Genomic DNA, 72,089 nt, shown 5'->3' on the forward strand with positions numbered 1-72,089 from the left:
ACTCTAGCAATTCTGCCTTTGAGGAAAGTCTGGGGGAAAAGTTTAGGAGGATTTTGCACCACCGACAAAGCACTGAGGTTAAGGCAGGAACGTGTTTGTAAGATTTTCCTCTCGAGTTCACGGGTTGGAGAAAACTTCTGGGTCTGGCAGACCTGGCCAAGTCAGGGAAGGGAAAAACCAACATAGTTTTACTGGTTCAATTTTTCAGTATTGCTGCTTAGAAGCAAACCTCAGGAACTAGGAACAGAGGGCCGACCAAAGCAGAGGTTTCTCAATGTCTGTGAAGCGTGGCCATGGTTCAAGGCAACCTAGGTTCACTCTCTGTGACTGCGCTCCCTGGTTCCTGCCACCTGCAAGGGTGGGTGAGGGTAGACACGGGCAGGTGGAGGACCTCAGGAGTTGACAGATGGAGCATCACACAGGGAGCCCCTGTGTGTGAGCAAGTCACAACGCCATCAAAGAAATACAAGTCGCAAAGGCTCCTTACTTCCCTCTGATGAGTCAGGGTAACACCACGTGCTGAACAGACACATCCAATATGTCAGGAGGTTATCACAGAGAAGTTGATTTTATATTTGTGCGAAGTCCTGTTGGAGGTGTGGGGGGATAACGTGAGATGGTTGTGGACTCTGCAATCAGATTGCCTGGGCTCAGCTCCTGTCTCAACACAGACTAAATCTGTGAACTTGATTAATCTCTCTCAGTTTCGATTTTCTAACCCGTAAAAGTAATAATTTTATACTGTGATGCCACAACAATATGGATAGGAGTGAGAGACTTTAATAGCAGTGAGAGAATGATGGTATCCTAGTTTATAGAAATGTGAATATTAAACAAGATAATTCATGAAAAGGACTTAAACTATAACTGACACATAATAAACATTCAACACATGTAAGTTATTACAGTTTTTATTAGAATTGACAATTACATTTTTAACTGTTTTCTATGATGCCAATATTTCTGTACTTTTGTTATCTATTGTGTGGGTGTGCTAAGTCGCTTCAGTCCTGTCTGACTCTGTGTGACCCTATGGACTGTACTTCACCCAACATGGGATTCTCCAGGCAAGAATACTGGAGTGGGTTACCACGCCCTCCTCCAGGGGATTTTTCTGACCCAGGGGCTCTTTCTGACCCAGGGATTGAATCCATGTCTCTTACATCTCCTGTTTTGGCAGGCAGGTTCTTTACCACTAGCATCACCTGGGAAGCCCTTTGTTATCTATTACTTAACTCTGATCGTAGGTAGGAACTGCACTATCTCATACCAAAATAATGTCTAGGAATAGATTTGTAGCAACTTGTTCATTGTGCTTACTGTAGCGTCAGTCTTTTATTGTTCTTCCTACTTCCCTCATCACCAACACACAGGGTAAAGATTCTCTTAGAGGAAAATGGAACAGGGAACACTAATTAACAACACAATTATTTAACACAGCCTTCTCTGTCTAATGGGCAGGCATCCATCTCCTCATTCCTCACACTGGAAGCTGTAATTTCCTTTTCTTTCGATGTTGACCTTCATCGTATTTCACTAGTGGGTACATGTCCGGCGTAAAGATGAAGTTTAATTCAATTTCATGAGACAAATACTTACTGAGACCTACTGTGTGTCAAGTAATATCCTAGGAACACGTTAGTAAATGAAGGTTCTTGTCGTTGTGGAGTTTACATTCTAGGAGGGGGATGTGCCCAATAAAAAGCAAGATAACATAAGAAAATAATAATGTAATATGCTAGGAAACGATCTATGCCAAGGAATGAAGCAAATGTAGCGTAAGGTAAAGAGGATGTGGAGCAAAGGATGAGAACTGGTTGTGATTTCACATATGTTGTTCAGGTTGAGAAGCTGATGGTTGACTGAAGACTTGAAGAAATAAGAGAGTTACTTGGACAGAGGGAAGAGGGGTCCTAACAGAGGTGAGAGGTTGTGCAAAGGCCCTGTGCAGAGCGTGTGCACATCCACCCTATACGGTTACTGTGAGGGTTAAGTAAGTTTTTCTTGGACTTCCCCGGTGGTGCAGTGGATAAGAATCTGCCTGCCAAAGCAGGGGACATGTGTTCGATCCCTGACCCAGGCAGATTCCACTTTCCTCGGAACAACTAAGCCTGTGTGCCACAACTACTGAGCCCACACTCTAGGGCCCGTGAGCTGCAGCTACTGAAGCCTGCACACCCTAGAGCTCCGTGCTCTGCAGCAAGAGACGCCACCGCAGTGAGACGCCTGAGCACCGAAACCAGAGAGCGGCCCCTGCTCTCCGCGACTACAGAAAGCCTGTGTGCAGCAACCAAGATTCAGGGCAGCAAAAATAAATACATTAATTTTAAAAACGTTCTCCTTGTGGTAGAACTGGAGATGTGCTGCCAAGCTCTTTCTTCAAGGAAGGATCTGCTGCCGATGGTGGAAACAGTGATCAGCAGGCAGACTGCAGCTGCGTGCTCTTTCCAGCTATGGAGGGTCAGCTCTTTCCACATCCTCTCCTTCCCAGGACAGCCTGAGTTCAGAGCTGAGCGGCACAAAAACTCAGCCATTCGGGCTCAGTGACCGACCAGAGGTCCCTGCCAGGCTGACAGGTCTTGGGAGAAAGACCTCTCTTCCCTCAGGCCCATCCTGCTTCCTTCCTTTCCTTTCACAGGTTTTGATCTTCCAGGGAACCCAATCTGTGACAACATCGGATTAAGCTTATTATGAATTATTACAGCATGGATTAGCTCTAAAAATCCATAACTTTTAGGAGGAAGAATTACATGGTAGGAAGATCATAGACTGAATTACAGCTCTCATCATTAACTAACTGTGCTTTTGACAAGTTTCTTAAACTCTTTAATCCTTAATTGCTTCCCCGGGAAACTGGGACTAATAATAACAACTCCCTTGATTTTTTGTGTGTGTGAATTAAATTTTATAATAAATAAAGTTCTATGAGTGTCTTACACACAATTATTTGGCAGAGTATAATCATTCATGTACTCTTCACAAGATACTATCCTAGGTATATGCTGTGATCAATTTTTTGAACTTTTTATAAGGTATGTTATACATGGCCAAACAATGCACAAATCCATAAATAATTTTCACAAGGTGAACAGATTCATGTCATTAGAATACAGACCAGCATCCAGGCTAAGAGAATGTGACTCAGATTTCAGAAACCACTCTCAGGTCTCCTACTAGTCACTGGTTCAGCAAAGGTAATGCCAGGGATTAATTCTCCCATCTGAAAAATACTTATATTTCTTTTATTATTCATTTGACTGCACTGGATCTTAGTTGCAGCATGTGGGATCTTTAGTTGCAACATGAAGGATCTAGTTCCCTGACTAGGGGTCAAACCTGCGACTCTGCATTGAGACCATGGAGTCTTAGCCACTTGGTTCCACCAGGGAACTCCCAATTCCCCAATTTTTGACTTGTATAAAAATGGAATCAAACAATATGTGTTCTTTTGTGTCTGCCTTCTGTTTCTCACACTCCGTTAGATTCACCCATGTTGTTAGGTATGGTTGTAGTACATTTATTTTGCTGCTTCAAAACCACAGAAGCTTTCTGAGTAAAATCTAAAATCGGCCCCTGTGCACAGAAGGCAAGGAGGAAACAAAGAAAGAAGCAGATCATCCCACATTGGTAGATGTCAGCTTATCTCGGTGGCCACAAAATAAGCAGATACTTGTATCCACCTGCCAGAAGCTTATGAGTTTATATAGAGAACTTAACTGGGTTCAGATACACACTCAATTCAGATGGTCTCAACACCACCTTACTTGCTCAAGGCTATGTTCTAGAAATAGTTCCTAGTATGGGAATGGCAGGTAGAAAGCATATTTCAAGGATGGGGAGGGTGTGAGTCGTCTCTGATTGCCTGGATCCAGCTCATAGGTCCACCAGCAGCCATGTGCTTTTGAGGACACTCTCCAAACTTTCATTACTGTATAATATTCCACCTTGGGAATGTCCTACAGTTTATTTGTGCTTCTTTTGCTGATGAGCATTTGGGACTATTGCAAGTATTGCTATATTGAATATTTTTATGCTCATCTTTTTTGGGGAGTGAAAGTATGCATTTATCCAGGGTATTTTTTAGAATTGAAATCGCTGAATTATAAAGTAGGCAAATACTTAGTAGATATGATCAAACAGTTATCTGAAGTAAGCCCTCTTACATGAGTGTGTATGAGAGCTCTGGTTGTTTTACATTTTTGCCAGCCCTGGATAGTGTGAGAAATTTTTTAGCTATTTTGGTGGGGGTGTGTTGGTGTGATATTGTGGTTTTAATTTGCATTTACTGAAGACTAATGAAGTTAACCATCTATCTATCTGATTATATTTTAAAATTTCTATTTATTGTTTTTATTGAAGTACACTTGATATACAATATTACATTACTTTTCAGGTGGGCTATATAGTGATCTGATATTTGTATATATTATGAAATGACCACCATGATGAGGCAAGTAACAATCTGCCCCCATACAAGGTTATTATAATATTATTGACCATACTCTTTGTGCTTTATATTACATCCCTGTGGCTTATTTATTTTATAGCTGGAGATTTGGATCTCTAAATCTACTTCACCCCTTCACCCCATGACAACCACCTATTTATCCCGTGAGTCTGTTTTTATTTTATAATTGAATTTTGTTTTATAAATTCAATAATATATTTTATTCTTTATTTTGCTGATGTTAAAAATTATTCATTTCATCCAAATTACAATCTTCATTGATTAAAAAATTACTTACAATCTAACTTGTAGTGTCTCCAGATTTGTACTGATTTCTCTTTTTTTAATTTCTGATATTGATAATTTGGGTTTTCTCTACTGTTAACTTTGGAGAAGGAAATGGCAACCCACTCCAGTATTCTTGCCTGGAAAATCCCATGGACTGAGGATCCTGGACAGTCCATGGGGTCGCAAAGAGTCAGACACAACTGAGCGACTTCACTTCACTGTTAACTTATTATGCCTTTCCAGGATTCCATCAATTTTATTAATATTTTTTAAAAAACAACTTTTTGCCTATTGATTTTTCATATTACATGCTTTAAAATTTTTCATTAATTTGTGTTTGCAGTTTTTATATTTCTCAATGTTTACTTAATTTACTACTTTTATTTGGTTCCTTAAAATAAAAGCTTCAGTCCCTGAATTTTAGACTTTTTTTCTTTTCTAATGCATGAATTTCTCTGGACATGGCTTTGGCTGTATCCCGTATGTTTTGATAATAATGTGTCTTTATTATCAGTCAGTTAAAAATATTTTCTAATTTATTTTTTGGTTTCTGCCTTGGCTGTAGATTAATGAATTTGTTTTTTTTTCAGTCAATATTTCTTTCAGTTTAGTTCCATATTTGCCCTTTCTGGACTGCTTCATTCTTTCCTGGTCTTGTTTTGCTTGGTTTGGTCTAGGGAAATCTTTCTTTAGAAGAACTGCCCCTCCCAGCCTTTTAGTTGTCTGTGGCAATAGATACGTTCATTGAACAAAAAGACCTAAAGCATATTTCTTTAATATTTAAAGAATATTTTGGTATGTTCAGAGTTATAGATTAGTATTTATTTTCTTTCAACACTTGGATGTCTTTCTATTGTCCTCTCTTTGAAGGCATTTTTATTGTTGAGAAGTCGATTACTGAAAGCAGTCAGTTTTATGGGTGTTCTTTGACGACTGCTGTCTGCTTCGAAGACTTTTCTCAAGGGCTTAGCAGTTTTACCAAGAGGAGTCTATGTGTGTTTTCTTTGTATTTATCCTGTGTTTGCTGAGCTTTGTGATTTTGTAGGTTTTTGCTTTTTATAATGCTTGATATTATTTCTGCAGTAATTGTTTTACTCTTTTTTTCTCAATTCTTTTTCATACTCTAATTTTTAGAAATATTATATTTTATGCTTTTCCCATATGTCCTCTATGCTCCCTTCCATTCTTATTCATTTCTTTCTGTGCTTCAGTTTTTATTTTTTAAATTTGCTTTGAGCCTGCTGTGTTCAAGGCACTCTTGAATCTATACATGCTACTTTTTTTTAAATCACTTCTGATACTTCCTCATAATTCTTCATCTTACATCATTTTTTCCCATCATTTCCTCTAAAATCTTGAATTCTTAAGTTGTTCTGTTTGCTCCAACACGTGTGGGTCTACTTCTGCAATATGACTCTGCTCAAAATTGTCCCTTAGCAGGTCACTGCCCTGGGGCACTTCTAAATAAGACTAAATGATCTCTGCAAAGCTATAACGGCTCTTAGATGTTCTATTCTTCACAACTCAGGAAGAGCTGTCTGGTTCAAGTTACCGCACACCTCTCCTCCAAGCGTTGCCAGGGACACAGGAGCCTACAAAAACACATCATGGCCTTTGTAAAGACTATAAACAAATGAACAAGAGAAAACAGCATACATGAAATCATCATAGAATGATTAGGTGTTATACTGTGTGATGGTAACCTTACCACCACAGGACAGGGAAGCCTAGTGTTGCAGTTCAAGGGGTTCAAACAGCTGGACATGACTTAGTGACTGAACATCCACCATAAAGGCAACAGCTCAGTAAAAAGAGACATCTGTGTGGATTGTAGTGGCGGCAGCAGCTGCAATAGTAGACCGGAGCAAGAATCCAATTCTCACCTGATATCTGGCAACATAACTTACACACAACTGTACTGAGAGTTCACTGTCCCTTTTTAAAATCCAGAAGAGATCTCTTTATTATCACAAGAGAACAGCTGCTGACATTAGGTTCTTAAACATTCTAATGAATATTTCTGACTTTTAGACTTCTAATCTCAAATTTGACGTTAATATTGATGTTAAGTTTGAATCCATGTGGGGGCTCTAGCCTCCTCTGGTTCATCTCTTTTTCCATGCCTGTCATTAGCTCTTTGTCTTCATGTGTCTGCTTTTTCAGAACTAGAATGTGATTAAATTAATTGGTTTAAAAATACAGCATGTGTCATGCTGTGAATATTGGGTTTAAAGACAATTGCAGTAAGTTGCACTAATTAATTGGGTTTTATTTTACAAGATTATAGAGTTAAGGATGCTTGAACATAATATGTAAATTTATGCGGAATGTGTAAATCAGTATTTTGATTCAAGTATCCTGTCACATAGGAAAAAAAATGAATGCAAAAATATGATGCAAGTGCTTCCTATGGGTTGAATGATCATCTAAGCAACAGGGATGACGGCTGGGTTGGGTGGGGCTGATGTGAAGGGAATATGAATTTGGAAACCTAGAACTTAGAAAATTCAAAGTTAATTTATTCAAATTTCAAATGAAGAAAGGTAGGAGAAAAGGTATTGATCAAAGAAAGCTTTTCAGAATTGACTTTGAAGAACCTGTATTTACACCTGAACTGGTCGCTCCTCTTTTTATTGCCTTGTTGCGTTTTGCTCAGCCAGCATTTAGTAAGTTGCTACAGCATACCTACTATTTGTTATAAGATTGCTGTTCAGTAGCCAAGTCGTGTCCGACTCTTCGACTCTTGGCTATCCCAAGGACTACAGCATGCCAAGAGGTTATAAGATTAGACACAGGCAAACGAACAGAACACAAGCTTTATCCTTGAGGGTTTCCCAACTCAGTCACATAGATATTTTGCCTTGTGATAACAAAGCTAATTAATACCAGGGATGCTGACAGTTCTGGCTTGAAATGATACTTTACTCATTCCTAGAAATAATGCGACCAATCTAGAAGGATCTCTACTTGCTAAGCTAAAAATACACTCAGTGATAAGTAACAGAAAGCCAATGACAGTGGTTTAAACAATTAGGAATTTACTTCTTCTCACACTATAGAAAAATCCTAAAGCAGGGGTCAACGGCATTAGGTCAGTGGTTCAATAACTAGTATTTAACTTAGTAAGCTGGAACGTAAGTCTGTAAGATTTTCGATGTTCTTAGCTTTTATTTTCATGGTCCAAGATGGCTGCTGCAGCCTCAGCCATCCATTCTGCTTCAAGGCAGAAAGAATGGAACAAGGAGAAAGGGCAAAAGAGCTTCCTCTTTCATAATTTTGCATTTGTATTCCAGAGTAGAGGCTCTTCTTCTCTTTTGGTCAGACTTTCCATTTCAGCTGTTTGTCAGCCCCAGGACACAGGGTCAAGTTTAAAGCCATTATAGGCCAAGAACAATGCGAGTGCAGAGACCCATGATCAGGTCATGACTGATATAGATAGATATTCTTTCAGATAAACATCTCCCTTAACTTGCCATCTAAACTTTTTTAATCAGGGAACAAGAAGAATAGTAGTGACTTTTATATAAGAAAATGATCGTGTTTTTCACAACATACAACCATTAAACAACATTAATAGGCGTAGCTTTATAACCCACAGCAACACTTCTTAAGACCCCCTTCATCATTTCTCCTGAGCTTCAGCCTCCTCCCAATCACATGGTCGCTCCAAAGCCTTTTTCTTTGTCCCTCACTCTCAGATTCCCATCAAAACCCAACTCTCTTTGCTGACACACAGCACAGCTCTCTCTTGGCAAGCCACCAAGTTCCCTTCCTCTCACTCACTGACATGGCCACACCAATGTCTTTTAGTCACATCATCTTTTCTTCCACTAGATAATTCTGTCTACTGTTTCCTTCCCAGAAGCCTCACTTGATGTTCCCAACCGAGCAGGGACCAGCTCCTTAACTCTGCCAGCCTTCCTCAAGAGACTCAACCTGTCACTTAAATTCTGCACTACAAAATGATGATCCAATGACTAATCAGAAAACATCTTCTTTTTTTTTTCTTTAGAAAGGGAGAAGAACAAGAGGGAAAGGGAGAGGGAAAGCAAGGAATACTTACATACAAATAATTTCATTCTGGTTACATGATAAATTCTGTAACAGATGTTTGAATGAATATTAATTAGTTCGCACAGAGAATAAAATGATACATTGAGTGGATGACAGACTCTTTCGGAGTTAAGAAATGAAATGGGTTCCAGGGAATATGGCAGAGGAGGAGGTAAGGTTCAGTCAAGTTAGGAATAAATTACGGGATAAAATGTGGAAAGGTAATTTGCATACCAGTTTCTTCCCCAAATTTATTTCCCCTTCCTTTTTTATCTTTAATTTCAACCACTCAATATTTCCAACTTTTTTTCTGATTAATCTTAGTCTATAAATTTTTTCTCAGTAAAAAAATAGACTTAATAAACTCTCCTCTGCTCATTTCACCTCTTTCTATACCAGTTCTTAATGAGATCTTTTTACACCAAAGGGCTTTGTAGGAAAAGGCAGAATAATTGTATAATTTGCCTGTGTTTCCTATATTGCAGACTTGGAAATACACCCCCTCTTAATTAGTGACGCACATGCATTTAATTTTGGCTCAAGAAAGGTGCAATTTCTTCATGGTTACCTGACCTATAACCCTTTCAGTGCAGACGTAGATTTTGTAGGAACTTCTGATTGAGTTTTATTAGAATCTGACTTCAATGATAACATCAGAAGTCTTCAACAAGGACTTAATTAATTTATTCATGCATGTAGTCATCACATGAATATTGATTAGCCCTAACAAATATACTGAATTTGTTGGAATCAATATAGAGACAGGAGAAGACATTTTCCCCATGGCCTACTCCAACCCCATCTGTAGAAAAGAGATTACCTAGTCCATGAATGAAATGTCAGGGAGGTCACATAAGATTTTCTTGTCATGTTGAGACTTAAAAAAACAAACAAACAAACAACAAAAAAAATCCTGTCTTTGGAACCAAGAACAACATACTAGAGATCAATGTGTTTGGTTCAGTATCATAATTAAAGCTCTGAAAGCTAATATGGTTTTCTGTCTTGCATCAGCTTACTGATACTGAGGTCTGGAAACTGTAACACTTGCCTTGGTTCCTGGTGGCCCCTAAAGGAGATTTGGGAGTAAGGAGAGCAGAGGAACGACATAGTCTTGCCTTGGGCTTCTTTTGCCTTTGTGTTTCCCCCAAGATGCCTTTGATGAATAGCCTTCATTCAAAGTCTTCAAAATGTGGCTTGTATGTCTCTTCTGGTTTGCCATTCATCATGTCCTATGGCCATCCAACTCACAAAGACTTGCCTTTTTTGGGGGTATCAAAGGCCCTCTTAGATTCTACTTGGCTTTGGGGAAAAAAAAAACAAAAACAACTTATAACACCTTTTCTCCTGCCATCTGTGAAAGTGCAGCTTGCTCCGAGTAAGTCCGCTACTTCTCTCCTCTTTGGCCAGGCTGGTGACAGTGGCAATGTATCAGCTCTTCGGTAATTATCAAGCATGAGTCAGATTCCACACCTCAGGACCTGCTAAACTCCAGAGGACACTACACGTAACACATTTTTTAGGCATCTCCACTAAAGCTCCTCTCTTGTCTTTGGTGTGTGCATGCTAAGTCGCTTCAGTCGTGTTCAACTCTTTGCGACCTTGTGGACCTTAGGAGCCCGCCAGTTTCCTCTGTTCATGGGATTCTCCAGGCAAGAATACTGGAGTGGGTTTCCATGCCCTCCTCCAGGGGATCTTCCCCACCCAGGGATCGAATCCGCGTCTCTTATGTCTCCTGCATGGGCAGGCAGGCTCTTTACCACTGGCACTACCCGGGAAGCCCTTTTTCCTCTGGAGGTGAAGGCAAAGCACCTCCCCACTGCCCCACAACTCACTCCAAAGAATGGGTGCCCTCCTGGCAGACGCTGGAAGTCGTGGAAATGGTGGAGAGTGTGGCATCTATGAGGGCCATGATCAAATGCCCCAAGCATGGTTTGCCTGAGAGGCCTGGCACTGTGCCCTGGGACATGGCAGCTCTTGTCACTTACTGTTTTGGTCTAAGCATGCAGGGTCTCAGACTAATCTGAACAGGCTGAACTGCATTTTAACACTCCCTTTGTTTATGTCTATATGTTACAAACTACATCTGACATTGGAGGTACATGTTGAGTAAGCCGTAACTTTTGCTTCATAGGAGAGTTCCTTTTAAGTGGTTCAAACAGACACCTCAACAGATAATATAAACACAAGTCCGAAAGGACTGAATTTTGGGGAATTAGGCACTTCTCAAGGGCTATCCTTCACCAGAGGGAACGGGAGCCAATGGATGTATGTTGCACTTCTTTTCCTCAGGGAGACAGTCTGCGGGGCTCCTCAGGAGGTCCATGGGATGAGCATTCTGCACTTGTGCTGTAGGGAACTTGATTGCACATCCATACACGGGTCTATGGGCTTCCCAGGTGTCGCCAGTGGTAAAGAACCTGCCCGACAATGCAGGAGACCTAAGAAATGTGGGCTTGATTCCTGGGTTGGGAAGATTCCCCTGGAGGAGATCGTGGCAACCCACTTCAGCATTCTTGCCTGGAGAAGCCCATGGACAGAAGAGCCTGGCAGGCTGCAGTCCAGAGGGTCGCAGAGTCGGACACTGAAGAGTCACTGAATGGCACGACATATGAATCCACTGGCCTTCCCATCTTTATTCCCCAGACCCTCAAATAAAACACACGCGCTTAAGCTTTTGTCTTCTGGTATCAGAGAGACCTAGGCTGAGATAAGTACAGAAGAGAGAGTATAGGAAGAACTACTCACATTATAAACTAACACACTACTTGGAAATAATTGCATTGCATCATCAGTAATCTTTGTATACAGATTCACCAATGAGTTAACGTGTAAATAATTTTGGAAATAATGTACACAGGACTGGTACCTAATCTGTGAGGCCAGTACAAAATGAAAATGTGGGGCCCCTTTAATGAGAATGATTAAAAATTCATGCCAAGATGGTGAGGACAGAACCTTAAATCAGACATTGTTGCTGCTGTTACTGTTTAGTTGCCAAGTCGTGTCCATCTCTTTTGAGACCCCATGGACTGTAGCTTGCCACGCTTCTCTGTTCATGGGATTTTCCAGACAAGAACACTGGAGTGGGTAGCCATTTCCTTCCCTAGAGGATCCTCCTGACCCAGGGATCGAACCACATCTCCTGTGTCTCCTGCATTGGCAGGTGGATTCTTTACCACTGAACCAGGGAAACCTAAAGAAAGCAAGGGCTCCTTTAAATGCTGAGACTTGTGAAATCACATTGGTCACAAACTCCTGAAACTGGCCTTGAATGCCTACAAGGGTTTTCATTATAACCCCTCAATCCAACTCATTAGGAACTAGTAAAGCATGTATAATTACCTCTTAATCACTGTTCTACTTGACCTGCCCACATGGTACTTTTAGTAAATTCCATTCTGTCTTCCCTGCATGGGTTGCAATTCACTTCTGTACAGGCTGTGGCCGTGTGTTGTCCGGAAAAGCTCAGACTCCCTGCTCCACTCAGTGGTCAGAAACTTCCACTGTTGTTTTTCTTTCGAAGGTTACCACCTTTGCAATTATCTTTTGAGCGTCTGCTGCAGAGAAGTCCCTAGGCTTAGGCACAGGGGATAAAAAAAGATCCTGGCCCTCGAGAGCTTACAGAGGAAGAAAGAAAATGGGTAAGTAATCAGAGAAACTTCCCTGGTAGCTCAGATGGTAAAGCGTCTACCCGCAATGCGGGAGACCTGGGTTCAATCCCTGGGTCAGGACGATCCCCTGGAGAAGGAAATGGCAACCCACTCCAGTACTCTTGCCTGGAAAATGCCATGGATGGAGGAACCTGGTAAGCTACAGTCCATGGGGTCACAAAGAGTCAGACACGACTGAGCTACTTCACTAATCAGAGAATTAAAAGTAGTTAGAGGCAGATATGGAGAACAGACTCGTGGACATGGTTGGCAGGGGGTGAGTGGGGAGAGGGTAAGGAAGGAAGGGGCGGGAGGAATGGAGACAGCAACATGGAAACGTGTACACCACCATGTATAAAACAGACTGGCAATTTGCTCTATGACACGAGGAGCTCAACTCAGTACTCTGTGATGACCGAGAGGGGTGGGGTGGGAGGTGGGAGGTGGGAGGTGGGAGGTGGGAGGCAGGGGAAACTTGTCTACCAATGGCTGATTCATGTGGATGCATGGCAGAAACCAACACAATACTGTAAAGCAATAATCCTTCCATTAAAAAAAAAAGAAAAAGAAACACAGGGAGCTCAGTTTGGTGCTGTGCGATGACCTAGAGGAGGGTGGTGAGTGGTGGGAAGGAGGCTCAAAGGGGAGGGGACTTATGTACACTTCTGGCTAATTCATGTCATATAGCAGGAACCAGCACAGCACTGTAAAGCAACTACCCTCTAATTAAAATGAATAAATAATTTTTAAAATAAATAAAAGAAGTACTTAGATGCAGAGGAACACACGGGAAGTATGTATCTTATCTTTCTGAGTTAATTTTCTATTTTCCATTTCAAAAGGGACACATCAGGACTAAATCTGACATTGTTGTGCTCCAGGATCTCAATCACTTTTCACCCATTCCCTCTTTTTGATGGGCTTCCTTGGTGGCTCAGAGAGTAAAGAATTTGCCTGCCATGCAGGAGGTCTGGGTCCAATCTGTGGGTCAGGAAGATCCCTTGGAGGAGGAAGTGACAACCCACTCCAGTATTCTTGCCTGGAGAATCCTATGACTGAGGAGCCTGGTGGGCTACAGTCCATGGGGTCGCAAACAACTGGGCAATGACTGAGCGACTAATACTTTCAGGGTCTACATTTTTCTACAAACACATTCTTGGTTTCATCCTTTATGAGAAGTTCACACATCTAGTTTCCAAAATGCTGAAATGATTTCAAAGAACCCGCTTTTAAAGAAATCCTAATTTATGTAAATGAAGGCAAGAAAGGTATCTTGTTAGAATACTTAGTACCATGCTATATCTTACTTGGGATTCCTTGTGAAATACTGATTTATCACAGAGTATGTATGTGGTTATCTCAGGGATAAACTCAGTGAGAAAAAATCCTTTAAATAAAATCTGTGTAATTTCCCTGGAGATAAAAATATACAATTGAGATGTTTAAATAACAAAGTAGTATAGAACAAGTCATCATCAAATTAGTAGTAAATACAAAAATACTTATAAAAACTGTAGTCAGAATTCAAATGACAATAAATGGTTGCAAGCTTCTAGAGTGGGGGACACATTAGAGATGAGGGCCTTTTAACTTAGGCAGCACAAAGAAACTCCACATGGCCTTTTCTTAGGCAATTCATTTTGGATGAGGACGTTAGTTGGCAGTGGTAAATAAAACAAACTTAAAGTTAATAATGTTAGTTTAGAGGTTTCAGTTAAATTCAATCTCTGTCTGGTCATTTTCTAGTCTGTTTGGTAACAGCATGCAGGAAACCAGAAAGTATTTTTAAACCAAGACTAGTGACCCAAGGTGGTGTTGTAATGAGTAAACACCAGTTCTGTAAGAGAAAAACACATTTCGCAGCCTACAAATCCATTTACTTAGGGGACTTTCTTCTGATAGAATCCCACAGTTATAACTCACTGATATGTAGGTGTGTCTACTGTCCAGTTGGGGATCAACAGCTACATGATAACTTACCTGTTGAAACCGTTTTTGTCCCCATTCACTAAAACTTGTGGTGAAAATTACTTCACTAGTTCACCTACTACAGTTCTTTAGGTTATGTGATGCCCAAAGGGCTTTTGGAAAGACATGTAAAAAACCCAAAAAGATTCCCAAGGAAAGGCTATTTTATGCTCGGTGGTTGTGTCTGGGTCAAATCAAACCCCTTTTTGCTTCCCTTTTCTGGGCTCCTAGTTTGTGAGTAGGAGAGATACTGTAACACTGTCCTACCACCTGACTGGAAATGCAAAATTAATAACTATGAAAGAGTAACAAGCAATAGATCATCTGTTTAGGCAATGCAACTATTTTTTGTTAATTTCCCTCTTCTCAAAAGAAGTAGCCCCAATATTTACAGCCAAGTTTTGTACTTTAGTTCACCAGCACTAATTGATCAGTTGAGTCTGCAGTGGGAAGGGGAAATTTCCTGGAGGAAGGGATTTGAGACGATGACAACAAGATAGGAAGGAAGACAGATGATGAGGCGGTCTAAGCTAAGAAAGTCACAGGAAAAAAGACTTGATCCGAAAGTGAGAAACACTGTGTGTACAGCGGGGAGGAGAGCCAGGTGACTAGATCAGAGGGTGCTTATTTTAGATTCCCAAAAAGGAGGTCCAGGGGAAGGGTCAAGGTTCACATTTAGATTGATTCATGGGTCTATGTGTTTCCAGCGCAAGCACTAGAGGAGTATTGGCAGTTACTGAGTGCTAAAGTGGTTGGTGATATCTTATTTCTAGAAGAACTGTCGTGGCTCAGACGGTAAAGAATCTGCCTGCAATGTAGGAGACCCAGATTCAGTCTCTGGATTGGGAAGATTCTCCTGGAGGAGGGTATGGCAACCCACTCCAGTATGCTTGCCTGGAGAATCCCATGGACAGAAGAGCCTGGTGGGCTACAATCTTAGGGTAGCAGAGAGTCAGACACGACTCAGAGACTAACAGTTTCACTTTAGGCCACCTAATCTGGTGGGAAAGGTGTAGGCAGGGGTAGCAGTCTTCAAAATGGGGTACTTGTATCCTTGAGGTTCCATAGAGACCTTTCAAGGGCAAGGTTCTATGGAAATTCATTTCTAAATCCTCAACTTCCATTTTTACTTTTCTGAAAACTGATCTGTGGTTGAGGTGTCATGAAGATTCTCACCATGACCCTTCTCCTACTTTAAAAAAGAACAGGTTTCCTCTTCCCAATCCAGGATCTCATTCTGGTGTCCTGCTCTGGGGTGAATAAACGTCCTGCGTGTCAAACAAGGAGACAATCTGAAATATTGTTGTTGATGTTAAGAAAGTGAGCACCACTAATGAAGGGCCTGGTAAGAAATCCTTTACAAAACAAGTAGCTTTCTTTCACTAAAATGTAAAGAACCTGCCCAGGTGGACACTTGATTATTAATTTTGATTTTGATAGGGTGTGACTTTTTTACATAAAACTTGGAGGCAGTTTAAATAATTGAGTGATGTTACTAGAGGAAAAAAGAAGGATTTCTATTCTCAACTTATTTAATTCAACAAGGCTACTGAATGCTAACTTCTGCAAATAAGTAAAAAGAACTGATTTAGAACTGTCTTTTTCTATCAATAATTAATAAATGTTCAGAGATACTAAGATAACTATTAAAAAGTTTCAGCTCCTTCACTGGTAATATTTTACATTGTACACTTACTAATTATTGATCAAAATGCATTTATGTTGGTTTGACAAATTATACACCAAATATCAAAATATTAATTTAATTATAATATTTAGAATCTTAATTGTCCTAGAAAACAGAAATATATGGATGGGTGACCAATATAAAACTTCATGCATAAAAATATATTACATAAAGTTAAATTTCTGCAGTGAAATGGAATGGATATATAAATTAAAGGAGAAAAAAATGGTGTAAACAATAGTTTGGTCATGTACTTTTTAAAAATTTCTATTTAAATTGGAAGATAGTTGCTTTACAATGTTGTGTTAGTTTCTGGGTCATGTACTTTATAAATGGATATTGGAGGGTATGAAAATTGGAATGGTAATTTCCCATTGGATATATTTAAATAAGCTAGATAACAACTTTTTTTCTTAAACAAGTAAATATATACAATTTGCTAGAGATTACATCCTTTGCAACTACTTAAAGATACACAGAATAGCTTTAGATGTCAACTTAAAAATATGAGAAGGCTGTATACCTTTTAAAAATTATTTCTGGAAGTATGTCAACAAGATATTTGGAAGGACTTGTTCTTAAAAGTCCTTTGCATACTATACACTTTGCTTGCACTCAGCTTGTATGTTTTTCAGTATTGAAAATAAGCTTTTCTAAAAATGTCATATTGACTTTTTGCACAAGATTTAGAGAACATCAATTACTATACCGGTGGAAACAGGGGAAGGGGGCTGGTGGGGCTGGAGGTTACTAGGCAGCATGGAGGACAGGAGAGGGATAGAGTCAGGGACATGGGCATTGTGATGCTTATTTCTGTGCTTGCCATTCCCTATCTTTATACATTATCTCCCAAACTAAATGTTCTGCTTTTTGAGAACCTGGTCTTCACTTCACATTTCGTTTTTGTTTTTTTTTTTAAACTTTTCCTCAACTTTTTATACTATAGTCCCTGGTACACTATTTTTATTTAATTCCACCTCAGTTCACAAAGAGCACTGGAACTGATGATTGACTGAGGGGCTAAAGGGGTTGGTAGAGTCAAAACTAATACCCTACTCTTGAACAAACAAGCTGAGGAGGATGACTGTATAATTAAAAAGAAAGAGGCATAGGATGGACAGCTTATTTGAATATATTGAATTTGAAGTGAGCTTCAGGTCAAGGCTGCTGTTAACCCAGAGAGACCTTTCAGTAAATTGAAAAAGGTGCTTCCTTTGGGTCAACTCCTTCTAGGTCTATTAATTACACCTTTATTTGAATTTAAAAAGTACCCTTTCTTCAGGTACACACAGACCCATGTCAAGGTTTAAGTTCAGCAAGAAAACCATCTCTGCCTCAAGATCAAGGGTCTTTGTGCAGTATACTGACTTCACAGCTGTTCTTGTCCCTCCGCCTGTGACAGCTAAGTCATAGTTAGCTCCAATTTATCAATATACATTTGCTTTGTTCAAAACAAGAAAAGTTTATTCTGGCCAAAAAATATGTTAGGTTGTACATGAATTTTAGATGTGGTCCTGTGTAGGGATTTCCTGCTAAATTCATGTTAACTTTTGTGTTCAACTCCAGCAAATTCTAGTTGACAAGTTAGGAAACTTCATAGACATGTCTGCCTCCAAACAGATACAGTATATATTTTATCACACTTCCACAAACTCATTTTTTTTCTTTTATCTTGCTATGACTAAAATTTACACTATCAAATCAAGACTGTCTCAAGTTGACAAATGCTAGGGTACTACTTATGAAATATCATGATTAAACAACACATATTTTATCAGGAACAGAAGGATGATATCATAAATTAGTTTATGTATCTGTGAAAGGACAGTTCTTAAAAGAATTTGATCCTGATCAGGGTAGAAAAGATATTTATTCATTTATCTGTTCATTCAGTCATCATGCTATATTTTAGGGATTGTCATTGATGTCAGAAAATTTTTTTTTTTTTCTTTCTTCTTAAGGCACTTAGGCCAGTATTAGCCTAATATATAAGTATAAGCACTTAGGCAAGACATCTGCAGTAAAACATGTATACTTATGGCTGATTCATGTTGTTGTATGGCAGGAACCAACATGACATTGTAAAGTGATTTTCCTTCAATTACAAATAAATTTAAAAAAATAGAATATTTGTATGGTTAAGTCCTGGCAGGAGAGGGTGGGCAGAGACTTTGAAGAAGACTTGGTGCATCTTCATGCAGACATGACAGGATCCCAGAGAAGAAATCACTAGCTGAGGGATCTAGGCAGAAATATCAGACTGCCTCAAGAGTTTCAGAGTGAGGCAGAAGTAGCAGAATAAATACTCCAGTGACCAAGAAGGGCATGGAGATAGCACAGAGTTCCCAGGATCACCCGATCGATGACCAAGGGCTAGATGAAGACAGTATAATAAGCAGGGGTTCAAGCACAGGCTGATAAAGGTCACTGAACAACTGCCCCTTCCCAGCATTTTGGTGCAATATGAGTGTCTCAGAACTTACAGCCCTGTGTGCATGTGTGTTCAGTTGTGTCCAGCTCTTTGTAACCCCATGGACTGTAGCCCACCAGGCTCCTCTGTCCATGGAATTTTTCTGGGCAAGAATACTGGAGTGGGTTGCCATTTCCTTCTCCAGGTGATCTTCCCGATCCAGGGATCAAACCCATGTCTCCTGAGTCTCCTGCATTGGCAGACAGATTCTTTACCACTGAGCCTCCTGGGAAGCCCCAACACATCCCTGAGGAGAAGGTAGAACGGAGGTGGATTCAGGCATTGATTGACAGTAAGTTTTCACTCCTTAGAAAAATGGAGGTCACAAAAGAAAATTAATTCTAGTTATAATAAAATGTTTTCTTTCTTGCATGCCCAAGACTGTGGGCACTGATTCACATGAGCTTTGTATTGTCAATGTTATTATAATTGTTAATAATAAGGTGGGCAGTGACAGAGAATCCTCAAGGCAGAAGTTTTATACGTTCTAAGGTGAAGAGGTCTGCTAGTGTGTTAACCCCATCAGGAAATCTCCGGTAGTGGAGCTGGACAGGGAGAAGTTGACAGTGAGGGTAGGTTACAGGTAGGGCATCGCATTAAGAATAGCCATAGGGCTTCCCTGGTGGGCCAGTGGCTAAGATTCCTCACTCTCAAAAGGAGGGGGCCTGGTCAGGGAACTAGATCCCGTATGCCTCAGCTAAGAGTTTGCATGCCACCACTAAAGACCATGCATGCTGCAACTAAGATCTGATGCAGACAAATAAATAAATATTTAAATAAATAGTGATAACCATTTGTCAAGCGATTTCTATGTGGGAAGCCCTCTGCTAGTCACTGTAAATTCAACAGCGTATTTAATGCTTCACATAATCCTAATTTTACAGAGAGAAACCAAAGCTAGAGAAGTTGGATCAGTATAAGAGACACACGCCTGGTAAGGGCTGCAAGCCAAGGAGTTGGCAACTCTAAACCCAAACTCTGGCCCCTGCACAAACCTATCTTCTCTGGAGACAACAGGCAGTCATGTCCCAGACTTGGAATTTCACTAAGCTGACAAAGGAAAAAAAGATTTACCAAGTTGGTTCTATAGGGAGATTTGTGCTTTAAAGAAAACAGTTTATTAATGGTGGGGAGAAAAACTGCAGAGGTGCAGGACTAGAGGCAAGAAGACGAATTTGGAGGTTTTATGGTGGGTCAAGTGAGGAGTGGCAGGCCATGAAAGGTCATGGATTAAGGAAGAAACAGAGGTAACGGCCAGTACATGACAGCCCAAGGTGGCCTCAGGATGACTTGCAAGAAGATGGAATTCTCCAGGCCAGTACACTGGAGTGGGTAGCCTTTCCCATCTCCAGGGGATCTTCCCGACCCAGGGATCAAACCCAGGTCTCCCACATTGCAGGTGGATTCTTTACCAACTGAGCTAATATAAAGGAGACAGGAACTGTCTTTCACGAAGAGCTGAGCTTCAAAAATGGATAGAATTGAGACTTCCAGTGACAAGAGAGGAACAAGGAAGAAGACAGGAAAAATATGGGAAAACGGGACACCAATTTGTCGGAGATTTATTTTCTAGTAAGTTTTGAGTAGTTTTCTTTAAACAACTTTGAACTACATGTACATATTTACCTACAATTTATTAGTGCCTCTTTAAACACAAATTATGATGAGTTGTTAAATGAATGCTGCATACAAGAAAACATTGGAGAAAGTAGAAAAGAGGATGAGCCATTTTACTGGTTCATGTGACAGTAGTCTGTTGTTGTTCAGTAGCTAAGCTGTGTTCTACTCTTGTGACACCATGGGACCCCACGGACTGCAGTATACCAGGCTCCTCTGTCCTCCATTATCTCCCGGAGTTTGCTCAAACTCATGTCCATTGTATCGGAGATGCTACCTAATCATCTCATCTTCTGCCACGCCCCTCTCCTTTTGCCTTCAATCTTTCCCAGCATCAAGGTCTTTTCTAATGAGTCTGCTTTCCCATTAGATGGCCAGAGTTTCAGTTTCAGCATCAGTTCTTCCAATGAATATTCAGGGCTGATTTTCTTTAGGATTGACTGGTTTGATCTCCTTGCTGTGCAAGAGATCCTTAAGAGTCTTCTCTAGCACCATAGTTTGAAAGCATCAATTCTTCAGTGCTCATCTTCTTTAGGTCCAACTCTCACATCCATACATGACTACTGGAAAAACCGTAGCTTTGACTAGAGGGACCTTTGTCAGCAAAGTGATGTCTCTGCTTTTTAATATGCTATCTAGGCTTGTCATAGTTTTCCTCCCAAGGAGCACGTGTCTTTTAATTTCATGGCTGCGGTCACAATCCATAGTGATTTTGGAGCCCAAGAAAATAAACTCTGTCCCTGCTTCCACTTTCCCTCATCTATTTGCCATGAAGTGATGGAACCTAGTGCTGTGATCTTAGTTTTCTGAATGCTGAGTTTTAAGCCAGCTTTTTCACTCTCCTCTTTCACCTTCATCAAGAGGCTCTTTAGTTCCTTTTCACCTTCTGCCATAAGGGTGGTGTCATCTGCATATCTGAGGTTACTGATATTTCTCCTGGTAATCGTGATTCCAGCTTGTGCTTCCTCCAGCCCGGCATTTCACATGATGCACTCTGCATGGAAGTTCAATAAGCAGGGCAACAACTACAGCTTTGCCATAATCCTTCCCCAATTTGGAACCAGTCAGTTGTTCCATGCAAAGTTCTAACTGTTGCTTCTCGACTCGCATATGGAGTTTCCATTTATTTCAGAATTGTGACCACCAAGTTCCAGTTCACACCTAAACCCATAGTGTAACCTGGCTTCTTCTTAAAGGGAGAACAGAGATAACTAACAATGACAAATCGCTCTTGGATATGAACAAGGAGGTACTGTTGACTAAATCTGAGGGGAGGCATGTGAATTCTACTTTTTCCTAGAATATCAGCAATGTAATGAAGCACTGACCATCTATTAAGTGTCAAAAACTGTGTTAGCAACTTAGACACATTATCTCTCATCTTCACGACATCTTTGAAACCTAGGTATTACTCCTATTTTACAGAGGAGAAAAATGGAAATGAGGGAGATGTTACTTAGTAAGCATTGGAATTAGAATTCAACCCCAATTCTCCCAGATCAAAATTCTGGTTTTTCTCTTTTTGGTTACATTATTACTATATCAGTAAGCTGCAGCATGCATTCACTGTGCTAAAGAGGGATGGATTTGTCATAAAAAATGTAAATCTCAAATTATTTTATGATTCTGAATATTTTTTTGGTTTCAAAAGAGAAGAGCATTCTGTGAAAGAATGAAGCACATGTACTTTTTTTATATTTCCTTTTTCTAAGGCAGGAGACACTGCATCTGGTAATACAAAAAAAATGTCCAAAAAATGAAAAGGAATAGGTAAGCAGAGACAATACAGATGATTTGCCTAGATCTGCCCTGTAGTGTTCCAACTAATGGATTTAGCCTCAAATGTTCCTTTTGAACTTGATGCTATGCTTCATGAAAAAAAAAAGCTGTGTTTCCTATTTATTTAGGTTTCCAAAAGTAGACTATGGTTGTTTTAGGAATTGACAGAAATTCTATAGCATCCATGATAAACATTCTCCAAGGAGCCAAGAGACCAAAAATATAGGCTTTTGGCAGATTCTGAGCCTTCACTTTGCCTTAGCCTACAGATTCCATAATCCAATGGAACAGTTCCGAATTCTAGGCTCTATTTTTGAGTTTTGACTCTCATCTGGAAACCATTTGTTCTACACTATATAAAGGAACCTATTTCAAACATAATTTCAACTCAATGTATAATTTCAGGTCTAGCTTGCAAAAGTTGTTCAACTGTGTATTGAATTGTACTCTCTCTAAAAAAAATAGGTGAGGTCAAATACTTTTTTTTTTAAATAATAAAAAGTGCAAATGCCTTTGAAAGGCAGTAACAGAGGGAGGTAATTAGTTATTTTATTGATGACTTTATTTTCATGATCATAATAATGTTACTTGTGTGGCAGAGGATGCTTGAAGCATATTATTGGGTTGCAACATTCAATTTCTTGGATCAGAGGGGGGAGAGGGGTAGGGAGAGGTGGGTAAGATGCCATCAGGAGTCAGAGTGATAGGAAGGCAAGTGAGATCTTTAGCCAGGGAGCTGAAGGAGTAAGAAGCTTGTCTTCTCAATTCCTTCTCCATTCACATTTAAATTCATAGATATTAAAATTCTATGTACATATATACATACACACATCTATCCTATGTATCCGAGAAGGCAATGGCATCCCACTCCAGTACTTTTGCCTGGAAAATCCCATGAACCGAGGATCCTGGTGGGCTGCAGTCCATGGGGTTGCTAAGGGTGGGACATGACTGAGCGACTTCACTTTCACTTTTCACTTTCATACACTGGAGAAGGAAATGGCAACCCACTCCAGTGTTCTTGCCTGGAGAATCTGAGGGACAGGGGAGTCTGATGGGCTACCGTCTATGGGGTCGCACAGAGTCGGACACGACTGAAGCGACTTAGCAGCAGAAGCAGCATCCTGTGTATCATCTATCTATCTATCTAAATATTTATCTACCTACCACCTACTGTCTATCTATTATGTGGTATTGTTTCATTTGGGATCAATTTGCCTAAAATGTTAAGGCTTTTTCCAAAGAGAAAACATAATACAATGACGTCTCCACACCACCCGCCAAATTTACAAAATTTCCATAGCATTCTTGTTGCACATTTTAAAGATCAATGTTCTCCAAATTTTGGACTGATGTTCTCTAAATTTTGAACTGATATTTTCCTGCACCATTTTTCATAAGTGGCACTATCTTTATGTGAGCAGCAACTATAAAAAAGATGAGCAGACATGCACACACACCTGCTGTGACATGTGCCTGATGATGAAATTCAATCTGAGTAATTCAAAGAGGTGGGATGCAAAAAGGGACCCTCAGAATACATGGCTGTGGTTTAAGGGTTCTGGTTTAAAGAGTCAGACAGTCACTCATGGACTATAGCCCACCAGGATCCTTTGTCTATGAGATTGTCCAGGTAAGAACGTTGGAGTGGGTTGCCATTTCCTTCTCCAGGAGATCTTCTTGACCCAGGGACTGAATCCACGTCTCTTGTAAATCTCCTGCACTGGCAGGCGAGTTCTTTACCAGCTGAGCCACCAGGGAATTATTTATTTTTATTTTGGCTGCTCTAGGTCTTCCTTGCTTTGCTCTGGCTTACTTTAGTTGCAGTGAGCAGGCGCTACTCTTCACTGCGGTGCTGGGGCTTCTCTTGCGGAGCACAGGCTCTAGAGTGCATGGGCTTCAACAGCTGCAGTACAACAGCTCAGTATCTGTGGCCCCAGGGCTTTAAAGCACAGGCTCAGTAGCTGAGATTCACAGGCTTACTTGTTCTGGGCATATGGGATCCTCCCAGAACAGGGATAGAATCCATGCCCCCTGCATTGGCAGGCAAATTCTTAACTACTGCACCACCAGGAAAGTCTGGGTTAGTTTAATTAAGTTATTCAGGGGCAAATATTCTTTAGAATTTAAAAATCCACATGTTAAAACACTTGAGTATATAGATATTTAAGCTCAATGGAGATAGTTTTGCACTGCTGGTAATCCTTGTTGTTTGGGAAATAATGAAGTTGAAAAAACTTCTCCCTGTGCCACTTCAAACATTTTCTTAAGTCATCTTTTCAAAATACTCATGCAAATTTGTGTAATCTGCCTGATAATTCAGTTCAGTTCAGTCACTCAGTCGTGTCTTGACTCTTTGCAACCCCATAAATCGCAGCATGCCAGGCCTCCCTGTCCATCACAAACTCCCGGAGTTAACTCAAACTCATGCCCATAAAGTCGGTGATGCCATCCAGCCATGTCACCCTCTGTCGTCCCCTTCTCCTCCTGCCCCCAGTCCCTCCCAGCATCAGGGTCTTTTCAAATGAGTCAACTCTTCACATGAGGTGGCCAAAGTATTGGAGTTTCAGCTTTAGCATCAGTCCTTCCAATGAACACCCAGGACTGATCTCCTTCAGGATGGACTGGTTGCATCTCCTTGCAGTCCAAGGGACTCTCAAGAGTCTTCTCCAATACCACAGTTCAAAAGCATCGATGTTTTGGTGCTCAGCTTTCTTCACAGTCCAACTCTCACATCCATACATGACCACTGGAAAAACCATAGCCTTGACCAGACAGACCTTTGTTGGCAAAGTAATGTCTCTGCTTTTTAATATGCTATCTAGGTTGGTCATAACTTCCCTTCCAAGGAGTAAGTGTCTTTTAATTTCATGGCTGCAGTCACCATCTGCAGTGATTTTGGAGCCTGATATTATGGGTGTGTTATTCTTTCATATAGTGCCCAAGAAATGAAAGCTACGGTTTTTCAGTAGTCATGTATGCATGTGAGAACTGGACCATAAAGAAGGCTGCGTGCTGAAGAATTAATACCTTCGAATTGTGGTGCTGGAGAAGACTCTTGAGAGTCCCTTGGACTGCAAGGAGATCAAACCTGTCAACCCTAAAGGAAATCAGCTCTGAATATTCATTGGAAGGACTGACACTGAAGCTCAAGCTTTAACACTTTGGCCAGCTAATATGAAGAGCCGACTCATTGGAAAAGACCCTGATGCTGGGAAAGACTGAAGGCAAAAAGAGAAGAGGGAGGCAGAAGATGAAATGGTTAGATGGCTCGATGGACATGAATCTGAGCAAACCCTGGGAGATAGTGAAGGACAGGGAAGTCTTGCATGCTGCAGTCCATGAGCTTGCAGAGTTGGACACGACTTAGTGACTGAACAACAACAAAAACAACAACCCCAGAAATGAAGCACCTATCTTTGAGTGAACATCAGTAGAAACTGCCTGTTTCATTTCTTATGCAGTGATGAGAAAGGATCTTAAGCTGTCTAAAATACATCTTTCTAATACAACCTGATATGAGTGAGATCAATAGAAAGGGATTTTAAAGATCAGGGTACAGTTTTGGTGTTAAAAAAACTGGCAATAGCAACTATTTCCTGGTAATAGATCCAATTTATCTTTCTTGAAAATGACAACAGGCACTATTATAGGGCAAAGGGACTTCAGAAAATTTTCTATAAAATTCGCTGTTTGTGACAGAGCAGTTTTTCTATGCAGAAAAAAAATACAAGATATTTCTCAGGTGGAGGTAATGTCATGGACCATGGCATACACATATTAATTAGGGTTACAATTAGTGTGCAATCATAATAATGGATTAGTTTGAATTAGAAGTGTTCATTTGATAAGTAAATATCTGGAGCTGAGTGTCAACAAGCATGTATTTAACTTTGACCTTGAATTGAACTTGATGACAAATAAACAGCAAAACAGAAAAAGAGAAAGAAGAGTGGAGGCAAAAGAAAGCGTGGAGAACGGAGAGTGAAGGATAATAGCGGAAAATTCACAGAGTAGATTTGCGGAACAAAAGGTAGACAGACAAAGATGACTAGAAGGAAAAAAAAGGTCAGAAAGAAGAGTCTGTGATTTTACTGCTATATTTTTACTCCCTTTGGTCTCCCTCTCATCTTTCTACTTTCCCATTTCTTGTATCAGTTAATATTCTTTTCATTAGCATTAGCTCTGTTGTGGTGGCCTGAGAGGCTGGTAGGATTTGCCCAGCTAAAACTATTGATGCATAATACATTATATGGAATAATATTATTACTGTCCTTTGAGCCTTGAGTTTCATTATCAGTGGAGCACTTTGATAGCATTAAGCTACATGATAGACACTAAGAAACTCTACAAGCACTGCATATGGTTGTATAGGTCTGCTTGTGTATTTAAAGAGGTGGGTAAGCTACCAACTGCTAATAAAGGCAAAATCATATAAATTCAAGCTATATTTCTTTCAGTTTAAATTTTGTGTCTAGCTACCTGTACCCTCTATCAGCAACAGCAAATATACATAATTATAAGCAGCACAAATGAAGATTTTGAATTATATAAGCTAAATCACAAATATTGGTCTCCCTTTATTCTATTCATATAAGAAAGTGTACATATTCATTAATGATTAATTACTTTTAATTAAGTTGTGACTTTTTTCTGTCAAAGAGATGTAGCAGCATTTCCATGCTAATGATACAGCCAAGCTCTGTCCTTGAGAAGCTGATTATCTACAATATTGTAATTGATTAGTGCCTGCGTGGGTACTCAGTCATGTCCAACTCTTTGTGACTCTATGGACTGTAGCCCGCCAGGCTCCTCTGTCCATGAGGTTTCCCAGGCAAGAATACTGGAGCAGTTTGCCATTTCCTTCTTCAGGGCATCTTCTTGACCCAGGGATCGAACCCTCATCTCCTGCATTGACAGGTGGATCTTTACCACTGAGCCATCAGGAAAGCCCTTATAATTGATTACAAAACATTAAAATGTAGGAAAAGGGAGTGTTGAAATGGATGAAACTTTGTAAAAATGATGATAAAAATTGTCATAAAGACTGTTATAAATTGAAATGATGCTAAGTTAGCAATAAGAAATCAAGAAATCAAACTAAGTTAAAGATAAAATAATTTAAGTGAGCAAAAATTAGGTCATCAAAATTGTATAGTGTTTTATTATGGTGAATAAAAAGCTTTTTCATCCCATGCATCATGAATTCATTAAAGGGACGTGCTTTGAATTATTTGATTACGCAGATGACTTTGTGTTCATCTACCTACTCTGTTCCAAGTTGCTTTTAACATTTATGCATATATTTCCATGCTAACTGGCTTGGGTATGGACTGCAGTAACTGTTAAAGAATTAAGTAGGGGAAAGATTCCTCCAAGGACAGAAACTCTGTCCTTGACCCAGGGTACAATAATTACTTAACACAGCTAATAAGAGGATTAATTCACCAGCAAAACCAACTGTATAGGTTTCAGGATCTGGAGCCTGCTTTCTAGGAGCAGCAAAATAAATAGTTTATAAACTAAAAGACAAAATTTTAAAATGTCACTTATGAATGGCCTCTTTTATCCTTCTCTTTTTTCCCTCCATTTTATTGTGTGCCTTTGCAAACTTTGTTGATGTCTTTTATTGAGGATTTAAGATGTTTGAGGTGAAGAGTCATGAAGTAAGGAATTAAATTTTGCTTCTGGGGCTTCCCCGGTGTCTCAGACGGTAAAAAATATGTCTGCAATGTGGGAGACCCGGGTTTGATCCCTGGGTTGGGAAGATCCCCTGGAGAATGCCTGGAATGGAAGGGAATGCCTATCCATTCCAGTATTCTCGCCTGGAGAATTCCATGGACAGAGGAGCCTGCCATAGGGTCGCAAAGAGTCGGACATGACTGAACGACTACATTTTCTTTCTTTCCGGATTTCATAACCAAAGACATGCAGAGGACTTTTTGGAGTCTCAAGGTAAGTTTTCTCTTCTACATTTTGATTGAAAGTGCCCAGCCATCAGATAGATGGATAAGGGTGGAAAAAGCATTTATTTTACAGTATTGTGTGTTTTTAAACATGTCTTTAAAAAATCCTAATTAGTAAGATTCTTGGTCCTACTCTGTATTGAAAGAGACTCTGGGGGACGTCCCTGGCAGCCCAATGATGAAGAATCTGCTTTCCAATGCAGGGGAAGCAGGTTCGATCCCTGGTCTGGGGACCAAGATCCCACAGGGGTGAGGCAACTAAACCTGAGCATGGCTACCACTGGGTCCACGCTCTGAACTCAGGTCCCACAGCAAGAGAGAAGCCTGTGCGCCACGACAAAAGATCCCAAGTGCCGCAAGAAGACCTAATACTGCCAAACAAATAAATAATACTTACAAAGAAAAGAGAGACTGCCATTATCTCTCCCTGCTGGTCAACTACCAAACTGAGGAACTTCGCCTTGTTTAGACTCCTTAGTAGGAATTAAAATGTCAATAGTTTAATTTTTTGTTAGAAGTCTGCATTCATAAAAGTGGATTTATTTCTAGAAATCAATTCTAAAGTCATAATGTCTGAATATTTCAGACCCAGACTCAAGATAATCAATATCATCAACATTGGAGAATATACACACACACAGGCTCTGAGTTCCTTCAGAGGTAAGTTGTGCTATGAAATAACACAGGGCTTCTCATATGTTGATACGCATGTAAGTCACTAAAAATCTTACTGAAATGTAGGCATGAATTCAGTTGATCTGAGGTGGGGACTGTAATTCTTCATTTGTAACAAATTCTTGGGTGATACTGCAAGCCTGGGTTCCATATTTTATATAACAAAAGAATAAAGATGTAACAGTTAGACTGTCCTAATGGAAAGAAGCAGATGAATAGTCCAAAATCATTGCTAAACAGCCTCAGAATATTCTCTTGTACTTATCTGATTGTGAATTTATATTACATTTAAAAAATTTAGAGCACTTTAATTGAAATATTCTAAGGAACAGCTACAAAGACTTTGGAAACCCCAGAGTGTGGCAATAATCCTCTCATATACTCCTAATAAGTGCAATTTTTTTGATAGGCAATATAATAAGTTTTGGGGGGGCTTCCTGGGTGGCTCAGTGGTAAAAAATATACCTGCCAATGCAGGAGACATAGGAGATGTGGTTTCCATCCCTGGGTCAGGAAGATTCTCTGGAGGAGGCAACTCACTCCAGTATTCTTGCTTGGAGAATCCCACGGACAGAAGAGCCTGGTGGGCTACAGTCCACGGGGTTGCAGAGAGTCAGACATGACTGAGTGACTAAGCATGCATGTAATCAATTTACATGCTGGTTCTGAACAAAGTAGAGCTACTTTATTTTTTTCTTGGCATTTTGTCCATCTGATTTCCTTTTTACTATACATTTAAGTTTCTATGTTTAGGAAGGGGTGTGTTGGATTGCTTATACTTTACACATTTTCTTATTGAAGTTAAAATGATCAAAAGATTCCCAAGGTAACAGAAAAAAATAGTTTGTCTATAGACTATCAGTCTGTGCAAGACAGATTCTAGACCACAACAGTAGTGAGTTTTGTAGAAGTAGAGCAGGAGAAGAAAGAAGAGGAGGAAGAAAATGGGAGGTTGATGCTCTCCTGGATGCAAAGCCAACCTTTGATGAAATTTTGAAACGACTCCAAGTCATTTTCAAATATTCATCTCTCCCTGCATTTCAGCCCTTTCCTCAGGTTCCCCTTATGCTCTGTGTATTCAAATCACCTAAACCCTTATGAAAATGGGAGAGGTGCAGAGCCCCATGTAGGGTGCACACGTGCAGGGCATACCATTTCCAAGACCCAAATAACACGTATTAGCATCACCTAGAGGCACTTGTTTGAATGCAAAGCCCTGTACCCACCTCAAACTAACCAATTTAGAATCTCTGAGGTGAAGCCAAAAATTCTGCATTTTCCCCAAGTCTAGAATTTGATGTTACACATTCTGAAGTATGAAAAATAATGCCATTTCTGGCAACATGGATGGACCCAGAGATTGTCAGACTGAGGGAAGTAAGTCAGACAGAGAAAGAGAAATATGATAAATATGATATCCCCTCTATGTGGAATCTAAAAAGAAGTGGTACAAATGAACTGATTTACAAAACAGAACCAGACTCAAAGATTTAGAGAATGAACGTATGGTCACCTGGGAAAGGTGGGGGGATAGTTAGGGAGTTTGGGATCCATATGTACACACTGCTATATTTAAAATGGATAAGCAACAAGGACCTACTCTACAGCATGGGGAATTCTGCTCAATGTTTTGTGGCAGTCTGGATGGGAGGGGGTTTGGGGAAGAGGGCACATATGTGTATTTATGACTGAGTCCTTTGTTGTCCACCTGAACTATCACAACATTGTTAATTGGCTATGCTCCAATATAAAATAAAAAGTTTTTTAAAAAGTATGAAGACCACTAGTCTACATTTTGCATGCTTATCCATGCTTGCTCTAGTGCACATAATTGTTCTTCTAAAGCCCTCACAAATTAATTTCCTTAACAAAGCTCATTGGGGTGTCAGTGGAGGGACAGATCTATAATATTCTCAAAGATATTTGGGTTTTAAAAGAGAATTACTGTTAACTAAAATGTAATTCCATTTGGCAGAATTTTAGGCATGATAACAGAGAAAAGGGATTTCTGAGACATATTAAAGAAGAAAATGTATTTAAGAAGAAAAGGCGTTGGGATAGCTGAAACTGGACAGGATATTTATATCCGTGACTCTCTTCTGGAATAACATCTTCAAAGATGGTTCTCAAAAGAGTAACAACTTCCTCTCTTTTTTATGAACATAAAGATTCCTGAAATAGTTACACACGCACACACACACACACACACACACACACACACACATCCATCCACACACCATTAGGTATAGTCATCTTTACAGATAAGGCAAGTGATACAGGAAATAGATTTGGGAGCAGAGGCTAATCTCTGTGTGTGAATGATTTATAAACCAACTGATGTGTGGTTTCATGGTATTTTCCAGGTGACTTAACTAGGGTGGAGGAAGTAGCAATACCCCTTGTTCCATACATATTTATTTCTGAGTCCTTCCTATTGAACAAATCAACAAAATATTTGATGGAATTAATAGCACAATGTGGCTATCAATAATGTCTTATAAGTTTCTTCCTTTCCTTCTTCCTCCCTCCCGTCCTTCTTTCCTTCTCCTCCCTTTCTTCTTCTTCTTTTGGAAGCCTGTTTGTTATACAAAATATCCTCAACAGTTAATTGAGAGTGAATTATAGTTATAGTTTTAAATAGAGTGAGGACAGGTCTGAGGTTGAAATGAAAAATCACAGACCTTAAAAGTTCAACTTTGATTTCAGCCAGGGCTCCACATACAGTCATTCTCCTTTTTAGTCACTATTCATTTCCTCTTCTCCCTCTTCATCTGCAAAATGGTAAAGTAATAACTACCGTGCAGCAGCGTTCTCTGGGAATAATCAATGTTTTTCCTCAGATGAAAAATATTTCATATGTGGAATGAATAGTATTACTTTAATTTTAACCACATGCTCTGCATAAAATAGGTCATTAGGTAGAACAAATTTTTAACTTAAAAGTAGAATATGATAAGTAGCAGTGAAAATGCAGTATTTTAGAGACACAGTGAGATTAGAAATTGAATATCTGCAACTGCAAAACTCACACATTTAACAAACAGCTTGAGGTTTAGGTGTTTGTTTTTACCAGAGCAGATCTTGCTAGTTTTAGGGAAGGGATGGTGAAGACTACCAAGATCACTTGATGGCTGACTCTTCAGAATTTTTCCACGAATGGAGGGGACTTGAGGGAACAAAAGACAATGTGAAGATAAAAGAGCCCAGTTTCTTCCTAAAGTCTTTGTCAAACTTATAGTGTCCTCAAATCAGCCTACTAACTCATATTTGATCATAAATCGTGGTGTAGCTGGGAGACAAGACCCAGAATTCCTGGAGGAAAGAGGTTGACACTTCCTTCCTTCAACCTTCCAGATCTAATGCACTTGGTCTTTTAAAATCTAGTGATCTATCTATCTAAATAAACAAACAAAAAACCAAAACCAAACAAAAACCACAAAACTGTGAGAAAGTTAATAACTTGCTTCAAGTCTCCTTGAAATAAACTGGGGATTGCTGGAGGATTGGATTTTATGAGACGTAAGTTGACTAAAGACAAGTTAAGGATTTGCCCAGGTGTTTGCTGTTCAATGCATGTAGCTAATTAAAATAAAATTAAAAATACAGTTTCTCAGTCATTCTGGCATATTCCAAGGGCTCAACAGCCATGTGTGGCCAATGGCTACTGTATCATATTTACAGATATAAAACATGTCCATCATTGCCCAAAGTTATAGAAGCCAGCACTGGACTAGATTTTCATTGACCAAATAAATTGCCCACCAGGAAAGGTCCTGTCTCTGAACAGATCTCACCTCTGACCTAGTACCCACACTTAGCTTTCTTTTTAAAGTAATGTTACAACTGTATCTACATATTCCTTACTGGTCACTTATCTTTTTATTGCCTTCAAGGAGAAAAAGTGAAATATAGCAGATCAGACAGAACAAAGCATTGGGATGTGTACTGAGATATGAGTTCCATGGTCTTTCTTTTACTAGTGTATTGAAATATAATCAACGCAGGTTCTAAGCTTCAGGACTCCTTAAAATCAGCAGTATGTGTCTACATTTGAAATGGGAATCCCATACACCAGGCTTCTGGTAGTAATAGGAGCTTCTCTGATCAAACTATCAGCCATGAGAGTAGGTGAGCAAACAAATACTCAACAGTTACCTGTCAAACAACGTTTGGGTACAATGGAGACAGAAAACAAGGTTTGACCTTTATTCTAAAGGTATCCCTCATATCAGTCTGAGGAGCAGTTTACCTGAGTAGGAAAAAAACAAAAAAACAAAACACGGAATTAAGTTACATACAAACTTAAACATGTGCTCTGGAGTTTTTACTTTGGAAAGGAAAAGGCAAGTGCCCAAACCTTCAGGGCTCTTCTGTGGTGAGACAGACGGCAACCAGGTGGAATTGAGTGTATATATGCCAGAAGGCCTGAGCTTAGGTGGAGGATAGAGATAAAGGGTAAGCAGATTTTGACAGGTTTCTTCTTTTATTTTTCCTTTTTAGAAACACAGAAATTCTTTCTTGAGGCAGTTGGTAATAACACTAAGATGCTGGATCTGATGTGCAGTGTAAGATATTTTTATCTTTTCTATTTATAGAAACACAGAAAGACAGTTTTCCCACTGGCCATAATTCTTTGTCTGTATTCCTCAGGCTTTCAGATAACTGAGAAAATCAACCAATCAACTAACTGTCCAACTTTTGATCAAATGAGAGGAAATTGTTGGTGTTCAAAGAATGAAAGTTGCCCAAATCATATAGTTCTCAGTTTTGTAAAAAAATAGATGCTTGTTTAGAAATATCACCATTCTGGCAAATATGAAGGAAAAACAAAATAAAGTCATTTTATGCCTATGAAGAGATTTGGTAACAAAAAGAAAAAATAAATAACACATACATAATAAATAAATACATATTTTGTTATAGTTTAGTCAATATAAAATTTTAAAACCAAGCAAGTTTTATAAAATATTGCATTTATATATGACAATATAAAAAAGACATGACATAAGGTGATAGGGATAAAAAAAATGTGGACCAAGAGATATAAAGCAATATAAAGATTAAGTACAATAAATAAAAATGTCATAAAACTTATTAAAAAGTGGAAATAAATGTTTTACCTATTGTAGACAAAGTAAAGAATAGGATGGACATGGCAGAAGATCGAGAATTATCTAAAAGATTAACTTAAAGTGGTGCATTTTAGGCAGAGGAAGGCAAAAAGAGGTGCAAATGATAAAGGGAAAAATGATAAGAACAAAAGATTAAAAAATTTTGGAAACTTGTTTGTTTCCAAAGAAGAATCAGAATAGATGACCTAAGAGAAATATGTAAAACTATTATGAGAGAAAACACTCAAACTGAAGAATAAACTTACTATGTAAACTCAAATGGCCCATAAGTTGTCAAATTCAAACTAAAAGGAACTGAATATAAACATACTTTGATAAAATTTGGGGCACTTAACAATAAAAAAGAAACTGCAAGCATCTAGGATGAAGAAAAAAATTAAGTAGAGTGAAAGAAAAACTACTTGGGTTTCAAACTTCTCCAAAACTATACAGAAAGCAACCGTTCAAGACCTACAGCAGAATTTTCCAACATTTTTGCACCATGGCGCCAGGAGAATGAAATGTCCCCAGCTCAGGGCTCAGGGCCGTCTGCAGTCAGCAGACTAGCGTGGGGTCCCAACTGCCGAGGTGTTCGCTCAGCCACCTTCAGGTTGAGTGGATTCCTGCCCTGTCACCATTCCTAAACCCGTTCTTGACACAACAGGTTCAAAGGTTTGTTATGAGGAATTTTAAAAGGACAAGTTGTGATGTAAGAGATCTGAACCCAATCAAACGTTCATTTATATTGGGAAAAGTAAAAGGAAAGACTAAAAAGCCAGAAGTCATTCTATTCTGAAAATAACTATCAAGGAATTTAAAGTCCACTTTAAGTCAAGTAGCACACAATTAAATTAACATTTTAATGAGAATTTGTGATGTTCAGAAAAAATGATGGAAAACTGCAAAATTATATCAAAGTTCTAGTAATACAATAGCTTAAAAATGATAATCAAGGTTTAAATACAGATTATAACAAAAATTTTAAGGAATAGAAGGGTAGAAGTGGAATAAAATGGTTTGGTAATTTTCTCCTCCATAGTAGAAGTTAAGATAGGCCCTCAAATCATTAATATTCATAAATAAAGACATTTGAAGTCTAATATTTCTAAAATGTACGCTTAACAGTTATAAAACAAAACCAGGATGTTTACCTTTAAAATAAAAAGGAAAAATTAAATAAAGGATAATATAAAGGAAGTGCAATAAATCTAAAGTATAAAACTAGATTAAAGTATAAAAGTAGATTAAAGTAGACCAGACATATTAATCATGAAAATATATTTAAATACTTTGAAATTTTCTATTAATAGGCAACTCTCAGACTGTGTGCAAATATCAAAACACAGATGCCACTGGCAGGATTATTTTGATATCAAAATAGCTCAAAATCTATTTGGAAGAAAAAGTTTTAAATATACCATTTAAATAAAAAACATATATATATGTTTAAAAATAAGAAAAACTGAATATAAAGAAGAAATTAACATCAATTCAGATGCTGGGAAAATAATAAAATAAAACTAAAGAAAATAGAATGAAATCACTAATAAAATTAATGACAAGATTTAAAGTATTTCTGAACTTTAAAAAAAAAAAAATTATAGCTTCACTATGTATCAGGGCTTAAATGATAAACACGGGTCAACCATCACCAGCCACTCATCTGCTCTCCTCTTTGTGATCATCCTGTGTAGGCGATTCTAAATTTAGCTCAAAATCAGGATCAAGAAGAAAAAACAACAAAAAACGGTCTTGGCAACATCACTACTCTGGCTGCTTGTGAAAGCAAGTGACTTCATCCAATATTCACCTGCACAAGACAGTTCCGAAGTGGGAACACTCACCTGCCCACGACAGTTGCGGGGAGACCCGAGGCTCTGCTGGGAAACCCCTTGGTCTGCCAAAGCTTTTTTCTCTCCGCATAAAAGGTCAGCCGGCTCCTAGGGGCAAGTGTGGAATTACAGAAGGTGTCGATCGAGGACTAAGCACAAGCCGGCTGCTACCGGCTGCTTTCCAACAATGCTGTAAAGCTTCTCCTCGAGTCCGGCTCTTTTTTCAGACGTTTGGAAGCAGCTGGAGAACTCCAGAAATGTGAGTCTCTGTTTCCGGTCCTGCGCGCTCACACACCACCTGGGAGCCTCCTGCCCCAGACACCGGCCTGGACAGGCCGGCCTCTCCCTCGAAGTCTCGAGAAGAGGCAGTTTCAGAAGGCTGCAGGTGTGTGCGGAGTTTGTCCCTGGGATGGAGCGCTGGTGGGCGCACAGCCCACGGGTGTTGACCTCCAACAAGGTCAAGTTATCCAGCCTGGCTCGTGCTGCCCGGAGTTTGCTACGTGATATCCCGGATCTCATGTGCCGTCTGCATGGTGTCTGAAGGCTAATTCAGCAGGAGTTTGGTAAGTTTGCAGGGGTAAGACCCAGGCCTGGGGGGAACGTTTCTTCCTTTCGTTCGTGATCCCTCGTCTTCTCCACCTTTTCTGCATCCGTCCACTCGACCTTTCGTGGTTTCGGGTGATCCTCAGCCAGAGAGGCACCTGCTCTGGTGAGCCACTGCAGAAAGGCCCCAGACCTCCGCCATGGGGTAGCTGTGGCCCACACTTAAATTCAGGATCGCGGGGACCATCTCCTTCCTGGAGCCGCTTCCCGCCCCTCTGCTTCCGGGAAAAGGCGCTACGACCCCGCTTTCCCTCCGCTGCGCAGGGCCAGCCCCTCAACTATTTTTAGAGTCATTTTACCCTTAAAACTAAAAGCTGATGTTCTAAAAAAAATCGACAAGATACATTTAACTTTGGCAAATCTGATCTGGTGAAACATGGAATAAATCCTTTTAAAATTAGAAATTGGAATGGTTTTGTCAATATTGACGTAATTAAAGCACTATCTAAAAATAATGGATTAACTGTATGGCAACAAGTGGAAAAATCCAGAAAAAGTAGGTATTTCTCTAGAAACTGTATGCAGGAAGTTGAAAAGATAATGTTGTACATAATAAAGTAATAAGAGAAGATGATTCAATTATTTTTTAACATAACAGTCAAATTTCTTTATTAAAAACCACAAAACACAAAAGCCTTAAAAATGGCAGTTTTTTGATACAAAATTTAAAACTTCTATTAAAAATATCTCAAAAATAAAAAAAAAAAGGAAAAAACGTTGGCCACACATCAATAGATAATGGATAAATTAATATAAAGGGCTACTATGGATTTAAAGTAAAAGATAAACAAATAGGAAAATGAATAATGGATATGAACAGGCGATTTATTGTTGAAGGTACACAAATGGATGATAAACATATGAAACTGAATACCCTTCTAAATGCAAATTAAAATACTATAGACACTTTTCTTCCATAAAGTTGACAGATTTGAAGTAATTGATGAGAACTATGTTTGGCCAGAATGTGAACAAACACTGTTGATGGGATATAAATTAGTGAAGTCTTTGAAAATGGACAGAAGTTTTATATGAAGATATCATTGGATTGGTGTAAATATATTTGCCTGTCTTAAGTGTGAGTGTGTTGGGTGTATGTATACATATGTATATATGAGTATACAGATAGGTTTCATGTACCATTCTCATATGTAACATGCAAACATATATCTGTATGTGTGTATATTGCATTTATATGAATTTGTGGAAAGTAGAATAGAAGGATTCACCCTCTAATTTCCTCTGAGAAAAGGAATAAGGGCTGGTGTGGTAGCAAATGAGGCTTTATGTTATGCTTCATATGCTAGATATTGTCCTGTCCTGTTGTGTTTTTAGCAAAGAGAATATAGTTTATTACTTATTTAAGTAAAAATACAATTTCTTGAAAAAGAATGAGTAGAGATCATTTATATTTTAAGGGAGGGCACAGAGACACTTCTCAGGGATACCCCAATGGATATTTTGTTTATAAAATAGAGAACTGTGGAATATTATATATTAATAAAATTGGTTAGCAGAATAAACATTTTACAACTGTCTCATGATAATTTGAAAGAGCCTAAAGCTGTGGTGCATTTTCCCAAGTCTTTGTGCATTTAATTTAAAATTACTGTCTAACATTAAGGTAATATTTCTCTGTCATTCAATTTTGAGTTCCTTACAATTTGCCTTTTAAAATACTCCAGCCATGAAGGGTCATTTTTGTGTGTACATTTGTTGTCATGTCTACTTATTTTTCAGATTGAAAGACTATATAGCCTGTAAGCTCCCCCACCCATATTTCAGTGTTTTGGATTTTCATAGGCTATTAGGAAGCTGTTCTTGTGAAGAGCTGCTTGGGTTGAGAATTTTCTTTTGGTTGTTATGTGAAATAGTAAAAAGGAAAAAAAAAAGTGTGTGTGGGGGGCTTTTTGTAGCTGCTTTTCTGTCTTTTATAGGTGTGTGTTCATCAGAAGTATTTTCTGTCTTCAGCTGCATACTTCAACTCTGAGTTGTGTAAGTAGGCCTGTCAGATTTAGTCTCATAATTTTGCCTTTTTATACTGCTTTTCAGGACCAGCTTCCTCCTTTGAGTCGCCCCCACCCTCTATCTGAAGCTTCACTCTCCTTTTTACCCTCAAGGTTCCTCTTCCACTTATTTTAGCACGTATTTCCAATAGTGTTCCTTGAGAGGAAGCTTTTTCACTTCTAAAAATGGGTATTTGTCCCGTGTTTCTCAAGGGCTTCCCTTGACAAAGCTGTGTTTGGTCTGCTCACGTTCATAAGCTCTATTTGTTCTCTGTGAGTCTTGTATCCTGTAAGGACATTTAGGTTGTTCCCAGATCCTTTAGTCTCTGCTTCTGTAGGGCTGTCTCATTTTGGTTGTGATTATTTTGGAGTAAGACTTGGTTCCCATGGCTTGTTCTACACGTGGTCTCACGTTTGCACTCTTCCATTCTCCAGCCACACGATTATTATGCCGTGCAGAGCACACAGCTGTTGGTGCAAGGGCCTCAGCCATGCCTATCCTGAAGTTCATGAGGATCCCTTGTACCTCGTGTTTTAGAGGATATTCTCCAAGGTTTTGTTTGTTTTCTTTAATACTCCTGATTTATTATTTAGGAAAGTTTGGGGGGAATATTTAAAAAGCTATACTGCTGGCATCATCACTTTGCCAATTACTGGTTTATTTGATATCAGAAGGCTTCAGCTTTTGTTTATAAGGTGAAATCTATCAACATTTTCATCACCAGTTTATTTAGAAATATGAAAATAAAGACATTTTGATATTTTGTTTTTAGCTCATGTATTAGCTTTTTTTGGAATGTAATTACTGATTGTTGACATTCTCTCTCTACTTAATGGTCAATGTGAGGATGGTGATACTGAAATATTAATTTCTGGGTTCACATCACCTGGTATGTACCAAAAATGCTTGTTGGAAAAAATGAATAAACTTTTTATAATTCATTATTATTACTGTAATTCAGTAAAGTTTTCATTCTTGGTCCATCTATGTAAAATTCTAGTACTTACATCTTCACACCTCTAAATTTCTACCCTCCCTTTTTCTGCTTTCTTTTCTCCTGAGCAGGGATATTCCTATCATGTTATAGTTTATTTATCTCGTTTATTGTGTCTCTCTACTGTCACTCCCAACAGGAATGTAAGCTTCATGAAGGTAGGAATTTTACCTGTTTTCTTCACTGCTATATCTCTAATATCTCAAGAAGTATCTGGCAAAGAATTGATACTCAATAAATAATTCTTGGGGTTACTTTCATCCTTAAGAATAAATTTTTATAATCTTCATTCTTACAAGTGTGGGGTATGATCATTTGAAATCATGGAATTTCTAGTTTTTCAGAAACATGGTTGAAATTAAGGGAAAAAGAAAGCTGAGATCACATATTTGTTATAAGCAGATCTAATTAACAGAAAATAACTCATTAACTATAGAGTGTTTGTATCATTTGCAGAATGTTAAAGTTATTTTATTAGAAATGCTCTAAGTTTAAAAATGAATCTACTAATTTTTCTATATGGTATTATTTGCTTTACTGCCTGGTTTTAGAAAATGCCTGACATAACTGTTTTCTTTTCTTCTTACTCAGTGTTTTATTAAATGTTTCACTGGATGAATGTCATAAGCATGTTAAAAGATTCCCATGTTATGATAGAATATATCTTATTTGTTTTTAGCATGCAATGCACATCTGTTGCTTGTTTTCTGTCATGTAAAACTGTATGTGCAGGTTCCTTGAGGCTGGTATTGTGTTTTAATAACTTTTCTATCCATGGCAACTGGCTTAGTAACTGTTTATTTTAAGTGTGTATTAAAAGTTTACGAAAGAAATGAATCTCCATTATACATCCTTGGTCTTACTTATGTTTCAAATGGATTGAAGTCAGTGATTTAGCCAATTTCTTATTTGAGCTAAAATGAAATACTGCAAAGTTACACTGACTATCATGGGCATGAAAATACACCCATCAAATCTCATTGGTGGAGAATAATTGACTGACAGCACTAGCAGCTGCCCCACTGGCTCCCTCATGATGTTTGCCCTGAGACTGTACGTCCTGGTGGGCTGCTCCCAGCCAATGACTGAGCAGAGTGAGGTTACGATGGCAGCCCCTTCCTATGAGATATAGGATTGCTTTTATGAGTAACTTTGACTGGAGGAGTTCCCATCAACCTTGCTGAAACTTTTGAAACGCTGTCACAGTTGGAAACTACTTCTATCCAATCACCTTCCCTTATCTTTCTCCTTTCACAGGTTTCAGACCTGCATCATGTTCTCTCTTCCCCCAATAAATCTTTTGCACATCTCAATCCATCTTGTCTGCACATCTGAATTCACACAGAATGCTCACTTTTTTTCTCTTCAAATTCCTAGATGGGTCACACAAATATACAGCATAATGCACATTTGAGACACAAACTGATATTGATCTTAGATTCATTGTTATCTGATTTACAGCTCACATCAAATCAAATAATCACAGAGGAATGACAGAGTGGAAATATAATATCTGTGTTTTAATCATCCCTGACACCAGTATACTACCTTTGATGACAATATTGGTAAAAAATGGAAGTGTCAATCCACCTACCTAGCCAAATATTATAATCGTGGTTCAATACTTATAGGTGAAATTGGAAGGGCTTAAGCTTTAGAAGAACTAAAGAGCATCTTGATGAAAGTGAAAGAGGAGAGTGAAAAAGTTAGCTTAAAACTCAGTATTCAGAAAACTAAGATCATGGCATCTGGTCCCATCACTTCATGGCAAATAGATGGGGAAACAATGGAAACAGTGTCAGACTTTATTTTTTGGGGCTCCAAAATCACTATGGATGGTGACTGCAGCCATGAAATTAAAAGATACTTGCTCCTTGGAAGAAAAGTTATGACCAACCTAGATAGCATATTAAAAAGCAGAGACATTACTTTGCCAACAAATGTCCATCTAGTCAAAGCTATGGTTTTTCCAGTAGTCATGTGTGAATGTGAGAGTTGGACTGTAAAGAAAGCTGAGAGCTGAAGGATTGATGCTTTTGAACTGTGGTTTTGGAGAAGACTCTTGAGAATCCCTTGGACTGCAAAGTGATCCCACCAGGCCATCCTAAAGGATATCAGTCCTGAATATTCATTGGAAGGACTGATGTTGAAGCTGAAACTCCAATACTTTGGCCACCTGATGTGAAGAACTGACTCATTAGAAAAGACCCTGATGCTGGGAAAGATGGTGGGAGGAAATGATGGTGGGATGAAAAGGGGATGACAGGATGAGATGGTTGGATGGCATCCCTGACTCAATGGACATGAGTTTGAGTAAACTCTAGGAGTTGATGATGGGCAGGGAGGCCTGACATGCTGCTGTCCATGGGGTCACAAAGAGTCTGACATGGTTGAGCGACTGAACTGAACTGAACTGAAGCTTTAGAATAAGAAAAATGAGTTCATAGAAAATTATGTAAGTGGCAGAAATCCTGAGGCTTCATGGAGTGACCAGTTAATTAGTTAATTAAAAGATATTTTTCCAAATATCATATTATGAAACCAACTGATCTAGTCTCAAGTATAATTACCCCATTTAATAGGCCGCCTTCTAAATTCTTAATGAAATTAGTTGGTGATAAAGAGAATAATGAGATTAACAACTAAAACCTACAGTAAAATTTCTTTTTTATAGATTGTGACTTTTCTGCTATCAAGTGAAAAAAAAGGTCTCTAAATTCATACTAAATATTCTTTTTTTTTACTTTTGTTTCACTTGGCGTTATTTATATAAAAAGGAAACCAACTCATTAAATTTTAAGAATCCTATAAAACAAATAAGGTAACTCCTTTAGCTCCATTAATTGTGTAAATTCAACTTTTGAAAGTATAAAAATAAGCCACAGTGAATATGAATTTCCTTATAATCTTTCTCCTTTCTGGACTTCAGTCTTGGATGGCTTCTCCTCATGGAATGAAGGTGAAATTAGATGTGATGGAGCTAATTATAGATGCTAGCTGAACTTTATCAACCTATGGAACAGCCATATCCTTAGGGTGCAATTGTGTGGTAGGCCTGTAAGGTTTGAAATATCATCTTCAGTGATTTAGATGTGGCCCCACCTTGTACTGGGACATTTTGCTGCCCACTGTAAGGAGTGACTCTAGTTGCATTATTAGATGGTGTTGGACCCAGGCCTATGGGCACCCTCCTGCTCTAGGGGAAGTGTTGAGAGGTGACTCCATTTCAGTCAATAGATGAAACAAGTGGTTAATCAAAGGAGAACACCTGGTTTATTTTACCACTCATGATGGAGTTTTCTACACCTAGATTTCATCTGCTTAGCTTTCAGACATGAGCCATGTCACTCTTTGTAGAGGTAGCATCTATAGAAAGTGGGAGTGGATGGCATTTTGACACATAAGATAGAGAGAGGTGGTGTGATGAAGTGTTTTGTTTAGCCTGGAGCACTTAACAGGCTCAGAGGCTACACAATCAACAAATGCCCCTTCCACAATCAGTGGAGAGCCATCTTCTTTCTCTTCACCAGATGCTTATAACTTTCTTAATCAAATTGGAATTTATTGGTCATACGTTCTCTTCTCTGGTCTTATTCAATAACAGCTCTTTATCTGCCAGTTGTTCCACTTCTATTCAGTTTCCTATTGCTTTCCAATATGTGTTGTCCCTACTACCTACTTCTGTTTGATTACAGCCATTTCTGCTCTGATTGTAATTTTTCTGTTGATGGAATTAACCTTTTATTCCAAACAATCTGTGTCCTAGTGACAACCCATCAGCTCTTGTTATTTCTTCACCAGTTGTTTTTACAATTTTCCTCTTACCTTGCGAAGCTGACAAAATTTCTGTTTAGAAAGGAAACCTACTTGGTTGCATGACTTAAACTGCTGTCAAATTGTGACTCTAATTTGGACATCATGCATGAGGAAAATATATGTTATATTTTGTACAAAGTCTGGATTGTGCTGCAGTGCAGTGGTAGGAAATAACTGATTTGGGAGAGGTTAGCATAGTGAAACAAAGCCATAAAATTCTCCTGTTTTTGGTGAAAGCGGGTATTTCATTCTGTTATTAAAATGATGCTCTTCTTACTTTTAAAACAGATATAAAAATGGAATTGCCTCTAGCAACCTCCTTTTCCTCTTGCTCCTTTAACATTTAAACATCCTGTGCTTCTGTAATGGATGACAAAGCCTGTTACTTGGCACAAACAGAGGAAAGACAGGATTTCAAATTATGAATAGGTTTATTTTCTCATCACAACCTGCCTCTTCAACACTTTAAGATATGCCTACTCATTCTTCATGGTGCTCATATCTGGCATTGATCTTTAAAACACAAATCCTCTTGCTAGAGTTTTCTTAAAGGAAAGGAGAAAGAATGACATAGGAGATAATGCCCTAGATTGCTTTCCTATGTAGCAGGAGCCAGCATGCTGTTTTTGAGTTTTGGCTGCAATATGGTAAAGTCTGCTTGCTTTCAATTATTCAAAACCATTTATATTTTTCATGCCAAGTTGGATAGGTTCGTATTTTTATTTTTCCCATTCTGAATGAGGCTCTTTGGATGTGTTATCGCCTCCCTAGGCTACTGCATGGGAAGGTAGCTTCTAACATCCTTTAAAGAGTCCACCTACTTCAAAGTAAGGAGTCTCCTTCTTACTTTCTAGATAACCCTACCCTTTTGTCTCTTGCCTTGCAGTAACCCATGCTAGGGGCTCTAACCCAGTGATGTCAGTAGGTTTTCTTTTCAGAAAGAAAAGTATTACCTAGAGCAAGCTCCTTTTCAAAGAAGTAATTTCATGGGTCACAATCTATTAGCTGACAAAGTATAAACAAAAAAAGAAAGAAAAGGCAAAAAAAAAAAAATTCAAGAATTGATTAGTCGATTTAGACCCTGGCAGGCTGTACTGTTGTGTATGTATTCCCAGCATCAGCCAGAACCTGAGCTAGCCCACATTTGTTATTTATGTATTTTCACCCTGAAGCACTAGCAGTGATTGCAACAATTGAAAGACGTGGATGGCAAGGTGTGCTGTGAAATAACAAAGTCTCTGTCTGACTGGTCATGTGAATAATACTGACTTGCACTAGCCAGGTCCTGCCTGTGGCTATGTCAGCTGAGCTATCTAGAAACATTTTTTTTCTCTCATTGATTTTTTTTTTTTTTTTTTAATTTCTATAAAACCAGGATTGGGACCCAGCAGGTTTGGAGGGATGCCAGCATCATGTGGAGTCAGAAGAAAAGGCTGAGAATAGGAAGTATATTGACCCAATTTATGGGACAAAGTGCAATAAAGGTGACAGAACAAGCTACCAAGGTGTTCACTCTGTGAAGACTTTTTAGGACAAGAGGTTTGGGACAATGAAGTACAAATGGAACTCGTGGTCAGGGTCAAAAGAAGTCTCTTTGACTCCTTTTGATAGAACAACTCCTTTTGGTTGCTGGGTAAAATAAAATCTTTGCATTTGGTGTTTTTTTTTTTTTTAATATACTGTTAATTGTTAAAACCTTTTTAAAATAGCAGAATTTCCAGCTGTTGTCTTTGAATGAAATGACCTCTAAAACAGAATTGATTGTAGTATTCTTCCTTTGCATTTAGGATGGTTGCATGTAAAAATTAAGGTCTTAGAATGTGTTCTCTTTCTTGCAGATTACCTCCAAATATGCCTTAAAAATAAAACAAGTAATACCTAAATTACTCAGTCTGCCTCATAAAGGGTTTTATAGATTAACATTTTTCATATTGTGTTAAATAGATATAGCTAAAAGCCTTGCACTGTTTCCTGAGCCAACTCCATGCTACCTCCCCACACAATAATTTATAAATTCAAGAATCCATACTGACTTCCCTGGAAAAGCTCCCATAAGGACATTTGGTCAGATCCTTCCTGGTGAGCAAACCTTCTTCTGTGTGTACATTGGTAACTTTGTGAAAAGCATGAATATGAAACAAATATTTGAGAAATGTTTAGATAAGAAAACAGTGATCACAGAAACGCAGCTCATGTTAACAAAGAACAAGTCATGTAAACAACATCTAGTTTACCTTTTTATTATAGATAATGGGGCAGGTAAATTACATCCTGCTTGGGTGGCGTATATGATCCCAGTGTCCAGATAGCCTTTTGAACAAAAAAGATGTGCAAACATTAAGAAAACTTTAGTCAGTTGAATGATCGTAGCCTAATAGTACTGATTAATGGGTTAATAAAACAGAGGGGACCCATAAAGCCATCTATTTCAGAAGTTATTGTTTTTGCTCTAACCTATTTTTAGTGATACGCTCAATGCTTCTCTAGTAGCTCAGACGGTAAAGAATCCACCTGCAATGCAGGAGACTCAGGGATTGATCTGTTCAATTCCTGAGTCGGGAAGATTCCTTGGGGAAGGGAATGATTATCCCCTCCAATATTCTTGCCTGGGGAATCCCATGGACAGAGGAGCCTGGCAGGCTACATTCCATGGGGTCGCAAAGAGTCGGACACGACTGGACGACTAACACTCACTTTTTTTTTTCAATGCTTATCAAATGTTCGGGTAATGTATAGTTAAAATATTAGATCATATTAGTACTTTTAGGAAGAGTTCTGTAAGGAAAAGTTTGATTGAAATTAATAAAATTAAATGAACATTGATGGTGTAAATTTCTATATTTAGAGAAAAAATAATTGCATGAGGACAGGATTCAGGAGGCTGGCCATGACAGGTATAGTATTTATAAAAAGTCCTTTAGGTTCTACCTAAATAGAAGATTAATATAAAATATTAGTGTGGTGTGTTTGCCAGTAAGGCCAGTGCGATCACAGAAATAGGAAAAGAGCTGAAGGGACAGAAGTATTCATAGACACTCAACTGAACAGACGTGGAAGCCCTTTTGTAACAATCAAAGGGTCAAAAATGAGTTAGAAATTGTTCCAGTGCACACAAAGTGAGTTATAAGAAATGTAAAAGTCTTTGACTATTTACTAATTGAACACTAGTATTGTTTCCTAGTCTGGAGAAGGAACTGACAACCCACTCCAGCATTCTTGCCTGGAAAATCCCACAGACAGAGGACGCTGGCGGGCTGCAGTCCATGGGATTGCAAAAGAATCAGACACAATTTAGTGACTAAATAACAACAATATTTCCTAGCACCTACTATCACCAACCTCACTGTCAAGTCTCCCTTTGTAATCATTGCTTTATTTAATCATCACAACCTCTTGACATGTAGTTTTTATATCCATTATCATTTCACAGATGAGGAAACGCAGATTTAGAATGGTTATATGACTTTCTCAGAATCACTGAAATACTTTGGCAAAGCTGGAAATCTGTCTGACTCCAGCATTTTTTTAAAATCACTTTCTATGTAACAGAAAAAATGCTATTCCCTTCCACTGGTTAATGCAGAGTAAAATGCAGGGCTGTACATTCAAGGTGCAGTGGCTTCCAGATGATTCCTTGCTACATCTTTCAATCCATCCACTGCTCCAACCAAGCTAGGTGAATGTCATGCTTTGTCTTAACCCGTCTTTTGATCTTGATTTTTGCTTAACCTGGAATAGCGTCTTTCCTTGGTACTCTTAACTTAGATGCAGCTTTCTTTAAAGAGCACAATCCCTCCTCTAAACGTCTGCAGTTTTTAAAGACATGGTGGTTTAGTCGCTAAGTCGTGTTCGATTCTTGTGATTTAATGGATCGTAGCCCACCAGGCTCCTCTGTCCATGGGATTCTCCAGGCAAGAATATTGGAGTGGGTTGCCATTCCCTTCACCTTCTGCAATTAATAATGTGCTCCATCACTTAGTTGTGTCCAACTCTTCGTGACCCCATGGACTGTACCCCACCAGACTCCTCTGTCCATGCAATTTCCCAGGCAAGAATACTGGAGTGGGTTGCCATGCCCTTCTCCAGGGGAACTTCCCAACCCAGAGATCGAACCCATGTCTCCTGTATCTCCTGCACTGCAGGTGAATTCTGAGCCACCAGGGAAGCCCCACAATTAATAATGCTTTTAATACTCATTTTCATACATATTTTACGTAGTAAGAGCTTGACAACAATGACTATGCCTTTCCCTTGTTTCTCAAGGGAATCAGCTAAACTTGTGGTTCAATAAATATTTATTAAATTAGTGGTTCAATAAATATTAGTGGTTTAATAAATGTCTATTGAATGAAAGAATAACGTGGATGATTGTGGTGGGTGGCCTAGGGAGAGAATACTCTAAAATATATCACAGAAGTTTCCATTACATGAGATACCTATTTCAATTGAAATACAGCTTGACATCTAATAAGTAGATCTGAAATCTGAGAAATGTGAAGGTGGGGCATTATTCAGTGCTTGGTATTCTGATGGAATTGTCTTTCAATAGCATAAAATTTCATCTCATGTTGTCTATCATAACTGGGATTTCTCAGAAGCGGTTTGAATCAGAATAGGGAAGTCTAGAATTGGGAGTTTAGGTGTCAATTCTTGGGATTGTCCTTATCTTAGAAAGTATAAGTTGGCACCTGTGGCGGACGTGGAGGAAGCGACAGATTTCCTGCACAAGCATGATGAGTTGTGAGCATAGAAACAAAATCTCAAACTTGGCTACTAAACCAAGTGGAAAAGATGCCTTTTGCACATGACAAATCAAGCTGGAAGAAGAATTCAAGATTCATGGTGTCTAGCCAGGCAAGGGTTTTAATATATTTCTAGTATAACATAGGGTAAAACCATAGGTTTTGGGTGTTCAGGTTTAATTTCCGGCTTTCCTACTTCCCAACCATGTGACCTAGAACAACTGGCATAATTTCTCTGTGGTCTATTTTCCTCACTTGTACATTAAGAATAATAAAAATTTGTACTAACTTCATAAGGACTGGACAGATTATGTAAATTGCCTAGCAGGGTACCTTTCACTTAGTAAGAGCTTCATAACTGTTAGTTATTGTATTATTATTTATTTACATATGTTTTTAGTGGCACCTTTTTGATAACAAGGCATTAGTGATATGTCCAGGTTAAAAATATCCACAGTCACATTTTTGAGTGTGTTGTGGCTTGGTTGATTGCGTGCGTGGTAACCCCAAATCAACAAAAAATTTTGGCACAGTTGTTTCATCTATAAAATGGATATATAAAGTTTCATAGACCCCTTAATATTGCCAAGAATCAAAAAGGATAATGCTTGAAAGTTCTTTGGTGGTTCAACAGCTAAGACTCTGTGCTTCCAATGCAGGGGGCCCAAGGTTTGATCCCTGGTCAGGGAACTAGAACCTGCAGGCCGCAGCAAAGGTCTAAGATACCATATGCTACAATTAAGATCCAGCACAGCCAAATAAATAAATAAATATTTTTTAAAAAATGAAATTTCAGAGATCATTGCAGAGATCTCTCATTGAACTACAGTTGAACAAATGCAGGCTTTTTTTAAAAAAATAAGATAATGCTTGGGGATTTGTCCTGTAACCTAAACAGTGCTGTGGTTGTTGTTTAGCTGTATCCGACTCTTTTGGGACCCCACATCGTGGCCTGCCAGGTTCCTCCGTGGTCTTCCCATGTGGCTCAGTCGCAGAGGACCTGCCTCCCACTGCAGAGGATGCTGGTGTGACCCCTGGGTTGAGAAGTTCTCGTGGAGAAGGGAATGGCAACTCACTCCAGTGTTCTTGCCTGGGAAATCCCTTGGACCGAGGAGCCTGGTGAGTTACAGTCCATGGAGTCACAAAGAGTTGAATACGACTGAAGCGACTCAGTAACAACAACAAGGTTCCGCTTTCCGTGGGCTTTCCCAGGTGAGAACGCTGGAATGGGTGGCCGTTTTCCTTCTCCAGGGGATCTTCATGACCCAGGGATCGAACCCATGTCTCCTGTTTCTCCTGCATTGCAGGTGGATTCTTTACTGCTGAGCCGCCAGGGTGGAAAAGGGTTAATCATTCAACAATTCAAGGCTCCTGAGCTGTGTAGGTTCAGACTGAAAAAGAGATGAAACAGGAGCATCTGAGGACTCTGGGAGAGCCTTCCCTGTGGTCTCCCGAGGCTGTCTGTGGTAGCAGGACCCCGATCTGGTCTTCCACCTCCCACGCATGGTCAGCCCGTACATAGGGAATCCACTTCTCTAGTCGGAGGTGCACATTATCAAAGCTCCTGAGACTAATTTACAAAACTGGAATGCCAACTTATTACTCCACCATAAGAAAACACAACTGTCATGCAGGCTGGAATCAGCACTCAGGCATGCCTGTCACATTTTATCCTCATCAGCAGAACTACAGAAAAACCCAAGCTACAGTGAGAAGGGTTTTGGGGGTAAATCTGGAACTCATTCACAGGAAATAGAAGTCTCTGAATGCTGACCTAACACGGTGACTCTTCACAAATGTGTCCGTGCTGCCTAGGAGCTACAACACCTGAAGACGCTCAGCTAAGGTTGCCTCTTCTCCAGTGTGATCTTGAATTACTGCTTACAGCGCTTGCCTCAGTGAGCCCTTGTTTCTGCTGACATGGCTGAGACTAGTCGTTTCCTCTGCAGGATGCTTAACAAGTGAGCTAATAGAAAATAAAAAGAAACTATTTGTGGTTAACATCTCCTCTCCCACTTACATGTCAGGAAAGAGCAGCCAGCATTGTATCAGGTAAATTGTCCTTATGCTACTTCCTCTTCCCCAGGGGAAAGTTCATGTGCAGGAGAGATAAGGGAGATCTAGGCTAAAGGGAAAAAGAGGGAGGTGAGAGACTTCCCTAGTGAAATGCCAACTTATTACAGAACCGGAATGCCAACTTATTACTCCACCGTAAGAAAACACAACTGTCATGCAGGCTGGAATCAGCACTCAGGCATGCCTGTCACATTTTATCCTCGTCAGCAGAACTGCAGAGGAAGGCAAACTACAGTGAGAAGGGTTTTGGGGTAAATCTGGAACTCGAATTACAGGAAATAGAAGACTTACAAAACCTAGTGGAGACTTACAAGACTTACAAAAGCTAGTGGAGGTGATGGAATTCCAGTTGAGCTATTTCAAACCCTAAAAGAAGATGCTGTGAAAGTGCTGCAATCAATATGCCAGCAAATTTGGACAACTCAGCAGTGGCCATAGGACTGGAAAAGGTCAGTTTTCATTCCAATCCCAAAGAAAGGCAATGTCAAAGAATGTTCAAACTACGGCACAATTGTACCCATCTCACATGCTAGTAAAAGTAATGCTGAAAATTCTCCAAGCCAGGCTTCAACAGTATGTGAACCGTGAACTTCCAGATGTTCAAGCTGGATTGAGAAAAGGCAGAGGAACCAGAGATCAAATTGCCAACATCCGTTGGATCATCAAAAAAGCAAGAGAGTTCTAGAAAAACATCTATTTCTGCTTTATTGACTATGCCAAAGCCTTACTGTGTGGATCACAGCAAACTGTGGAAAATTCTTAAAGAGATGAATACCAGACCACCTGACCTGCCTCCTGAGAAATCTGTATGCAGGTCAAGAAGCAACAGTTAGAACTGGATATGGAACAACAGTCTGGTTCCAAATTGGGAACGGAGTACATCAAGGCTGCATATTGTCACCCTGCTTATTTAACTTATATGCAGAGTACCTTATGCTAAATGCCGGGCTGGATGAAGCACAAACTGGAATCAAGGTTGCTGGGAGGAATATCAATAACATTAGATGCAGTTGACACCATCCTTATGGCAGAAAGCAAAGAAGAAATAAAGAGCCCATTGATGAAAGAGGAGAGTGAAAAAGTTGGCTTAAAACTCAACATTCAGAAAATTAAAATCATGGCATCCGGTCCAATCACTTAATGGCAAATAGATGGGGAAAAAATGCAAACAGTGAGACTTTATTTTTTGGGGCTCCAAAAATCACTGCAGATGGTGACGGCAGCCATGAAATTGAAAGATGCTTGCTTCTTGAAAGAAAAGCTGTGACCAACCTAAAGTAAAAGTCACTCAGTAGTGTCCGACTCTTTGCAATCCCTTGGACTACATAGTCCAGGAATTCTCCAGGCCAGAATACTGGAATGGGTAGCCTTTACCTTCTCCAGGGGATCTTCCCAACCCAGGGATCGAACTCAGGTCTCCCGCATTGCAGGTGGGTTCTTTGCCAACTGAGCCACAAGGGAAGCCCTGACCCACCTAGACAGCATATTAAAAAGCAGACATTACTTTGCCGACAAAGGTCTGTCTAGTCAAAGCTATGGTTTTTCCAGTAGTCGTGTATGGATGTGAGAGTTGGACTATAAAGAAAGCTGAGTGCCGAAGAATTGATGCTTTTGAACTGTGGTGTTGGACAAGACTCTTGAGAGTCCCTTGGTCTGCAGGGAGATCCAAACAGTCTATCCTAAAGGAAATCAGTCTGAATATTCATTGGAAGGACTGATGCTGAAGCTGAAACTCCTATACTTTGGCCACCTGATGCAAAGAACTGACTCACTGGAAAAAACCCTGATGCTGGGAAAGATTGAAGGCAGAAGGAGAAAGGGACAACCGAGGACTAGATGCTTGAATGGCATCACTGACTTGGTGGACATGAGTTTTTGCAGGCTCTGGGAGTTGATGATGGACAGGGAAGGCTCGCATGCTGCAGTCCATGGGGTCACAAAGGGTCGGACAGAACTGAGTGACTGAACTGAACTGAGATGAGAGACTTCCCTGGAGGTCCACGCATGCATACCAAAGTCACTTCAGTCGTGTCAGACTCTACGAACTGTAGCCCACCAGGTCCGACTGTCCATCGGATTCTCCAGTCAAGAATGCTGGAGTGTGTTGTCAATTCCTTCTCCAGAAAATCTTCCTGACCCTGGGATCAAACCCATGTCTCTCATCTCCTGCATTGGTAGGCAAGTTGCTTACCACTCGTGCCACATAGGAAGCCCTGTGGCGGTCCAATGGTTAGGATTCTGTGCTCCCATTGCAGGGAGTGTAGTTCCGACACCTGGTCAGGTAATAAAGATCTTGCATGCTGCACACTGTGGCCAAAAAACCAAAAATGAACAAATAAACAAAAAAACCCTAGACACGAGGTGGACAATTGGAGTGCATGTGGGGTACCTATGGATTTCCCAAGTGGTGCTAGTGGTAAAGAACTGCCTGCCAGTGCAGGAGATGTAAGAGACAAGGGTTTGATCTCTGGGTCAGGAAGATCCCCTGGAGGAGGACATGGCAACCCACTCCAGTGTTCTTGCTTGGAGAATCCTATGGAAAGAGGAGCCTGGCAGTTACAGTCCACAGGGTCGCAAAGAGTTGGACACAACTAAAGTGACTTAGCGTGCTCGCATGCACTTGTGTGGGGTACCAGGAATGGGCTCTCAGGCAGCATTCTAAGAATATGGAGAGCCTCTGATGTGTGACACAGGGATGCTGATTGCCTGAACATTAAAGCCTTGAGACCTCGAGACTGTTGGTAAAAGATTCTGTGTCCAGGCTGGGCAGGGGGACAGAGAGCTGCTCTGTAAGCTCAGATGCTGTCAACTGTGTCCTGAGTAGATTGGAGAGCAGGACATACCTGACCGTTTTGGTCTGTCTAAAACCCCAGGGACTCTTCTTGCATGATCTTAGAGAACTGGAGAGATGCCTTCTCCCATCAGTTCAGTTCAGTTGTTCAGTCATGTCAGACTCTTTGTGACCCCATGGACCACAGCACACCCCGCCTCCCTGTCCATCACCAACTCCCGGAGTCTACTCAAACTCATCTCCATGGAGTCGGTGATGCCATCCGACCATCTCATCCTCTGTCGTCTCCTCCTCCTGCCCTCAATCTTTCCCAGCATCAGGGTCTTTTCCAATGAGTCAGCTCTTTGCATCAGGTGGCCAAAGTATTGGAATTTCAGCTTCAGCATCAGTCCTTCCAATGAACACCCAGGACTGATCTCCTTTAGAATGGACTGGTTGGATCTCCTTGCAGTCCAAGGGACTCTCCAGAGTCTTCTCCAATACCACAGTTCAAAAGCATCAATTCTTCGGCCCTCAGCTTTCTTTATAGTCCAACTCTCACATCCATACACGACCACTGGAAAAACCATAGCCTTGACTAGATGGACCTTTGTTGGTGAAGTAATGTCTCTGCTTTGTAATATGCTGTCTAGGTTGGTCATAACCTTCCCCGTCTTTTAATTTCATGGCTGCAGTCACCATCTGCAGTGATTTTGGAGCCTTCTCCCATAACAGACTATTAATAGGGCTAATTTTCAGACCACCAGATATGTATATGAAGACTCATAATTCATTGATATGATTTTACAAACTAAAATGGTATATTCATTTCCATCTTTTGTTGATTTTGAATCTCAATGTAAAGATCTTTGTCCCAATTCTGTGGAGAAAACTTCTTATGGAATGAAAACACAGAGGGAAAATCCCTAATTCTGCCATTCAGGAAAGCACTGTCTTCTGGGGACAGAATACAAATAGTTATGTCATTGGGTCATGAGGATGCTATTGTTAAATGGCATTTCAAAAATTATGTGTAAAGTACATGTGCTCAATTGCTTCAGTTGTGTCCTACTCTTTGCAACCTATAGACTATAGCCCACCAGGCTCCTCTGTCCATGGGATTCTCCAGGGAAGAATACTGGAGTGAGTTTCCATGCCCTCCTCCAGGGGATCTTCCCGACCCAAGGATCGAACCCACATCTCTTGCATTCTTTACCGCTGAGCCACTGGGTATGTAGACATTCATATTTCAGAGTTGGGTGGGAATGTGGGCAAGTCAGTGAGAGCTCCCCAAGAAGAAGACGCCCTTAACTCTTACTGAATGCAGAGAGAAGGTCATGAGTACGTTCTTGAAGGAAGCTGCATTTGACCTTTTTCAAAGAAAGCATAAATGACTTAACTAGGAGGAGGAATTTGCATGTACAAATTCCATTGAGTTTGAATCAACACAAACATTTTGGAAGCGTCTAATTTGAATGAATAAAACCTCTGCAAATATGTATGAAAATGACATTTCCTCAGTGAGATGTTTATTATAGCAGTTTTGTTTTTCTTTTGTGAGGATTCATCCATATTCTCTTATCCAGGCAAGCAGCTGACCAGACACTCATGAGCCAACTGGCTTAGATTATGTGTGTTGCTTCTGATTAGGAAACTGTCCATAGTCTCTTGATCCCCTAGAAGTCTTGAACCTAAAATATTGTGTGTATTTTTAGCAAAGCACTGAAGATATGAGCCAATCAAATCAAACCACTTCCAAATTTATTTACCTGTTAGAGCATAGTGAAATAATTTTTTTTAATCATTATTTATTGATCCATGGCTTTATCTCTCTTTATTGTTCTATCTGTTGAAAGAACTTATGAAAATATAAAACAGTGAAGTATTGTAGAACCTGGAAATTAGCTTTGAAGCTTTTGGGTTCTGTTATGGGACATTTCTCCTTTAATTAATGTCTTTTGAGATTATGATGATGATTTTATTTCTTTAGAAGTATTTATTTTCTCACTTATTTGGGTTTTGCATTGCTAAAAAACCAAAAGTTTAAGAAAAACGTTTGATGGGTGAGCATTCAAAATTGCAGAAGTTAGTGAAGATGAAAGATCCACTTAGAAGTAATCAGGAGAGGGATGTCATCACAAAGGAGTTGATGAGAAGGCAAAGGTGCAGGGTTTGATGAGGTCTTTTGGTTGTTTAGTTTGCTCTCAGATGATCAGGTATTTGAAAACTTTGTGTTTGAATGTTAGTTAGAAGAACACAGGATGAAGATACAAGTGTGGCATATACCTGTGATATCTGAGAAGACTATCAGAAGGTCCAGACAGAGCCAGGAAGTGCTTTAGAAAAATGCTAAGAAAAATGTAAAATGTGCATTTAAGGTCTGTTTGGAACAAGAAAAAAAGTTCAACTTACATTTTTGTCTTCTGAATCAAGAAGGCCTCTGAATGCATAAAAGCTGCCTCCTTCATCAGGGCAGAGCCTACAGTGAACATCTTACCTAAAACACATTCTGTGGTCTCTCTGATTCCTTTTTGTTCTCCTCTTATTGGTATTAAGTTAAACTAATGAAAATGTACCTCCAAGATGGGACTTCCCAGGTGGTGCAGTGGTGAAGTTTCCATCTGCCAGTGCAGGAGCCTCCAGAGAGGCGGGTTCGATCCCTGGCTGGGAAGATCCCCTGGAGTAGGAAATGACAACCCACTCCAGTGTTCTTGCCTGGCAGATTCCCATAGACAGAGGAGCCTGGTGGCCGACAGTCCATGGGGCTGCAAAGAGTTGGACACAACTGAGTGACTGAGCACAGGCACTTACCTCCAAGACGGACCGAATTCAGGGCGATGAGAAATTGCAAGTTTGAGACTTCTTTGCCATTGGCGTCCTAGGTATGATACACAGAAGTAACCATGGTGGGGCATGGGGAGCAGTGTGGGCCACGGACGTGAAGGGGAACTGCAAAATGAGGAGGGTCACGTCCCCAGGCATCCTTGGCCAGGGGTTTCTCCAGGGAGGAGGGAGTGTGCACACAACTATTTATGTCTAAGTGAAGGGTCCTTTTGTTTGTTTGTTTGTTTTAGCACTTTTTCATGCAGTTTATTTCCATGAATAGTAGAGTTGTCCATTTCAAAGTTAAGTCAATAGAGGGACTTCCCTGGTGAACCAGTGGTTAAGCCTCTGTGCTTCCAGTATAGGGAACATGGGTTCAATCCCCATTCAGGGAACTAAGATCTCACATGCCCTGTGGCATGGCCAAAAAAGATATATTAAAGAAAATAAATAAAAGTTAAGTCAATAGAAATGGCATTTCCCTCAAGGTAGTCTATGGCATTTCTCTTAGTGATTCAGACAGTAAAAAATCTGCCTGCCATGTGGGAGACCTGAGTTCAATCCCTGGGTCAGGAAGATCTCCTAGAGAAGGGAATGGCTATCCACTCCAGTATTCTTGCCTGGATAATTCCATGGATGAAGGTGCCTGGCAGGCTTCAGTCCATGGGGGTCACAAGAGTTGGACACAACTGAGTGATTAACACTTACTTACTTAGAGTATTCTATGGTAACATAAATTTGGGGAATCTTGGATTATATGAAATTATATAAATGTGTGCATGAGAGTGCAGATCTTAGGGATTTCAATACCTATCAAGCTGAGAGTGGGGCACTGGATGTAATAGGACCATGAACCATTTGCCTCTTGGTGGACAATGCAGTTAAGTTCCTGGGGGTGACAGAGACTCATGGCACCCTGTTCATTGAAGTCATCTGCGTCTTCTGAGTTAAGGAGAAGGAGGTCCAGATATTTAGAATCTAATACACTAGTGGGTACCATTTTCCTGAAAGCAAGACATACATTATCCTACCTTTTAAGGTCACATGAGCTATACTCTAGTGTTTTATTTCAGACTGTTTTGTTCGCTAGTAACATTCAACCAATTCAAACTGGGCATGGGGTGGGGGGAAGATAAGAACATATGTTTTTCATGAAAACTCTGCCAAGTATTTCCTGTGACTAGAATTCTGTGAAATTCACTTTGGAAAATATAGCTAAAGGTACAACATTTAAATTAAAATTCTTCATAAATTGTTAGCATCATAATGTAGTACATGTACTAGAGGAAAATTCTAAGTGTACAAAATATCATTTTTATTTAATTTTTTAACAAATTACATATATTTTATAGAAAAAGAAAATGTAAAATGCTATTTCTTGGAACTATTGACTGTGAAATAACTTGGCTTCACTTTCGACCAGAAGTAGGAGACAACTGCTTATTGAGTTAAGACAAGTGAAGAAAATATGATTCCTTTTATTATATAGAAAGATGTAAATGGCACAAAGAAATGAGTTTTCTTATTTGATTTGGAGATCACATTTTATTTTTGCTAAGTCATTTCAGTGGCTTGTGTCTGTTTCAGCTGAAGTGCTGAAGTGCCACAGTGCCTTTCTGCTCTAGAGAATTCTGAGAAAAATAGCCTGTAACACTCTTCCCACTGTGATATTTTATGAAAATAGTGAGACAGTCTCAGGGAGACAAACATACACACAATACGCAAATAGACAACTATACACATACAAGCCTACACTTAATTTGAAACAGACATATTTTAAAATTTGCTATATAAGTTATGTATTATACAGAAAGAGGACATTAAATTTCATTTAACCCCTCCCCTCTTTTTTTTTTTTTTTTAATCTATAAAATCCCAAAGAGCTCTCTCAGGCAACATTGTGCATTATAGAAAGAATTTGAATGGGGCTGATTCCACTGATTTCTTGGTCTGTTTCAACTTGCAGAATAACAAGTCACCATATATACCCTCCTCACAGAATGAAGTCTGAAATAGGCATTTATCTGTGTCTGGACATGCAATCGTTAAGATAGACTCAGTCTAATTTGAAATATCATCAATACACTTATAATTTCCCTTGGTATTACCAATAATGGAATAGTAAATTACTTCACATGTTATAGTTTGATGTGATTTCATCCTTTCCCCTCTGCTATTGGTGGTTCTCTTTTAAGATCCTAAACAAACCTTTCTCTTTACCTTTTAGAAAATCCTTTCTTATTTGTTGAGCATTGATCACTGGTCCTGGCTCTCACGGAAGAAACGTCAACAGTGCCCTGGTGTGTGAAGTGTTTTCTGGAAGCATCTTTGATAATGTCAAAAATGAGGTCATACTGTTCTGGGAAGAGAGTGTTTTTCATGAACTTTTGTTTCTTCTTCCGTAAGGCACTGATAATGGCAGAAAACAAGTCTTTGTCAAAGATAAAACTTTGTAAAACTGAAAATTTTTTGATATTTGAAAATATTTTTAAAAAGCAGAAATTTTGACATCGTCCCATTAAGGTAGTTTCAGCTTTGTTTTACATCATTCCTAAAGTAATTGGTGATGTCCTTTCAGGAAGGGAAACAAAGTAGGCACTGTTTAACATGACTCATCCCTTTCCAGAGAGAGATAGAAATGTATAGTTGTCTTGTTGTTTTTTTTTTTTTGAAGTGTCTCATAATTATAATTTACACATACAAATCCCACAGGCATATGTCACCAACAGATGGCATTTATTAAAAATCCACATGCGTTCTTGGATAGTTTGTGTCATTCTGCTTGAAGGCAAAGGAATGACTTAGATGACCTTTCAAGGACATTCTTCTTAAGCATTCAAGAATATGATCTGGAACTGTCCCACTGCTTGAAATGGGCTTATTTTAAATATATGTCCAGGTTGAGTATGTTTGCTGCAAAGGACACACATCCAACTTGAATCAGAGTAATAGAAAAAGTACAATGTATGACTTATAAAAAAGTATGTTCCATGTTGGTGTTAGAGACAAATGAATCCAGAGACGGAAATGTGTGAAGTCTACTTTTCCTCTTTCTTCTCTGCTTCTCTCTCTGGGGCGTCCATTTTCTCCTCGGCAGATCAACTTGGCAAGGGACATGGCGCCAGTAACTGATGTCTCAGTCACCAAAGAGAAAAGATGATGAACATGAGTTTGAGCAAAGTCTGGGTAATAGCAGAGGATAGAGGAGCCTGGTGTGCTACAATCCATGGGGTAACAAAGAGTCGAATACAGTTTAGCAACTGAACAACAACAACAAAGTCTGGACTGATATACTGGAAAGTGAAAGTGAAAGTTGCTCAGTAGTGTCCGACTCTTTGCACCTCATGGCCTATATGGTCCATGGAATTCTCCAGGCCAGAATACTGGAGTGGGTAACCTTTCCCTTCTCCAGGGGATCTTCCCAACCCAGGGATGGAACCCAGGTCTCCAGCATTTCAGGCGGATTCTTTACTAGCTTAGCCACCAGGGAAGCCCAAGAATACTGGAGTGGGCAGCCTATCCCTTCTTTAGTGGATCTTCCTAACCCAGGAATCAAACCAGGGTCTCCTGTACTACAGGTGGATTCTTTACCAACTGGGCTATCAGGGAAGCCCTTAAAAAAAAAAGAGCATGAGCTCAGTCCCCCGCCACCAGAAATTATGCCGTCAAGTTTCCTGCATTTGGGGAAATCACAGAGGTCAACACATGCACGGTGCAATAGCTAAGCCTCTCCCTGGGAGAACCACCTTCTTGATCATGGTACCTCCCCTGCCAGGTAAGTGTATACTGGAAAACATGATAATTCAAGCTTTTTGTGAACCATCTGTGCTTGTAGTAGTGGTTCATGCCTTCTATTTCTACTTGATTGAAGATGATGAAAAGCCTCTGCTTCACAAAATGGGACAGATTCCAACTCCGACCTTTAGAATATAACCCTTCCCCTCTCCTTTAGGTCACTAGAGTGAAGTCACAGAATGAACTGGCTAGAGAGATGAAGTGCTGAGCCTATAAAGGGAGGAAATAAGCAGCTGAAAGCCCTAGCCAAAACCCCCTGGCAGGGCTCTGATGGTATGTCTCAGACTGGATTATGAGCGTACTGGAACAAGAGAACCGTTACTGAAGGCCAGAAAAAGGAGTTTGTTGATACAAAGCGTTCTCCCATACTAGAAGATTTAATTACCTGGCAAAGACCATGGAACTGACATGATGCTGCTCTGACTCTTGAGATTTTGAAGAGAGTATTGGCCCTTTCTAAGTGTGATAAAAATGCCAGAACTGCTGCTGAAAATGGTAGAAGAAGGCTCAAAAAACTCACATAAGTGAGGCCGGGAATCTCTCCAGATGGTCATGTTCAAAGGGAGAGGACACTATCTGCCAGAATCGCTAGGAATGCATTAGTCCAAGGGCCGCCTGCATCATCAAGAAGGGGCAGCTGTCTTCTGCTAGCCAGGAGTGAGAGGAGGGGACAGTCTTACAGAACTGGACTCACCGATAGCAAAGGGAGTCATCAGATCCCAAAATAGCGGAGGCCCAGTGACAGCGTGTAGCCACCAGAGGCAAGGTTTCCCTGGTAATAGATTTGGGGATGAAAAATTTAGGGTAGAAGGTTTATTTCCTTGCTAATTTTCTATCCGTTAATGTATATAAGATACTTTTACTGTTGTTTAGTCGCTAAGTCATGCCCAGTTCTTTGCGATCCCATGGACTGTAGCCCACCAGGCTCCTCTGTCCATGGGATTTTTCCAGACAAGAATAGTGGAGTGGGTTGCCCTTTCCTTTTCCAGGGGATCTTCCCCCAACAAGAACCGAACCTGTGTCTCCTGCATTGGCAGGCAGATTCTTTACTGGCTGAGCCACCAGGGAAACCCCTATTATAAGACACTTGGGGGCAGGGAATTGTCTACCTTCTTCTTATCTTCTACCATGCCTTCCTCCTTGTATGTTTTCAAGTACAGAAAATATTTTTGTACTCATGAAAGACTTCCAACAAATATTTGGAAGTGAGGTTATTCTAAAAGAGTGAGAGTGAGGTGCATGAATATAGGCAGCCCTGATGCTGGAGTCCTTGTGAGGTTTTGAGTGACCCAGATTTGGAATTTTCATAATATGTTTTGAAACATATCAGTTTCAAAAATTAAAAGTGGGTTTTTAAATTATAACCCTTAATAAAGACATCTATCTCAACATTGAAGTGTTAAAACACTTACTTAGGTTTTTGGTAAGCTATTTATTGAGAGGTATGGTTCCTGAACAGAAAGCCAGAAGAAAATCTTTCTCCATGTTGCAAGCACAGCCATTGTGAGAAGGGAGGAGGGCGGTCATAATCACTTTTGTTCCAGTTAAGAAAATGAAGCCTTGAACGTTAGGAAGGAAAGTGTTGAGATAGCTGGATGCATTTCTTGGTGAAAAAATATGGGGAGATTTAAACCAGTATTTTCAAAACTATGTTCCTGAGAACATGAATTTTGTGAGTGATTAATGCATGTTCTGTGTCCAAAGGGTTTATAACTGTACCTAAGGTCAAGAAACTCTTCCCTCATATTCTGTGTATTAGGGTCAAGATGAAAGCACACATACTAACTATTTGACTTTCACAAAATATTATAACATTCAAAAAAGGTTATATTTCCAGTGGGTGGCATGATTTCCCATGTCTCATAATCTTATTAAAGAATTAGGGAAAATAAATCTAAGATTATGGTTAAGAAGGAGACTAAATATAAAATAACCTCGCTGAACCTAGAGTTTTTAGATTTTTTACTATCTTGTTTTAAATAATTTTCAAGAGTTGGAGTGTTTAGTGTTTCTCATGTTTCCCAGCTTCCATTCTAGGCACATCAGAAAAATAGAAATCAACTGTTACACGGTTCCCCTTTGAAGGAGGTTGCACTTTAATAATTTAGTAATAATTTTATGTTTATGTGATTAAGATGATCAAGAGAAGCATCATTTTGTAACGTTTATTAGAATATGTGCTCATTAAATCATACCTACATTAAAAATAGTCCTTTGGTCAACAGCGACCAGTAGTTCAGACACTGTTATCACCTAGATATCAGTTTCTTGAAACTTTTGGCAGGGTATTTAAAGCAAATATAATTTTGTTGATAATCTCCATTCATGTCTTTGAAATGTTCATAAATGTCATTTAAGCCCTTCCAGTAAGGTGGAAAATAAGTAAAAGTCATCAAGTTAAAGAATTTACTTTTGGCAAATTCAGTTTACCTGTTTGGTACTGTTTTATCAACCCACAAGTCTGGGAAGTGTACATGGTCCCCCCTTCCTTCACTCCTCAATAAATGTTCAGATTGTTCATTTCCATCAAGGTGTGCATTATGGAAAACAGTGTAATACATTGCCTTGTGTTGGGGATTTTCATTCATAATGGATTAACTTTTTAAGAGAATGATGGCGTTTCTTTATGAATCAATAGATGAGGAAGGAGTTTGAAGAGGGCCACCTAGAATCACATCATGTAAGCACTTTCTTTGATGTGTAAGTCAATCCTACCTCTCTTGGCATGTATTCTAAGTTGATTTTCATTAACTTAAGTCTTGGACTTGAGTGGATTTTGCTGTGGGCCTTGCCTTATAAAGCACAGATCCAGACAGATCCACCTTAAACCTCTCAGAGTAGAAAATTTTATAGGGTAGCACTACAGAGAACCCTGTAACTAGTAGCTAGGCAACCAGAAGCAACTGTAAGGAAAGAAAATTTAGACAAGGCCAAGCCAGTGTTATCTACATAATATTTGGTATTAAGAGTTTAAAAATATTATCCTGTGTTTATTAGTAAAACTTGCTTCTGCTACTCAGTGTCTTTCACATATACCTTTACCTGAAATTTATTATATCAGTCTGTCTTATATCAGGCTAATCTGGAGACTCTTTTAGAGAATTCGCTTAGCTGCTTGGCTTAGGCTACCTTGGTAATAACTATAAATTAGTCCAAGTTAAGCACTATCATCCTGAGAGTGAAGTACTGAACGTAATAAGATCATGAAACATCTGCCTCTTGGTGGACGGTGCAGTTAAGCTCCTGGGGGTGACAGAGGCTCATGGCACCCTGTTCATTGAAGTCAGCTGCATCTCCTGAGTTAAGGAGAAGGAGGTCCGGATATTTAGAATCTAATACACTAGGGGTTCCCATTTTCCTGAAAGTAAGACATCCATCCTACCTTTTAAGGTCACATGAGCTATATGCTAGTGTTTCATTTCAGGCTGTTTAGTTTGCTAGTAACATTCAACCAGTTCAAAATAGGGGGGATAGGAAATTCCAAGTATCGCCAAACCTGGGGAGAGGAATGGGGCTAGATATTTAAAACAATCAAACATTATTCTAATACCCTTGACATACTATGTTTTGTTTGGTTCATCCTTTCCTTTTATCACAAATTCCTCTACTTCTTTAGTCAATGGCACCAGCCTATGACCCACTCCCTTCCTTTTTATCATATAAGCTAAATTTGAGTTCTTCAGTCCCTGTTGGAAAATTTCCAGGTAAGTACTCATACAGGCCCACCTGGGGTCCATTGCTCACCTCTGAATCAATGAACTATAACCATAGCATGAGGTCACAGAAAGTATGCAAGCTCCCACAAGAGTCAGAGTGCATGTGTATCTGTGTAAATGAAATTCCCATAGGCACGTGTGAAGAAGGAAAAGAATTGGAGGAAAAGAATTGGCATCTGCTGTACCTTGCACCTCACAATATTCTTTAGATAAAGATGAGTCACCTCATTGTATTCTCTTTAAGAAAAGGGATACCTACCCCTGCCAGAGATATGTTATATAAAGAGTATAATAGTCTTACAAAGTAGTTCATTTTCATTTCCCCCATCAATTTTAAAGTGACTCTTTCTCTGCAGAGGAATATTTCCCTTCTCATTGAATACAGTGACTAACAATGGAAAATAATTGTAGCCAACAAAGCAAAGAAACACACAGGAAAGCTACAAAGAAATGCAAGCCATATGCATTAATTCCTGCATTTCCAATCAACTCCCATGAAGCTTACAGTTAGTTAGTGACAAGCAAACTCTGTATTTCAGAGACGACGACCCTAAAGAAGAAGACCAGTACCAGTGAAGACAGAAGAACATCCAGGTGCTTTAGAATGTAACCACATGATGGAACATTTTACTTTCTATTTTTAGCAAGAGGAGCTAGAAGTTGTTATAAAAGGTTATAGTTCACTTTGTGTAAGTAGGCATAAAAATATGGTTCTCAAAAGAGTGTGAGAGTGAAACTTTGTTTTGTAATACTCAAAACACAATTTAAAGACCCTCTCTAGGTACTATTTATTATTGATACCTAACCTGATCAACTATAAAGTTTAAAATTCTGGTGCTTATATAAATTAGGAAGAATTTTTCCTCCATAGCTATGGCTTAAAGAAGTTTATTTTTACTTGAGAATGCTACAATCTAGACTAAATTAGACAACCTTCCTGCTGGATTGTGAAGAGTGGCTAGAGAAAGCTTACACACAGAAGAGTGATTTGGGATAAGTTTTAGATGGAATTCCCCTCCACCATGGCCCTGTGATCTCAATTATATAATTACAAGTACAATCTTGGACAAAGATAATTATACATGTTAGACGTTTCTTTGAACCTCTGTACTTTGGTTTTGCTAAAACTAGGTAGCATGTAAAGGCTACTCCAGTGTGTTGAGATCATGGACAAATAATAACTTGCTCATGTTTTGTTCTATATATTTCTTTAGAGTGGTCACTTGGTGAAACAGGTATACAAGTCTAAGTGCACATAATGACATAGACACAGCATTCCAACATTGAAGGTTAATTAATCATTTGCCTAAAGGGTATAAGTTATGTTTGAAAAAAAAACCAATTTCCCACATAAATCTGGAGTACCAATGTTCAGCTTCCATTTAAGTCACCAGTATTCAAATAATGTTGCTCCACCTTCCGTCTTTGGAGGGTTTGCCTAAAATACTTACCCCATGTTCACTTAGCTTGTCACCAAGACAAATACATATGTCATCCAACTGAACACTAAAACATATGATAGCACTTATATAACAACAACAAAAACAACAAAAATAGACATATATAGGTCAAGGAAGAATAAATAAAATTTTGTTTCTTTTGTATTCAACTAGGGTAGGTGTCTGGAGAAGGCAATGGCACCCCACTCCAGTACTGTTGCCTGGAAAATCCCATGGGCAGAGGAGCCTGGTAGGCTGCGGTCCATGGGGTCGCTAAGAGTCAGACATGACTGAGCAACTTCACTGTCACTTTTCACTTTCATGCATTGGAAAAGGAAATGGCAGCCCACTCCAGTGTTCCTGCCTGGAGAATCCCAGGGACGGGGGAGCCTGGTGGGCTGCCGTCTATGGGGTCACACAGAGTCGGACACGACTGAAGCAACTTAGCAGCAGCAGGGTAGGTGTCAATTAACAAAACTAATCACAATGACTTTTAATTTCATTGCCTCCTTTTTCATCCTCCTACCTGTATGTCAGTTTCTCCCACAATGCCTGTCTATGCTTTAATTATCCAATCACAAGCTATTCTGGTTAAAGGTTTTGTAATGTATTTTGGCTGCTATGACTCTGGGTCAAATCTGTTTTCTGAGAATGTGACTAAAAGCATGCCAGGTCTGTTACTTTGGTTCCTAAAGGTGGGGCATCTTCTGTGTCTCACACTGTTTACTCTTTCAATGTTAGATGCAAACTTTTCCTCACAGGCATTTGAAGTCCAATTGTGGGTCTATTTTAATACCTTATAGTCACATGTTTTTCCCTTTCTTCATTTACTCTTCAGGAGAAATGTCTTAGAGAGGTTATTCTATCTTCTCCTTCATCTGTATTCCTTGTCTCTCATGCCCTAAATATTCCAGAAATCCAGAAAACTTCCTCTATCATCTTCTTCCCTGTGTGTTCCTGGTGGCATTATTTGTTATTCTGCCTGACTATTGGGTCAACAGAGAACTTGTTTCTCTTAAAACAAAAGAACGTGCATTTTTCAATACACATTCTTAATCTACATTATTATCATGGTGAGTTTTCCCTCCAAAGGCCCAGACTTTCAATCTTGAGAGTTTCCTGTTTCATTCCCAAGAAGGTTTTAGTGAAAATTTAGGTATTTAAGTGATAAAGATCTTTGTGTATAGGACAACTTCAGGTTAAGATAATTTAGACTAGGGATTATGATTGCCTTTAAGATACAAAGATTCTTCTTACTGCTAAGAGAAGCAATAATACTTCAAAAGCACACTCTGTAGTTACTTTATGAATCAAACTATAAAATGCTCAGATTGTAGCTGCCATTCTTTGAACTCTAGTTTTTTCCTCCACTTAAAATAGATTTGGTTTGCTTTTTCTTAGGTTGGCACTCTGGCAGAATCTTGCATTAGAAACAGCCATCTCTATGGAGATATAGATTATAGTTCATGTTAAAATATGTTTGCTGTTGACATGCTTTTGGCTTAAATTGGTGGCACATTTAGTGGAAGTTTAGTGTTACAGAAGTTTCTTAAGATGATTTTGACAAGAGAAAAATGGTGCCATAAATATGATTAGAAAGAAACATTTTTTCAAACATTAATGTATTTCAGTTCTTGACTACTAAGGTAAAAGAATGGGGAATTCTGGAATGCTGGTTGTTGTTTTACACAATCGCTGGACCTCTCTGCAGATATAAATCAAGATGGGACTCACATAGAGTGTGCAGAATTTTCCATTGAATTTAAGAATGATTTTGGTTATGTGGAAGATCTCTGAAAGGAAAATATTAGTTTTAACAAACTCCAGAGCATGTTGGCTCTTCAAAATAAAGAATTTTTATGTTAAACTTCCTGAATATTCCGACCAACTAGAAATAGATGAAGATGTGCCATCTGGGGAGAAATTTTTACAAATGTCTTATCTTAAGGATATCTAATAACTGTGGTGTTAGAGAAGACTCTTGACAGTCCCTTGGACAGCAGGGAAATCAAACTTAGTCAATCCTTAAGGAAATCAACCCTGAATATTCATTGGAAGGACTGATGCTGAAGCTGAAGCTCCAGTACTTTGGCCACCTGATGCAAAGAGCCAACTCATCAGAAAAGACCCTGGTGCTGGGAAAGATTGAGAGCAAGAGGAGAAAGGAACAGCAGAGGATGAGATGGTTGGATGGCATCACCGACTCAATGGACATGAGTTTGAGCAAACTCCAGGAGATAGTGAAGGACAGGGAAGCCTGATGCACTTCAGTGCATGGGATCACAGTCAGACACTCTTAGTGACTGAACAACAGTAACAAGGATATCTGTGAACAAGAGCTATCCCATGCCAGTTGACTGTAGAGAGATCTCTTCCAAGACAGTTCTAACATTAATGAGCCCACGCTAAATAAATATGTGTCCTGCAGCTATCATTTTTATGTGTTCTACAACTATCATTAGAAGCTGTACTGGGATATTTGGGAAGCTTGGGTATTTGGAAGAAAAAAAATTTTTTTCTTCAAAGTCTTAAAAATTATATCTTTCACCATCATAAGTTACTTTCATCTTTGTCTCTGGTTTGTCTAAATGAAATGGACATTTGGGAGGCAATGATTTCCCTGCTCAAATAGAAATAGCATGATTACTTGACTAGTGTTTTAGAAAGAATTCAAGTATCAAACAGAATAGCCTCTAGGTTATCATCAAAACCTGATATCCTGTTATTATATAATTGAGGCCATAAGGTTGTCAATATCAAACACATCCATTGCTTCCTGAAATCTGCAACCTGAAACTAAAGCCAGAATTTTAAGTCACAAAGACATCCCTGAAGCACTTGGGAAGTTTTCAGAGCTGTGTCAGGGGATTTAAGGAGCATTGCTCCCATTAATCTTGCTGAAAGTCTCATGACTAAATTCTTATGCATTGCTTTTAAGATTTGCTCAAAAATGTCTCAGCATACAAAGTATGGGCAAGTTATTCTTTACCACTCTTACTTTACATCATTCTGAAACCATTTCTAAGTAATTCAGCACTGACTCTCCTCTTTTATAAAAGATCATAAAATACTTTTTGCCTACTTGAAATAATTACTTTTTGATTACATCAACTTTCACAAAGAGTGAAAACTGGTTTTTACATTGAGCATGACTGAAAGAAAAAAAATAGTGGTAAAGTTGAAAGAAATTATGGCAGGTTTTTGTTGTTGTTTGTTTGTTTTGTTTTTTTAAAAAAATGATAGAAGCCTAGAATTTTTTATTGCTTAGAATAGATAGATGGATAGATAGATCAATCACATGTTGCAAATACCAAGTTTAATGAGACATAGAGTAGTTCATGGTCTAGTTGATGAGACAGGGAGATGGAAACATAAAGGATACTAAAGAAATGCAACAAAAAAGAGGAACCTTAAGAATTATATAGGGATTTGAAGCATAGAGTCATCTGAGGTTTTGGCTTATAGCATTAGATGGGTGGTGGTATTCAGTTACTCAGTCATGTCCAACTCTTTGCTGGGTAGTGTAGGACATAAAACAAAAATGTTATAAAGTCAGTTTTAAAGAGTTTTGTAATGCAATGATAATATGCATTCATTTTATAGGGAATATATAATCGAAAATTGAGGGAGATAATTTAGGTGATCTCATTGATGAGTTCACATAAGTAAACAAAGAGACAGAGAAGTCAGCAAGGAGGCTATTCAGAGAGCAGTAGAGATGAAACAAATATGAATAAAAGAATTACCAGTTACAATACAGAGAAAGAAATAGGTTGAAGGACCTGATTGGAAATGGGAGAAAGAGGAGTCCAGAATCACTGGGGTTTTTAGCACATCGGGTTGAGATATGATAGAAAATAGAAGAAAGTGAAAGTCACTCAGTCGTGTCCAACTCTTTGCAACCCCATGGACTATACGGTCCATGGAATTCTCCAGGCCAGAATACTAGAGTGAGCAGTCATTCCCTTCTCCAGGGGATCTTCCCAACCCAAGGATGAAACCCAGGTCTCCCTCATTGCAGGCAGATTCTTTACCAGTGGAGCCACAAGGGAAGCCCAGAAAATAGAAGAAGCTCTCAGTTGAGGCAGAAGATAATAATTTCTGCTTCAGTTATGAGAACCTAGAGCTCTATGAAGTTTGTGAATAATTGCTGAGTGATTTGGGGGCTATAGATACAGATTTTGAGACATCAGTTCATAAATGATTGGGTTGATGAGCCCATCTGGAGAAATTTTTTTAAAAAGGAGTAAATATAAAGGAGATTGATGGGAGAATCTTGGTGGCAGCTGAGGTTAGAAAAAGCAAAGAAAAGGAGATGGAGAAAAGTGGTTACAGAGATAAGAGGACCAGGAAAAGCCTCTCTAGAGGAGTTTTATCATTAAACTATGGAGAAACATCATCAGGGGCCCAAGGGCAAAGTAGCTGAGGCGGATGAAGCCTGTAATTTTGGTAGGTATGAAGTCATTGATATTTTTACAGACAGCATTTTTAGCAGAGTGGTGGGGATAAGACCTGCAGGGGCTTTGGAAATGATCTGGATATAAATGATGACAGCTATGAGTAGGTGGCAGGAAGTAGTACAGAGTTACCTTCATAGGCATTTTGAAACAAAACTAAGAAGATACATGAGTCAATGTCTTGCAAAAGTACATATTGGAAGATGCTTGGGATGGAAGAGAAACCTGAAAGTGCTTGCATGGTCGTACTGGAGAGTCCAGTGGAGACAGAAAACCCTTAGGAAAGAAGTTCGACATTTCGGTTGGTTCAATCTTTAAGAAAGTGTTAAATTCAGTTCTCTGCCTGCTCCTCCATATACAGTCATGCACAGGATGATTTGCATCATAATATCTGCTCAGAGAATTGCATATATCAGTCAGGATAAGCTAATTTTTGCTGCAAGAACACCCTCCCCCCCCATATTAGCGTTTCAATGAAATAAAGGTTAGTTCTTGTTTTGTGTCATTCTTTTCTGTGGGTTGCCAAAGGCAATCATAACATTTATTTAGGGATTCAAAGTGACAGAGGCGCAATTTTGGTAAATACTCTTATAATCTCTACTGTGGGAGAAAGTGGGCATTGTGAAAGATACACTTGTTCTTAAAGCATTCTCATGGAAGTGACATATGTTACCTCTGCTCTTATTTCATTGGTCAGCCTAGCATAGAGCCACCTGATTCAAGTGGTCAGGGAAGGGCAAGCCCACAGATGTCTGGAAGGTGAAGCGGAAATGCTGTGAACATTTGTAATGGTTACCACGCTGCATTAAAAGCTTAAAAGGGAACTGTAGGCTTCAGAGAAGATGGATGAGGGAGCAAAATGGGTTGAATTAATTACATTCTCCAGTGTTATTATGCTCCTTGAAATGCATATAATGTTGAAATCATCTCATAGGAACACCTGTGAAAGAGAGTTTTTCATAATTGTTTCTGAATGCATCTAATAAAATGAGACAATTAGCCTTCTCTAATGTATTAGTTATGATTAGTTTCATCTGCCTGTGACAAGCAACATATATAACAGTGGCTGAAGTAAGACACAATTATTTTTCTCTTATGTAAAAGTCTGGATGAGAGACCCAGGACTTCCATGATCATTCAGGTCGAGATTTCTTCTACCTGGTTTCTTTTCTTTTTTTTTTTTTTTAACTTTTATTTCGTATTGGTGTATGTGCGTCTCTGCTAAGTCACTTCAGTCCTGTCTGACTCTGTGAGATCCTATGGACTGTAGCCTGCCAGACTCCTCTGTCCATGAGATTCTCTAGGCTGGAATACTGGAGTGGGTTGCCATGCCCTCCTCCAGGGGATCTTCCTGACCCAGGGATCAAAGCTGCATCTCTTATGTCTCCTGCATTGGCAGGTGGGTTCCACTGAGCCACCTAGGAATCCTGTATTGAAGTATAGGTGATTAAAAATGCTGTGATGGTTTCAGAGGGACAGCGAAAGGGATATAGCCATACATATACATGTATCTATACTCCCTCATCTACCTAGTTGCTTCATCAGCATTCATTTTGACTTCCATTTTGTGGTCCAAAATGCCTCTTTCAGCTTCAGTCATTTCATCTTTATTCTGGCAGCAGCTCACTTCCTGTAAGTTTCACCACCGCTTCTGGATGTATCACATTGATTAGAACTTAGGAGACTCACAACAAAGGCTGGTCTATGTGGTCTTGATTCTGGGGGCCCATGCACTCTATTACATTTTGGGGGTTCAACTTCTAAGTAAGAAGAGGACATTGATAGCACATGACTGTCCATTTTACATACTTCACCATGCCGGTGTGGAGGTTCCTCTTTTCTGATTTGAGGTTTCCTCCTGTTTCTAGCAATTCTTATCATAGCCTGGAATCCAAGACTCCACGTTTCACATCAGAAAGGGAACAACTCAGTAGGGATACACTGTTAGAACTAGAATACTTCCCTAGCCTCTTACTCAGAGTTGGAACAGCACTTTGAGAGTGAATGAGCATCAATATAGGCTTTGGTGCGATTTTACAGTCAGTTACTTCCTAGCTGTACGTAATTCACAACTCATGGTAGGATGTGATAGCGGAATTGAAAAAAAATTGGCCAGTATTTTCTGTTGCCTGTGAGTTTTAACTGACAATGTCCTGTACAGAACTGGGTTCCATGTGGACTCCCTGCTGTAAAATTCCAAAGAGATAGTGAGATTTGGAGAGTGGTAGAGATTCTTCATTTCTGCTTGACTCCCATTATGGGAGATGTAAGATGGAACAGATTTTGTAGCCCAAGGAAAGAAGAGATGAAGCATGTGGAACTTCAAAAGCAGGAAAGGTTGGCAGCTGCATTTGACCCAGTGTTAGACCTGGCACAGATTTCAGGAAACAGTTGAGATATTTGGCTTTATACTTTTGTTTTTCAAGTGTTCCTTTTTAGAGCCTTTCCACTTCATACACCAGATGTTGCACTTACATTATTGTTGTGTTAGTAGTAGTAACACAAATTTGAATTATAGGGGAATGTATTATTCAAGTTGCAGATGAGATAAACCTTGCCAAATATGTATGAATTAAACATCCAGTAGCCCACGGCTTGATGGAGCTCTGAGTCAGGAAAACAGGGTGATTAGGAAATTGTGGTGGCTCAGATTCCTGAGAATATAGGTACCCCATCTGTTGTTTTATACTTTACAATAGAATAATGATGGACAGCAGAAAAAAAATAAACCTGAAGATTTACATCTATTAGGAATTGAATCATAGTCTTATTTAAGTCATAAGATAGTAAAAGATGTATTTAAACTGATGCTAAGTGTAGGTCCAATTCTTTGTGACCCCATGGACTGCAGTACACCAGGCTTCTCTGTCTTTCACTATTTCCTGGAGCTTACTCAAATTCATGTCCATTGACTCAGTGATGCCATCCAACTATCTTGCCCTGTCTACCCGCTTCTCCTCCTGTGCTGAGTCTTTCCCAGCATCAGGGTCTTTTCTAAGGAGTCAGTTTTTCACATCAGGTGGCCAAAGTACTGGAGCTTCAGCTTCAGCATCAGTCCTTCCAATGAATATTCAGGACTAATTTCCTTTGGGATTGACTGGTTTAATCTCCTTGCCGTCCAAGGGACTCTCAAGAGTCTTCTCCAACACCACAGTTCAAAAGCATCAATTCTTCGGTGCTCAGCCTTCTTTATGGTCTGACTCTTACATCTGTACATGACTACTGGAAAACCCATATCTTTGACATACAGACCTTTGTCGACAAAGTGATGTCTCTGCTTTTTAATATGCTGTCTAGGTTGGTCA

At 39.4% G+C, this 72,089-nt stretch overlaps 1 long non-coding RNA gene and 1 other non-coding gene across 2 annotated transcripts; one reads left to right on the forward strand and one right to left on the reverse strand.

Moving 5' to 3' along the window:
• The first annotated feature begins 27,744 nt into the window (after positions 1–27,744).
• On the forward strand, positions 27,745–44,623 carry LOC139030438 (uncharacterized). The gene is made up of 5 exons (XR_011482807.1): positions 27,745–27,917; positions 28,515–28,588; positions 33,104–33,168; positions 35,409–36,109; positions 44,342–44,623. It is a non-coding gene; the product is annotated as an uncharacterized lncRNA (long non-coding RNA).
• A 14,377-nt stretch (positions 44,624–59,000) lies between these two features.
• LOC139030467 (U1 spliceosomal RNA) lies at positions 59,001–59,160 on the reverse strand. The gene has a single exon (XR_011482838.1). It is a non-coding gene; the product is annotated as a U1 spliceosomal RNA (small nuclear RNA).
• Between the last annotated feature and the right edge of the window lie 12,929 nt (positions 59,161–72,089).

The sequence above is a fragment of the Odocoileus virginianus genome, chromosome 22 (genome assembly GCF_023699985.2).
Source record: "Odocoileus virginianus isolate 20LAN1187 ecotype Illinois chromosome 22, Ovbor_1.2, whole genome shotgun sequence".
NCBI lineage: Eukaryota > Metazoa > Chordata > Mammalia > Artiodactyla > Cervidae > Odocoileus > Odocoileus virginianus.